The sequence below is a fragment of the Lycium barbarum genome, chromosome 12 (genome assembly GCF_019175385.1).
Source record: "Lycium barbarum isolate Lr01 chromosome 12, ASM1917538v2, whole genome shotgun sequence".
NCBI lineage: Eukaryota > Viridiplantae > Streptophyta > Magnoliopsida > Solanales > Solanaceae > Lycium > Lycium barbarum.
Genome location: NC_083348.1, coordinates 98,905,110 through 98,966,057, shown reverse-complemented (window position 1 = coordinate 98,966,057; position 60,948 = coordinate 98,905,110). Strand labels below are relative to the sequence as shown.

At 33.2% G+C, this 60,948-nt stretch overlaps 3 protein-coding genes and 2 long non-coding RNA genes across 7 annotated transcripts in view; 3 read left to right on the top strand and 2 right to left on the bottom strand.

Annotated features, from left to right (window-relative positions):
- Positions 1-7,984: 7,984 nt before the first annotated feature.
- Positions 7,985-8,362, bottom strand: LOC132624718 (precursor of CEP6). The gene has a single exon (XM_060339454.1). It carries the CDS (start codon positions 8,360-8,362, stop codon positions 7,985-7,987), a length of 378 nt encoding a protein of 125 aa, XP_060195437.1.
- A 12,152-nt stretch (positions 8,363-20,514) lies between these two features.
- On the bottom strand, positions 20,515-25,577 carry LOC132622618 (uncharacterized). 3 transcript variants are annotated; one of them, XM_060337253.1, is made up of 6 exons: positions 25,182-25,574; positions 24,035-24,270; positions 23,684-23,942; positions 22,727-22,906; positions 22,485-22,640; positions 20,515-21,110 (listed from the first exon to the last, which is right to left on the bottom strand). In XM_060337253.1, the coding sequence occupies exons 1-6, from the start codon at positions 25,209-25,211 to the stop codon at positions 20,943-20,945; spliced, it is 1,029 nt and encodes a 342-aa protein (XP_060193236.1). In that variant the 5' UTR covers positions 25,212-25,574; the 3' UTR covers positions 20,515-20,942. The 3 variants fall into 3 exon arrangements, with proteins under 3 accessions (XP_060193236.1, XP_060193237.1, XP_060193235.1); XM_060337254.1 differs by having other exon boundaries at positions 20,968-22,640; positions 24,035-24,154; positions 25,182-25,577; XM_060337252.1 differs by having other exon boundaries at positions 20,968-22,640; positions 25,182-25,576.
- A 13,556-nt stretch (positions 25,578-39,133) lies between these two features.
- On the top strand, positions 39,134-47,991 carry LOC132623984 (uncharacterized). The gene is made up of 12 exons (XM_060338799.1): positions 39,134-39,382; positions 39,540-39,655; positions 41,685-41,714; positions 41,810-41,946; positions 43,191-43,370; positions 43,456-43,519; positions 43,611-43,725; positions 44,579-44,737; positions 45,300-45,389; positions 45,763-45,818; positions 46,947-47,004; positions 47,460-47,991. Exons 1-12 carry the CDS (start codon positions 39,301-39,303, stop codon positions 47,630-47,632), a joined length of 1,260 nt encoding a protein of 419 aa, XP_060194782.1. The 5' UTR covers positions 39,134-39,300; the 3' UTR covers positions 47,633-47,991.
- Positions 47,992-52,855: 4,864 nt separating this feature from the next.
- On the top strand, positions 52,856-54,638 carry LOC132622443 (uncharacterized). The gene is made up of 2 exons (XR_009575904.1): positions 52,856-54,078; positions 54,302-54,638. It is a non-coding gene; the product is annotated as an uncharacterized LOC132622443 (long non-coding RNA).
- Positions 54,639-58,518: 3,880 nt separating this feature from the next.
- The window catches only part of LOC132623737 (uncharacterized), a 6,988-nt gene continuing 4,558 nt past the window's right edge, over positions 58,519-60,948 (top strand). Inside the window, exon 1 of the long non-coding RNA XR_009576367.1 lies at positions 58,519-60,948. This exon is cut by the window's right edge and continues 3,449 nt beyond it. This is a non-coding gene — a long non-coding RNA (uncharacterized LOC132623737).

Here is a 60,948-nt window from a genome sequence, read left to right as displayed (position 1 = left end):
TTAATTTAGGAGAGCCCAACTGGTAGCCATATATACACCTTCCCACTGACCTACACATTTTGTACTATACTGTATATTAGGGACTGGTGCTTGTCCTGCTAAGGTTCTTTTCCCCCTTAAACAACTGTTGCATGTAATATATAGAGATTAATTAGAGGAACCTAACTTTACAGCCAGAAGTATTTAGAGAGAGCCCAAAGGCCTAGGTGACCCTTTGCGGTTGCCTAGTTCCAACTTGTGTATGTAAGGCTAAAAGGCAAGATTCTCTATGAGCACAAGATTGGGAAGATTCTTGATTTCCTTTGCAGTTAATGGCAAAAAAAGAATTGTAAAGAATAAAAAGGTGGTCTCCGTGGCGTAAGGAGCTAACTAACCAGGTACTTAAAAATATAAAATGGCAGTGTCCCAGACAAAAAATAGTGGACCCTAATTAGCTAAGTACCAGTCCATTGCACTCTCATGCCCATTAGTTTTAACTTCTGATGATCTTAATGGGGTTGGTGATAGATTTCTTCTGATTTTGTGCTTTCTCATGGATTTCCAAATCTCATGCGGAGCTACCGCCTACCGTTAATTTGCATTAATCCTGGCATCCTCTTCGATGACGCATGCATGTTAGGTGCAGTTAGAGGTGTCAAATGACTGGATTGGGTTAAAATTGGGCATGTCAAAATGGGATGAATTAATTAATAAGCGGGAAATTAATCCGCCCAAAAGTTACTTGGGCTGAAGCAAATTGGGTTGAAATGGGGTAATTAACCAATTTGCCCAATTTTTACTAATTTTTAAATTCGTTGTTATTTTCTTATAATTTGTCTGAGCTAATAATTTTTTTTCAACATATCAAGTAAAGAAATATATTTTAAGTTTCAATCTGAGCTGCTTATCAACCCAGTTTTAAATGGGGTGAATTAAACGAATCAAAATGGACTGAGTTAATAAAATGAGTGGATCATTAACCCATCCAGATCTAAAGGGGTTGGGCGAGTCAAGAATTTGTATGCTGATTTTGCCATCCCTAGGTGCCTAGTATAAGTGAATATCAATCTTTCAAAGTTTTAACCCTTATATAAGTTCTGCATCATAATACCAAAAAGAAAAAAAATTAGTGATTCACAAATTCTGCAGCAAACTACAAAAATTTATTACTAATTCTATTTAACGACGAATTATCAAAAAATTATGCTAGTTATAGTGGCAATTAACGATGAATTTCATTACTAATTCTTGATTTTCTTGTAACTTTTAAATTTATTTCACTAACCTTGATCTATATTAATATACTAGCGTAATTAGTGGTTGTGGTTGTTATTGTTTTACTCAAATCCCTTACTACTTAATAGGATACAAACGTTCATATGGTGTTAAAAATTGGTGGTCTAGTTGCGTAAGTTGCGTATCATGCAAAGTGAACTCGCAATTTACGATTCGTTTTGACCATTTCTTGATTTGTGAAGGAGAAGTGAGAAAGATAAATTACAAGAAATGACATACTAGACGACGCACAGAAACCAGTTGTACATATGAAGCTCTACTACGAAAAAAAGTATATATGTCACGAATGACCTATTTACAGTAGGACTTAGATAGCATGTTTGGCCTAGCGGTTTTGAGGCCAAAAATGTTTTTTTTTTTTGAGAAAAAACACTTTTTGGATACTTGAAGCCGTGTTTGGCCAATTAGTAAAACTGCTTTTAATTTTCTATTGGGAGAAGTAGAAATTAATTTTCTTCAAGATAAAAATATACCTAAAATAAATACATATGTACCAAGTACATCTCTCATTAATCCATTAGGGATGAAATCATTGATATTCGTGATGTACGAAGGATGATACTTATTTTTGTGTTGAATTTTAATTTGTGGAATGATTTTTAATTTTATTTTGGTTGTAGTTTTTTAGTATATTTAAATCATTGTGATATTATATCAATATTTAATTATTTATGTATTATATCAATTAAAAAAATTTAATATGTACTTTTAAATTTTAATTAGTTAAAAGTAAAAACTTAATTAAAGTCTTTCATAATACATATTTGAAATAATTTTCCTCTGTAAAATAATCTTGATAGTAAACGTTTATTGATACTTGTCCTTTTCATAATTTGACACCCAAAAGCACTTTTTTAAGAAGATCAACCAACCATAATCTGCTTATTAAAAGCAGTCAAAAGTACTTTTCAAATGAATTAGCCAAACACAAACTATTTCTCATCAAAAGTAATTTTAAAAAAGCACTTCTCAAAATAAGCAATTTTTAAACGCTAGGCCAACCAGGTTCTTGTTCTCTCTAGTTCATTTTATATATGTTATTTCAGTAAAATGATTTGGACCAAAATATTTGTCCAAGTTAATTTTATTTTTTCAATTCTACTGTACCACTTCCGTACTTACAATCATTAAATATTCCTTATGATTAATACCATCAATTACTGCATTTACATGCCAGTGTACCACTATATGTCGTAAATTTTGATAGATTGATAGATGTTCGGCGAAAGAAGTTCAGTTTTAACTTAGAGTCTATAATATAATTCCCTAACCTGACGAATACTACAAATCCTTGAGGGTGATAATGCAGTGCATTGGCATATATAGCTGTGGAGTTGGAAGAAAATTGCATGCATAAGATCCGTTGCTTTCGTGCTGACTTAGCGTTTTCATTTCCGACCAAATCATATAATGTCGACACAATCAATCAGTAGTATCTCGGATCGGATGATAATTGATATACGATAATGCATTCTCTCTCTCCCTCTCCCTAATGCTGGTCAACAAATAATAAAATAAAAAAGGAAGTAAAAGAATGAAAAGAGAAACATACTTACTACAATTCGTTGGCATGCAAATATGCAATTGCGGTGCTATTCTAGTAGTAATAACACGTAGTCATCGAGAGTTTTGCGGGTATTTTAGCTTTTGTTGTTGTTAATAAGTTAAACTGCGCAAGCATAAACCTTGAGGACAATGAAAGTCTTTTCCACAATTAACTTTGAAGTAAAAGCATAAATTTACATCATTGAGTCCTATCAACTAATTAAGCCAAACGAATTGAAGTAGTACTACATAATAGGAAGTTAAAGAACATTACAAACGGATGATCTCGATCGTCGTCACCAAATTGATACTATTATTACATTAGCTAAAGCTAGTCGTGTTTAGTGTGACCAATGCCAGGGCTATGGCCTGAGGTGCTAGGCTGAAAAGCATCCACACTTCCTTCCATAAATCTAAATCCCTTTCTCCCTAATTGTTTAGGGCTACCATCCTTTTTTGCAACATTTATGCCTAATGTCACTTTTACTTCAAAGACATTAAGGTTCAAATTTTCCTTTGTAGCAAGATTTCTTCCGTGGCTGAAAAGAACTAGGTTTGATAAGAATAGCAACATGAAGAGTACTGAAGTTGAGGCATAAAAGTTGGCCATATGGGAAAAATATAGAGAGGAAAAAAGCCTAGGGAATTTCAAAGTGTGATGGTGCTTTGCTAAGGCTATATTAAGAGGAAGCAAAGCTAGTTTAGAACTTTGGAGGTTATTAGAGAAGATAGTCCGTTTGGCAAGGACTTCGGGGTGGTATTTAAGGAGTTAAGATTAAAGCTAAGATGGCATGTGATAGGTCACAACTCACAAAAATCAAGGAAGTTCCGTAGGAAGTGGTGCCCAAGCCTATCTCATTGCCTCCTCCGTCAATTTTTTATCGGAAAAACTAATGGGAAATAGCAGCAAAGACCTAATATATTTTTATGTTTAAAAATAATTTTAACATCATTTTATTCTCGGTGAGAAGTTTTTATAATCACAACTCAAATATTATGGCACGTTCAAATTAAAAATCTTATAATGAGGTAGAGGCTGAATTTGCATGTCACCCAACAACAAATTATTTTAATCTTGAAAAATATTCACAAAAGAAGTGTTGTTACAAATTCAAGATAAATAAATTAAGAACTTATGTAATATGATGAGTTAGTTTCTTAAGTGATCACTTATATTTCAGAAATTATATAATAAAGTTACTTACTTTTAATGACAATAAAAATCACATAACGACTATAAACAATATCCCAGAAGACTATAATATTTGTCAAAATTATATATATTTCAAATGATATTTTTTTATTTACTTAGTATCATAAAGTAAATAAGAAATAAAAAAATTTAAAAAGTATTTTCCTTCGTTCCAAATACACCCTAGTATTGAAGTGTTAACGCAAATGACCAAGAAAGAATCAAGAAGTGCGTGTTGGGTGTTGTCAATTTCCTCTCGTACCTCGTAAAAAATAAGAATAAGCTGGGTACACAGACTGTTGTCGTTTCCTGTCGTCATTGTTCCATTAGAAATCGAATATTTTACTCTAACTCAACGGTCTCAGTTCCAGCTCAAACCAACTGTAGCCATATTATATTTTAATTATTTATACATATACGAGTTCGAAATTGAAAACTCAGCTCTCTGCTCACATGGTAAGGATTCAACTGTTAGATAGCCGCCATTTCCACATTTAGACAAAGTAAAATGAGGTTAACAAACTATCAAATACTATAATTAATCACCGTTTCTCTTTATAACTTTTTATGCATTGGATTAATTTGTTGTCTAATTACAGCTCAGAGACCTCTCAATGTGTTTAAAGGAGAAAAGGATAAAAATAGTCCCTTAACTATGATAGTAGGTTCAAAATAATCTCTTAACTATGCACTTAACGGTTTTAGTCCTTTAAGTTTGTTACAAGTTAACAAAAATGGTCCCTTAACTATGAGAGTAGGTTCAAAATAGTCCCTTAACTATGCACTTAACGGTTTTGGTCCTTTAAATTTGCCATAAGTTGACAAAATGGTCCCTTAACTATGAGGGTTGGTTAAAAATAGTCTCTTAAGTATGCACTTAACGGTTTGATAATGTCAGAAAATGATGTCTCGAAACACAAAGAACGACGGACTCTATCGATTAAAACTGAGGGAATCCATCGACTAAATAAAATACACTAGACTTTAGAAATAAATTAGAAATAGCAGAAACTAAAAAAGTTGTCACTACCAAAAACAAGCGAAAAAAATGATGGACGGAAACCGATGGATAAAATCGAGGGACACTATTTTTTTTTATTTTTTACGAAAACCAACGGAAGTCCATCGGTTATTTTTGAGGAAAAATGCGCAGAAGTCCATCCTATAACCGACTAACGTCCGTCGGTTTTGTCCCGAGTTATTTGACCGATCTAGAGTTCTCACTAATTTTTCCCTTTTTTTCATAGTTCTCGTCAAATTTAACAAACAGAGTTCGATGAATATTTTGTCGAGACTAAAACTGTCAACTTATGGCAAACTTAAAGGACCAAAACCGTTAAGTGCATAGTTAAGGGACTATTTTGAACCTACTCTCATAGTTAAGGGACCGTTTTTGTTAACTTGTAACAAACTTAAAGGACTAAAACCGTTAAATGCATAGTTAAGGGACTATTTTGAACCTACTATCATAGTTAAGGGACCATTTTTATCCTTTTCTCTGTTTAAAGCATAGCATACTCTTGAAGGAATATAACGAATCTGTACAGCTCAGCTACCTGCGAAGATTCCGCAAGATTCCCTTTATTGCGGCTGATTTTTCAACTGCCTCAGTCAAACTTACCCTAAGCTATTCCTTAAATTAACATATGGGTGCTTGTCTTAAAACTTTTCGTTGGTGGCTTTACTCTTTTATTCTTAGGAGTCAATTTTCAGAAAAGTCGAAAAAGTAAGTGGGATGAGCTCAAACTGAAAACCAACTTTAATTTTGACCAAAGCAGTAAGCACCTTGTCTTTTTCTCTCTCAATTTGAAGGTAGTTTTTACTTTCTATTGTACTATAATCTTAAAGTTAACACAAAATGCAAAATGTAGTTAGGAATTTCCGAGTTCTAGTTAATAAAACAAAGATTTTTCAGTTGTTTAGTATTCCAATAAATTTAGTAATTTATCCATCGAACGAAAATTAGGGAGTATGGTGGATCGCATGTGCCTTTACGTTACAATTTGCAATTGAAAAGTTCTTAATTGGCTTTTCCCTGACTGATATAATTATTTTTATATCGGAGTTTATGGTTTGTTTATTGCCCCATTAGGAAACCTCGTTGCTCAGCTGTCACTGTCAGCTCCACTTGTTGTCTTCTTTTGTCTATATATGTATATAGTACCACTAATTAGATACTTACATTATCATATTTTAGTGGGTTCACATGGGAATCATAAACAGTTTATCGCCAGATTGGAAAGTTCTACCTTTTCAAATCACACGAGCTGGGACTATGTGGAGTAGTGCTTCGCAATTAGAACATCCAATTACCTAAAACACACAACTACAATCATTTCTATTTTCCAGGTGACGAGACCTCCATCTCTTTGTATTTTAGAACTTCCACTGGTTGGTTCCTGTTTGCTAATTAGACTAATTTCATTGTAATGTTAAGAGTATATATGTGCAAGCATAAGAAAATGCACTTGTATTTTCCAATGAGTTTAATACTATCACTGGTTTCAGGTTTCAACCTAATTCAGAGCTGAAATCAGAGCTAATTATCAGCATGAGCAGGCCTATATTAAAGTTGTCCAAGTGATAAATGACACATGACCGGCAGAAATCACACCTATTCGTTAACTTGAAAATATTTGAAATATCCTGTGATACTTTTGGAGTTGTATATTTTTTATAACTATGGTATTCGAATCAGCTATGTCCATTTCGATTATTTTATTGAGTATTGTATCTCACGCCAGTATAAATACTAATAACTCTATTCACTAAAGCTTAGAGAATTAGCAAGAAATCACTAGCTTTATTTTTCTCTGATGCGATTTGAACTCGATATGATCTCCATATTTGTGTTCTTCATTGACCATTAAGCCAAATCCTTGATTACTTGTGAAATTATACTTTTTTTCACGGGAATTGGAAATGTCACTAGATACTACACCCTCCGTCCTAATTTATGACTATGTGGCACACTTCACTACTAAAAAATCACTATTTTTTCACTGAAAAATGTTCAGCGGCTATTTCCACTGATGTTGGTGGGTAAAACCTAAATAGTTGAGTTTTCACACGAAAAACTTAGAAAGTTTCACAACGTTTCAATGGGAACATGTTTGTTGTCATGTGTTTTTCCAATGAATTGATTCAGTGGGAAAATCATGTTTTATGTATAAATTTTCCACTGAATGACGGTGGGAACAACTTCTGCTTCTAGTAATGTTTCTTTTTAAGTCTGTCCCAAAGTAAATGTCACTTTTAGTCTGTTCCAAAATAAATGTCACCTTTTTATAAATAGAAATAACTTAACTTTAAAATTCTCCTTTTACCCTTAATGAAATGATGTATAGTCATACAAATGTCTAATGTTTATTTAAGACTACCATATTTAAAAAAAAAATCTTTCTTTCTTATATTTTGTACTTAGTCAAACGGTGTCGCATAAATTGGGACAAATAAATTAATATTTTTCTTGATTTTTTTAATGTAAGATGATGAAGGATTTTCAATAAAAGTCACCATAATATGAGACTTTAAAGTCGGCGCATTATGGTCCTTTAATTTCTTTGAGGTAATATAACTTAGCAAGCACCTTCTAAACTTTGTGCTTTCCACTCTTCGTAGCTCCTACTGTTCATTTGCATGGGCAACAGGTCTTAAACATGCAGAGAGGTGTTTAGCCCCTGTTTTCTTTGCAAGTATTGTTATATATATGAACGAACGTAAGGGGGACGGATCATTAGGAACACAAATTAAATGATTGCCTAAGAGGCAATAACTTCAATTTATAATAACATTACTAAAATTTAGATTTCTGGATATACATGTACAATGTTCCGTTGCAAAATACAACTTTCAAGCTCTAATATTCAAGCTGCGGAGAACGGACGTACCATGCTTAGATATAGAGATTATAATACTAAAACTAATTACAAATAAGTAGGAGAAATAACTTTATCCCAAATATTGACATGTCTAGACATTTGGACCAATTTTTTCATTCTGAGAAGCATGACCAATACCCGGACTGTGTCCTCCTTTAAGATCGTCTACTGTTCCTTCAACCGTAGTGTGTTTTGGTTGATAATTTGTTTTTGGCACGGAAGATGAATGTCCAATACCTGGGCTATTTCCTGTTTTTGTTGGTATGTTGTTAACTTTTCCAGTTGCAACTGTTGAAGTGTCACCAATACTAAAGCGCTGCCTCTCATGAATTTCTTTTCCCCTCATGTTATCAGCCAACAGTGTTTTCTTCAATTCTTTCAGTTGTCTTCCCTCAGCAATTAGAACTTGATGGCAAGCAAATACAACGAGAAGGAAACTAAATACACAAATATGTTTGATACAGGCCATAACTAGAAGAGACAAGATAAAATTCTCTAGAGGTCTGTGAATGCTTATTTTTTTTCGCTTGTGAAAGAAGCAAACGAGAACGAGGCACTGCTAAAGAGAAAAAATGGGGCTCAATTGATATTCTATTGAGATGATATCTAGCTTGAGATTTGAGTGAGGAATATTTTCCATTATTGTGCTAGCTCGGTATTTATAGGAACGAGACCCTTCCGAGTCATTAATATTATATTGCACATAGTAATTCTTTTAGAATTTAAAATTGTCCTCTTTTAGTAACAATTTGGATGGTTTGTGGTCCTTGAATAAGTGTGGAATGCTTTTTAATTACTTGTTTTGTAAACGGGTCGTCACTGATCTTTAGTTAAGTCTTGCATTACTTTGTTATTCTGTCTTTCCCAGTTTTTTGTGGTCCTTTCAATGCCTCTCTTTCATTTTTTTCTGTCCTCTTCATCACTTGAGTTGCAGCGATACATATAAAGTTAAAAAAAAAAAAAAAAAAGGGATTTAGGTTTTATGTATCCTCAATAATTTTAAGAAGTTTTATTCAATTAATGCGTAATATAACAGGCTATAGTAGATTATTACTCTGTTTTCCAGGCGATCATATTAAAATTGCTATGAAGAGTTATTTGTTGTTGTAGAAGAAGCTGATGGAGCTTAGTTCATCGGGTTCAACTGAACTCAGTATTTTAACTTGGAGAATAAATATGTCTATTAAAATTCTAACAAACATTAAAATTTGAATCCATAATTTCATAAGTTCAATTGTAAGAACTTAAACATTGAACACAACAAATTTCAATTCTAAATCTACCTCATATTATAAATCACAGGTCAACATAACCTGATGGTATAAAATATATATATACAAACTTAAACTCAAGAATGTAATGCTATTGATATGCTTGAGTCATGCAGTCGTTTGGCTGGCAAGTGGCAATTATCGTAGTGTAAATTGTGTAGACTTGTATTAAGGCTGATAGTTGGCTGTACGGTAGCCTCTCTTTTTGTTCATGCAGCTTTTTTGTTTCAAAATAGCAAAGATAGCTAAAGATATTTAGATTTTCAGGCTTATAATAACAGAATTATGTTCAGACAGCCGTCCCACTCACCGAAATTTCAACTTGAAAGATTGGATTCTTTAGTACTTCCCACTTGTCTGTGCTTAAATTATTAACTGGGTGGCTTATATGCAAGTTCTGACTTTTTTCAGTACACAAATTCAAGTATAATAACATCTTAATTTGTTATGGTACACACTTACTAATATTTTTTGAGGGAGTTCATAATTAGTTAGCTAGCTGTTGAAAGGGTTATGATTCCTAACTATGATTGCCATTATATCATATCATTCGTATATTTTTCAACTGTATCAAAAGTCTGTGGAAGTTAAGGAAGGTCGCTTTCTTATAATCTCCTAAAAGTTGCTTTCTAATAAGAAGAAGAAAAAAAATGCCTTTTTTGGTCCTTTTCTCGCTGTGGTTTGAGGTCACTCTTAATTATTTTAGTGTGTATCAAATTCGGCTGGAGAAGAGAACTTATAAAATACAGTACAGTATTTAATATTTCCTATTGCTTGCCATACTTATTATTTATGCACAATGATAACCGCGCATTCGAGAAAGATATTCGACATATTGCTGTTAAATACAACTGCAGCACTTATCTTGGTTCATTGCTAACTGCTTCTCATTTGTTGGCTGCTACTATTCCTTTCTCTTTGCACTAGTGTGAAATTGGAGCTCTAATTAAGCTTTCCTGTGATCAAATAATATTTAGTTCAAAAGTAAAAGCTAGCCCCAAGATGCGCCGCACGGGTGCCTTAGAAATATACATGATTATTCTTTAAAGGAGCACCTACCACTAACGAAAAAGTTGAATATTGCTAATGGATGGTTTAGATAAGCTAATGACAGTTGACTGAAGCTAAGTGATCATTGCTCTGTATTTTTATTTGTTGTGGTCCTGTTCATTTTATATCTGCATTAATGCTTTGACTCTTCTTTTTTCTTGTCCATAGTGGAGTAATAAATTCAACTTGTCATGACCACTTTAATCTTTTTTAGTATTCTCAAATTGATGTGACGTTTCTAGTACCTTTACTTACTATTAGTAGTTTTTATTTTCTTTAAAGAGAATTGTTTTACCTTTCTGTGGTTGTGGCAGTTTAATTTGCTTTCCCTAATGAGGAGTTACATCGCGGATTTGAGTTGTTTGGTGAAGATGCTCATTCAACAGGTCATCCTTCTATTCTTTAGTTTCCTTGTCCTTTGTCATTTATATGGACTGGAGATGTGATAGAGCATGTTCGCTTAAGGTCTTTGGAAACCAATAACATATATACAACGTTTGGAAGAAAGTGATAGTAATACATTTGGCTGTGATTATTTTCTTCCTTGTTATCAAGTGGCTTCACAAATTAATCCATCCGTTCACCTGATTTTTTCACTCTGAAGGCATAGTCACTACCAACATTTTCATTTCTGCATTCGTGTAGGAAATGAAATAAAAAAAATACTATTTTGCAGGTGTTCTAGTTTTGATTTCCTTACTGGAGTAAGTCTGTGAAGTTGGGTGCACATAAAAAACTGAAGCGCAGGCAGAGTTGCTTTATTTACTCTTGCATACAACAACAACTACGTTGGGATTAAATATATATATATACATGAATCGTTACTGACAATGTTATTCCGTTTAGACTCATCTCAGTCCCGTATTATACAAACAAAAATAAAATTGCTCTTGCTTTTGCTTGATAATTCAATTTGGCAGCAAATTTGCCTGATTTTTCCTGCACTACAATGTCTGCCAGGGTGCCAGGAATCATCATGATTTTTCATGCTTAAGTTAGGGCCAGTTGTTCTATTTTTCTATACCCAACATTTCTCTTTTCACTAGCTACCGCCTTCTTTCTTTTTGTGTGTGAACAGTATTCTCTTCTTTCTCTTTTTGGTTAATTTATCATCTCTTTTCTTTTGGGAGTTGGGGGGCGGGAGGGTTGGGGTTGAAAATCTCTGTCTGGTGAATACTATAGTAAAATTTTGGTAGCTAAAGAAGTCACTTAGTTATTGGTGAGGGCCTGAGGGGTCCTAGCACTCTTCTTTGTCTCAAATAAGTCAAAACAAAACAAAATGATACCTTGGAAGTGGGATATGCTATTCCATTGACTCCAATATTTCCAGAGTTTCTATATGAAATGAAATTGGAATTAAAGGAGATTCTTTAAATAAGGACATCTTAAAGTTGGCTCCTCGAGTCCTGGAAGCCTCTCTTCAAGGCTGGCCCTCCAAATTGCATAAGAGTACTTCAAAGATAGACTATAATACTACTAGAAAACAGAGAGCACTTCGTTTCAGCTTTGCTAGGCTGTCATTCATGAGTGCTGTTAGTAGCTCAATGGTTATTATACTATAGGGCAAATAGAAGTTTTGGTCCTTGATTTATCGCCTTATTTCAATTTTGATCCTTGTATTATTTGATTAAGCACATTAGATCTTCAATTAATTTAAATGTGTGTTTTTGCTCCTCTAGGCTAACAGATGATAAATAGTTAACGAAATTAGCATTTAAAAATATAGTACTACTATTTTATAAAAAAAACTGACAGGAGTACTCGAATTGATTTTCTTCAACACTTCCATAACCACCATGGCTGATTTTCAGAAGCATAAAACCAGAAAAAAGACTATACTGGAGGGTGGGGAAAGCTATGCTAGTGACCTCGGGAGTGACATCGGATGTGTACTTCAAAGGAAATGGTTATTGCCATACTTCACTCAATTGTATCAGTGAGAAATAGTTCATGTATTGGCAAGGAATAGGACGGATACGGGATACGTGTGTCTTCATCTCTCTTATATATCCTCTTTCTTTGAAGCATGAAAAAAAAATGAAGAAAGAAAACAACTCCCTTTCCTATTCCATTAACTAAAGAAATTTTAATCTTGTTGTTAATATTTAACCTAATAAATTTTTTACAGTTAAATAAAATAAAATTGGAAGAACAAGAAAAATAGGCAAAGAATCATCACTTAAGAGGAATGATAAAGGGATTGGAGTTTGAAAATCCATCCAAGAGTGAACAAAAATAGTCACCCCCACCCTGATCCTAGTATATTCTTCTTTTTCTTTCTTTTTGCCTTTTTTAAAGTATATTTTTAAACACAAATTCTGTTAAATATTTACATCCTTCAAGCTTAAAGGAGAAAAATCACACATCTAGATTAATTGAAGGTTTAATATGCTTAGTGAAATAACACAAAGATCAAAACTGAAATAAGGCGATAAATCAGGGACCAAAATAACTATTTTCCCTATACTATAAATCATTACAAAAAGATGGTCTAAAGGATCTTTTTGCATGTCTTTTGAACCAAAAAGGTTATAGATTTTTTAATGTTATACTACTCCCTTCGTTCCAATTTACATAAGGGTTGACCTATTTGACGAGTCAAATAATTTTTTTTTTTACTACGAGTTTCTCCAACTCTTTTTATATATTGTGAATTATTAATTATGCAGACTTATAATACTTTTTATGTAGTTTTCAAATGTCACACCCCGAATCATGGCATGGGCGTAACACGGCACTCGGTGCCTGACTGCATGTGACCGAGCGAACCAACTGACTAGCCGGATCAATATGTGGTATAATTGTAAGCTGAATATAAACAAACAACATGCTGATCTACTGAAGAGTCTGCCTAAAATATCATAAATGCGGAAAGTACTGAAAAGTCTGCAAGTATAAATGAGTAGCCGACAGGGCTAACACAAAAAGCCTACTAACATCTGACTGACTGGACTATAGTCTACGAAGCCTCTAAAGAATACTGAAATGCTAACTGTTTACCGGGACAAGGCTCCTGGCATACCATACTAATTGAAATACTGTAAAGACTGAAAAAGAGGGATAATGCCCCGGAAGATTGGGGCTCACCAATAGCTGATATGAGATGTCCTAGCAAGCAGAATCATCAACTTGTAAATCGTTACCTACATTGCGATATGCAGGCCCCTGGCAAAAAGGGATGTCAGTACATTTGAATTACACTAGTATGTAAAACAACTGAAAGAAAGAACTGTAAACACTAAAACTGAAATTGAACTGATAACTGAATCGAACGAAGAAGCAAAGATATGGACACTCCCTGTTCTGAATGAGAAACCACCTGTTTATCTGAGTAAATAATCTGCGGCCTCAGGCCCAATATATATGTGCACAAACTACGGCCTCAGGCCCAAGTATATCTATATATAACTGCGGCCTTAGCCCCTATAAAATAGGTGTTCAACATTAAACAATTTATATAAAGAACTGAGAATCATGCTAAAAGATACAACACTGACATACTAGGCACTGATTCACTCAAAAATGTATTCATGAACTGATTATGAGACCTGAAGCTTTAACTATTTATAAACATGTTGAGTATTCTAGACTGAGACTTATGGGTATCAAAGACAAGTCTATATTGATTACGTACTGAGCTCACAACATTCGGAATGAAAGTCATGAACGAATTATGAAACTAGAGAATAGAAGTTCTGCAAATATTCAAGGAACTAAGCTTAACTATATTTCTGAGGCATTAGTAACGTTGTAAAAGAACGTGGCATGGGGAGAATCATTAACATTCCCAAACGTAGAGAGTTAGCCTCACATACCTTAACTCCGGCCTTTTAAGCATATCACAACGTTCGTCACCTTTTTCAATGATAATCTATAGCAATATCTAGCAATATCTACCAAAGGGATTCAATATTCACTACAAGAAAGTATAGAAATTGCAATAGCTCTTTTGACAACAAAAATAATATAGTTGGCAAAAGTCAATATTTGGCAACAACTTAATTTTATTGTTGGCATATATGATGAATCTTTTAAAAATGAACTTTTTTTTGTTGCCATATAATATTGACTATTGTTGCAAAAAGTATTTTTGGCAACTAAAAAAAAAAAAGTTGTTGCACGTCGTTGCAATAACAGTCGTTGGAAAAAGTTTATGCAACAACAAAAAAAATGTTGTTGTCAAAAGAACTTTTTGCAACAGTAACCCATCTATGGCAACAAAAAAAAATTGTTGTCAAATGTCTTCTTTCTTGTAGTGATTAGTAAGAATCCTCATGTGTTGGCCATCTAAGCATTTTATCAAACACTTGGTGGGCATAAAGCTCCACAACCTTTATTAATGGTGTTTCTACACCCAACAGCCCATCCTCTTGCTTCAAGATGATTCTACAATCCCATAATGCTACAATTATCATCATTCTTCATCACTATGACGGGCTCCGACCCGTATGCTGGGAACCACCTGACTTATCCGTTACTTTGAACATTATAAACTATAACTCAAAGAACACCTACACGCAGAAAAGGCCCAAAATAGGAATATCCGCTCATTCAACACATATGTACAAATGCGGACCGACAAGGTCGCCACAACACAACGTATATCATAAAACCGGCAAGGCTAACAGTAAAGTATCAAGAGCTCAAATTATTACAACCCTAAGTCAACAATCCAAACGATACAATAGTTCATATGATTCTTACTCTCTAACCCGTTAACTTATCTCTCAAGAACTTAGAGTTCATAATCAGCAATTTAAAACTATAATCAATTGAAGTAGGAAAGTCTTACCTTCTTGACGTTCAAGTCTCTTGAATTCGGATTCTAGGGTTCTTTTGTCCAAGATGAAAATTCCATCGATAATCTATGAAATACATGAGGATTCTAGCATTAATCTTTGTTAGATTGATGTAATAATCAATGGGATTTGAGGAAAGAACTCACCTTAGGAGGTTTGGGGAAGTTCTAGGGTCTTTTCTCCTCAAAAAGTCAGCCAAAAACCAAGTGGAATGAATGATTTTCGAAAATTTCAAGATATGTACTTTTATAGCCGAGCATGAGCTGCGAAACGCAGGTATGACCTGCTGGATGCAGACCGAACGCAGATTGTGACAGAAAAATAAGATTTTTGGTGCTCAACCTGCGAAAACAGCATGTCGCAGGTTAGTAAAACGGTCATAACTTTTTACTCACATGTCTGTTTGAGCTCCATAATATACCGTAGGAAAAAGGTATTTCAAAGGGATACAACTTTTATGTTTTGAGTTTTCTCAAATTCTCAACGGATTTTCATGAAATTGGGCTGGAAGGCAGACCTGCCGTAAACTTAGCCAATTCTATCGAACTTTAAGCACCTCCTATTCGTCTATTTCCACCCATACTCATCCCGATAGAATTTCACTTGTCTAAAATTTCACATTAATACTCATTTAGCACATCCACACCTAATCCAAATTTACAGAGTGTTACATCAAATATGTAAATTGAGTCAAAGAAATTACTGTTTTGACTCCCCAAGTAAGTCTGCCCTCATATAAATTGGGACAAAGGAAGTAATCTAATTGGGATCTAGTGTACCTATTTTAATCTGTTGTAATAGGTCAATCGTATTATTTGCCAGGTTACTATCCCAATATAGATAATTACGTGTAATTATCTTTGAGTAAACCTAGTAGTCTTTTACACCATCAGTCCATATTACCATTATAATTTTCTCCATCCTTTTGCCTATACTCAGGCTAAGTTAGATGCTTTTAGTTACGTTTAGCAGTTTTGTTGAACATTCAGAGAAGCACCAAATACCAAGGTATATTTCCTTGGAATTTTGTAGAGATGAACTGCAGATTTATTCAACTACGTATACTTGATTTTCTGCTTATGAGAAAGTTAATTACCAAGAGATTTCCCACATATATCCTCGGGTATTAATGTTTTAGTCTTCTTGCTTTAGAGATCATCTCTAAGTCCCCACAATCAAGTAGGTGATGTAGAATGAAACATTATGGAGACAATGAAGAGACATGGTGATCATTAATTTATTTGAACTGAAAGATCATCAATGAAATAAATTGAACAGATGGATACAAATAAGAGCGACCACGATTTAATTAAGGGATAAACATACAGTAAGAACTAAGAAGGATAAAAGAAAGACTAAGGAAAGGAAATTTTCGGAAGGGGAACTTGTCCTCTGTTCAGTTAAGCGTGCAGGGAACAGAAAGGTCTTTGTCTAAGATTCCAATGTAGTAATAAACTGTGAAAGAGTACGGTAAAAGTTACTTCTCGAGTGGCGGCATCTCGTAATAGACTGTTAATATTTATGTGCAACTCTTATGTGAATTGGAATACTGAAAAGATGTGTGTACTGAAATTAAACCTGCAATTGGTTCTTGTCCAAACTTCGGATTTTATGATAGAAGTCTGAGGGGAAGTACTTATTTCTTACAACAATATTAAATTTTATGGTCTAAAGACTGAAATACTATGTCCTCATAATGTTAACACTTTTTTAGACTTGCTTCATGTCCGTATAAGTATTAGACATTTTTCTTCTATGCACTTCATGCAATTGTACTGTTCTCTTTGCTTATTAATGTTACAAAACCACATGTTAATTTGAACTCTAGAAGATTATGGATTGCATACTGTGAGCGGATAATTAAATTGATTTGGACGAGCTTAAGAAGAATGGTGGGACAATTATATTTAACTCATACCTAACGGGATAAGGAATTTCATGTGGAGTTCATAGAATGTGGTGTGACCGTGTGACTAATTAATGATACTTTCATACACGGAATAAGAACATGTTCTTAATTAATGTAAAGCTAGTCTTCTCAAAACACAAAGCTTATTGTTTTTCCTTCAAGCTGCTAAGCAACTTGCGAGGTTTGGAACTGTGATATGAGCACAGCGGAGAAAATTAAAACGTATACTTTTACTTGTACCTCAGGGAGAAAATTATAAACATAGGCAGCAACATTTTTCTGATTACGAGATATAAATAGGCTGATGAATATAAATGTCAAGATTTCACTTCATGATATTAATATGAATTACGTTGATACATACACAAATTAAATCTACATCTAGCATAATAATTGCATGTAGGTAGGTCTTAGTTTCCTATAAAAGAGTGACCAATCCCAGGGCTATGGCCGGGTCCTGAAGCCTGAAACCGTCGACCTGACCAGGGGGTGGGGGCTGAGACACTGTCTGAACTGGACTTGGCGGTGTTGGTTCTAGTGGGGTTGCCACATTGTCAACTAGTGACTTCTCTGTTGCATGAAGTTGCATGTTTCCATTATACTGTTTCATCTTTTCAGTTTCTCTTTTGGTGTGAACATAGGCTCTAGAGGAATCATTTGCATTCTCGAACTTCAAGTGTCTTCCCTCAACAGATTGAATAATGTGCCAGAAGATCATTGCTAGGAAAATGTTAGCAAAGATCAATTTGATTAATTGAGCCATGAAGGGAATTAATTAGATGAGGAAGGTAGATATATAGAGAATGCAGTTGACCGATGCACTAGGTGTGCTTAAGCTCTCTTTCCCTGTAGCTATTTATAGAAGAAATTAAGCTAGTGACAAGAGGGTCCTCACTAGTTGGAGACACTCACATGCATCTCACAAAAGAATGAAGAGATGTGCAGCCTTTTTTTTTTTTTTTTTTTTGTTGCTTCACAATACGTGTGTAAATATGTTTCAATTAAAAAAAAAACATTTGGTAATCAAATCCCATTTTTACTAACTACTCCAGAGTCACTTAGTAGGCGTTCTAAGAGGGTCACTATTGACATTATTTCTTTTAACAAGGATCGAACGTAAGACCACCGATTAAGGGTGGAGGAATTTTAACCATCCCATCATACTTCCAGATGGCACAGAATATGTATATACGAAATGTGTGGTAAAAGCTGGAATAACAGTGTCCTCAGTTTGTGAGCCATGCAAGATTTTATATCCCTTTTTACTAAAATAACTTTTTCCCGGCAGATTCAATCTCACAAGTCACAACATTTGGAAAAAGTTGAAATCCTTAATTTTATCTATTTAAGGACACACTATGGTGGGAAATTAGACTTGTGAGAGCCCGCCGGTCATGTAATCAAAATGTTGTCCTTAATCTATATATTGATTGTCTATATGTGCTCCACTGGCCACCCTCTTTTTCAGTTCTTTATAATATTATCAGTGAAGCATGCTTACTTTCCAACTGGAGAATTAATGTGATAATATTCTTTGTACTTTACGGCCTACCTACTGTATGTTAACAAACTCTCCAGGATCTGCCACTGGCGGAAATTGATGAAGCTGGAAAATTTTACTTGAGCTTAAAGGACGATTGGTGGTAAATAGGTAATAAAATGTGCAAAGTTCAACCAGTCGAGATGAATATAAATACATTCGGAGATTAATTCCCCTTACTCCTTTATTGGGCCAAGAAAGATAAACTAGTTGGGCCAAGTACCAGCTTAGCTCAGAATCAAACTGAGATACCAATCCCAAAGAAATTGCACTGTTTGTTCTTCTTGTTTTTTGCGCGGATTGTCCTTCATTTGGGGTGGTCTTTAATTTTTGCCCTTCAAATTAGTGGTATTTAAGTTTTGTCCTTCGCCTAACACCCGAGGTTATAGGTTCGAACCCCAGCTCATTAAAAAAAAAAAAAAAATCGCAAGGCAGACAGAATTTTTGCAAATCTGTCATGCTTGGGCAGAATTTGCATGAGCACAGGCAGAATTTCTGACAATGCAAATTCTGCTTTAAGGCAAAATTTCTGCGGACAAAATTTAAAGACCACCATTTTGAGGGGTAAAAATTAAAGACCACCCCCAGCAAAGAACAATCCTGCAAATTGCCCTTTGTTCTTCATATGGCCTGCAGGCCTGGTCTTTAATTCTTGTCCTTCAAATGTGCTGGTCTTTAACTTTTGTCCCTCGCAATAGATATGCCTAGTGTGGGACGTAAGTTCTTTTAGAAACTAAAATCGTATGGGGGCATAGTATAACTTGTGAAATATTAAGATGCTAAAGTATAAATTTATACCCTCCAAAAATTTAATTGCTATGAGGAACAAAAATTAAAGACTAGCACAATATAGGGACAAATTTGCAAATGAACCGTCAAACCCGAAGAAATTGCACTGTTTTCCCTTCGAATGGGCTCCCCTCACTCTCGAACCTCGTTATCCATCATGCAGTTTGCACTAATCTCTTTCATCTCGTCAGAATCATTTTATAGTCGCACAGTTGATGGTCCTATAGTGATGAAATGGTTATTAACTAGAACCAGATCTCTCTCTAATTATGAACATGGCTTAACCTTTGGTTGGTCCATCAATATTCAATAATACTTTTTTTATAGTTCCATTATACAATGGGATTGGGGAACAGACAGGGCAAGGAAGTAACGAGATCGAACTCACACCTATTCTACAGGAGTATAAAGACTTTTTGATACAAATATACTTCAGTTTATACTTTTTATTTTACATAATATAAAAATTGTTTAATGCATATGGGCTCTTTTGCTCTTTTATGATTTCTCTATCAAATTTAAAACCAAGATAAACCTAAATATTATTGCAAGAAATTAATTAAAAAAATAAGAATTATAGATTCTAAATATTACTGTCAAAAATTAACAAAACATAAAAGGCATCTTTCTTCATTTTTGTTAAGAATAAAGCTAGAATTCTACGCGTAAGATATAGTTTTTGAATTTGCAGAAGCCGAAAAGCTTGATTTACAAACATACTAAACACAATTCTGCAAGAAAATGATTTTTCGTTTCCTTCAACTTTTGAAACTACAAACATAATTAACACAATTCTGAAATCTTTCTTAACATTCAAAACGAAGCTAGGTACTCTTGATTTCTTGAATGGTCCAAGGTGTTGGAAAATTTGGAAAGGGGAGGACTCTCAAATTGTTTTCGAGGAAAAGTGAGGAAATAATTCTTTCTCTACTTCACTCAACTTAATTAATCAAATCTTTATCTCTTTGAGACAAGTGGATTCTTCTAGCATGCACCTAATCTAGTACATGTATGCCAATTAATCATTTCTTCCCACTCTTTCCTAGTAATACATGTATCTTAGTAATAAGTTTCTAGTACATGAACTAAGAAAATTCATGTATCACACAAATCAAAAAAAAACTTTTCTTCTTCTTCGAACACAAGATTCTCAAGGGCTAAAATTGTATTCAACTAATAATTCAGCTCAGGGCCTCAGGCCAGACAATGGGACAACCTTTGCAATTCTTCTGTTCAGCTGTGCAAAAGAAACCAGGAAGCGCATGAAAGAAATGAAGACTTATCAAACACAAAAAGGTTACAAAAATTGTTGGACCTCGACCAAAATCACTAGAACTTAAGTGGAAAATAACCTCTCACTACTATGCATCTGTAATGCATCTATTTTATTAAATTACAGATAGAGGGGAAAACAAGGAGAGAAATACTACCTGCAGATCTATGACTACTTTGCCTTTGGCACTGCCCAACTGTAGTTACCTCACTATACACTTAAATGTGGAATAAAATAGAAAAAACCTACGGATACATGCGAGTGAAACTTGGCACTATGCTGAATTTCGACTGATTTTCAGAGGCAAATGCAGCAGGAAGCTTTTCCAAGTTGAGAATATACCAGTCAGCTTTAGCACGAAAAAACAGTTGATATCTACACCTCGTTCATCGATCAAGTGAAAGTGAGAAGTCTGAAATTAATAATCAGCTCGGAGGAACTTCTCATAAACTGTTCCACTCAAGGTCTTGTTCACATCAACCCAGTTCTTGATATACTCTTGTAATGGCCCGTTATGTATCTTAACTTGACGGCTACTTAGATCCATCTCTGGCAATCTTAGAAACTCAAGAACATCTACCAATTTCTGCATTAATAGCAGGAAATATCAGCAACATAGATGGAGAAAAGGATAAAAATGGTCCCTTAACTATGATAGTAGGTTCAAAATAGTCCCTTAACTATGCACTTAGCGGTTTTAGTTTGTTACAAGTTAACAAAAACGGTCCCTTAACTATGAGAGTAGGTTCAAAATAGTCCCTTAACTATGCACTTAACGGTTTTGGTCCTTTAAGTTTGCCATAAGTTGACAGTTTTAGTCTCGACAAAATATTCATCGAACTATGTTTGCTAGATTTGACGAGAACTATGAAAAAAAGGAAAAAATTAGTGAGAACTCTAGATCGGTCAAATAACTCGGGACAAAACCGACGGACGTTAGTCGGTTATAGGATGGACTTCTGCGCATTTTTCCTCAAAAATAACCGATGGACTTCCGTTGGTTTTCGTAAAAAACAATAAAAATTAAAAAAAAAAAAAAATAGTGTCCCTCGATTTTATCCATCGGTTTCCGTCCATTTTTTTCACTTGTTTTTGGTAGCGACAACTTTTTTAGTTTCTGCTATTTCTAATTTATTTCTAAAGTCTAGTGTATTTTATTTAGTCGATGGATTCCCTCAGTTTTAATCGATAGAGTCCGTCGGTCTTTGTGTTTCGAGACATCATTTTCTGACATTATCAAACCGTTAAGTGCATACTTAAGGGACTATTTTTAACCAACCCTCATAGTTAAGGGACCATTTTGTCAACTTATGGCAAATTTTAAGGACCAAAACCGTTAAGTGCATAGTTAAGGGACTATTTTGAACCTACTCTCATAGTTAAGGGACTTTTTTGTTAACTTGTAACAAACTTAAAGGACTAAAACCGTTAAGTGCATAGTTAAGGGACTATTTTGAACCTACTATCATAGTTAAGGGACCATTTTTGTCCTTTTCTCACATAAATGAAACAAAATTGCAAAAAGTTACTGCATTGGACAAGAGGAAACAGGAATTGGTCTCTCCAGCATAGCAAGCTATGGAAGTTGATCATACAAAAAACTACTCCCTCTGTCCCAATTTATGTGGCACCATTACATTTTTGGTCTGTCCTAAAAAGAATGTCACCTTTCTATATTTAGAAACAATTTAACTTTATGAGATGATTTACAACCACACATTTACATAAGGATTGTTTTGGACCACACATTTCAAAAGTCTTCCTTTCTTTCTTAAACTTCGTGCCAAGTCAAATGGTGCCACATAAATTGGGATGGAGGGAGTAATGAAAAATCATTAAAGAAGATTAACTGAGTTAACAGTTTGAATAGGTAATTAGTGAAACTCCATGGACATCCCGTGTTATAGAAATGCAGGACAAAAGTAATGACAAGTTTATGAATAGTTAAGAAGATTCTTACAGCTTGATTTCTAACAATATCTTCGTAATACAGAATCATATGCCGAGTGCTATTGAAGTATTCCAGTGCCTCCGTGGCTGCTACCTCCATTCTCTTCAAATCCGTGATCAACAATGTTGTATTGATTTCTGGTTTATACTTTGCAAGAGTACCAGCCTAGGTAATGCAGCAAAATGATTAGATTTTATAATTTTAAGTCCATGTGCCTGCAGTGATAAAGAGGGAAGGATGCAAGAAAATACCTCTTCATGTGAGTGCACATGAGACTTGTGTGTTCCATTCAAGAGTTTGGCATATCGATCATAGGAATTTGAGAGCACTGAAACCATCCGTCGCAGCAGATTCCTTCTAAAGAGAAATATGACTGAAACACCCTTTTTATTGAAGTACTCAGCAATTTCCTTACGGTGTTGTATTAACCCCTGCAATTGGGATTATTGATCAAGTCATATAACAACTAGAGGAATACATAAAAATTACTAGAACATTCTAGCAAACCAATGAGGCACTGTACAAATTAGAGCCTTCTCAAAGAATTCTTGTACTTTACATAGGCACAATGCTTTCCGTTAACAAGGAAAATTAAAAAACAGCCAACACCTCCATGAGTGTTCAGCTATCATCAATCCAAGCAATATATAGAACAATGCAGGAAAAGTTTTATGTGATAAAACCATCTTTAGTTGCAATGTCTTCAAAGGATAGATGTTCTTAGCCAATTTCATATCCTAAATAAATATTAACAAAAAGGTGGCATTTATCTAACACTATTCTTAACAGTTTGATGAAGCTTTCCCACTTTCATGAGGGAAGGCATACTCTCCTAATGTTTCATTTGTGTAAAGTAATCTGAAATTGTCAAAAGTGCTTCAAGAAGCATAAAAGATAAATGCACTTCTGCATCTAAAGCAGTAATTCTCCCCTTTTAAAAAAACTTAACCTTCCATGCCAGACATCAAGTTCAAGAGGAGCTTTCCCATTTCCAAAAGCGGAAACTAACCATCAGGCGCCAAAATGTCAGAGAATTACGCTGGCAATCTGGAGTTATACTTAACTATATTCAGACACTCTGAATCTTAAGGAATTCAAAACAAGCCTACCTTTGGCTACACCATATTCATTTCTACCAACATGTTTTTCCAAAATATAGAATTTAAAGCACAACAAGGGATGCTTTTAGGGTAACAAAAAGTTATTACCTGATTAAGCATCCACTTGAAGCCCACTGCAGCTGAGCAGTGATTTTTGGAAGCACTCGTAAAGACGTCCAAATTGTAAACCGTCTCCAATGTCCTCAGGATTGAAGAAGCATTTTGTCTCCTATCTTTGACAGAGAATATTTCACCATTGGAGCTTACATTCATATGACTATTCAAAAGTGTCTCAAACCATCCACTCCCAGACCTCTGCATTGACAGAATCGCAAAGAGCCGTACAGGATTGCAGTCACATTCGGCCCTAAAACAAATAACAATAGAGATGAAATGAATTAAGGCAAATTCGTGTAAGATAGAAGCTAAGAACTAAAGCAAAATTTCTCAACTACATACCGGCTAAAGGTTTTTGGCTTCGGATAATGCACATATGGAATTTGGGATTGATCCATGTCATAGTTATGGCAAGGCCTTTCTATGACTTCAACGTTCAAGTATTTACTTGTTTTCGCCATGCTAGTTTGTTTAAGACAAATTGAACAGATATAAATACCAAAGATCAGTGTAAACACTACAACAACCATCCTTAACAATGCTGGAGATTTCTTGGGAGGTTTTATCATGATACTTTCCTGTCATTCAAATAGAAGCTAAGTTATTAAAAATAAAAAAAAAAAATATATATATATATAGCTAAGTCAGTAGTCAATGTGAAAGTAGAAAAAAAAAATGACAAATGCGAAGCTAATAATCATTTTGACCTTATATCACAGACTAAGCAGGATACAAGTTTCCTTTAGGTAATAAGCTCAAGTAAAATGTTAATTCAGGAACAATAAAACCATAACCAAATTGTAAAGAAAGGTAATTTTTTAAATTTAAAAAAAAAAAAAAAAAGATAAAACTTTCTGTATTAGTACTACTGTTATCGGAAAAGCAGCAGGTATTCCACCAGCACAGATTAGGTTACAAGACAAGATAGATCAAACACATGTCAACCGAATACAAGATTAATCTACAATTTACAATCCGTGGCAACAGGCCAAAAAAGACTTACGCTAGTTGTCTCTGAAATTATTGGAAAAAGAAAAATTTAAATCTACTTGCAGTTTGAAAGCTCAGAATTTCTGCTGAAGTTGATTTTTTTTTATCTGAAATCAGAAGAACAAAACAAGAGAATGCACAAGTTTTTCCACTGTCTTCACATTTCTTATTGTGTATCTCTATATAATTGAAGAGCCAGATGAAGGACTGCACAAATAATAGTGAAATTTCTTTTCTTTTTTTTTCTTTTTTTGCTAGAGGAATATACTCCGAGATATCTTTAAGTTTGAACCCATCAAAACTGGCATTGTAGCACTGCCAAGAACCCAACAAGAAGAACGGGGAGTTGAGGTTCCAGCACAAAAAAGAATGTAAATAAACCCAAAGAACAAATTTTTAGCTGGATCTCTGCTTAACATACCCAAAAAGAGCTAAAATAAGAAAAGGAAAGCATAAAATTATAAGGAAGAACAAGAAAGGAAAGGCTAAGAAGACAAACCTTCGCAAAGAAACAAATATCCTCAGCCATTTTAGCTCCAACTCGCAAATTAGCAAACAAAAATCAAAAGGGTGGACAGAAACCTCAAAATCTTGAAGTATCTTTCATTCCCTTTTTCCACAATATACTCAGCAGCAGCCAGTGACCCCTTCAAATGCCTGTGTATTTTCAGCTCTGTATGCAATGAAAGCAGACAGTTTGAGCAGATCAGCAAAGGTCATTAAAGGGTCAACAGCTAGAAGCTCTAGCTTCAAGAAATATTTCTGTATTTTTTGCTTTGTTTGGTGGTCTCGTTCAATTCAGATTTTTAATAGTGGTGGGGTGCTGCTTCATTTGGTGCACTCCCACTAATGTGTTATGTTTGAGCACTTGATTACTTTGTCATCGTTCTTTTTAAAATCGTACTTTTTAATGCTGTAATCTAATATGGGGTACGTTTATTTTATGTTTTAAGTTTTGTTTCACCTTTTTTGTCCATTGTCCATTGTCCATGTCGGCATGTCCAACTCATAAAGGCAATAGGACCCTACTAAAAAACGCCAAAGTTTCTGGCATGCTCTCAGGTTCGGTTCATGCCAATCCTCTGACTTGACTTTTGTCTTGTTTCAACTTTACCATGTATTTCGCCATGTTTTGAGTTCGACATAACAGAATATTTATACAAGTAAATAAATTTCTATTAAAGTGTTATACTCCTATTATTAAATGGGTGAATAAAGTTGTATATTGATAGTTGAGAGGAAAAAAAAAGTTACAAATAAAGTGAATGAATACGCTTAGAGTCCGTTTAGTATAAGTAGTTCAATGCCTACTAATTTAGCAATTGTTTGGTTGCCTGCATAAATTAACATTACTTTATTTCATGTTTGGTTCTTTTTTAAATAAGAAAATACATATATTAATAATACATGGACTAAAATTACAAATTAATCCTCATATGTCTTAATATATAGTAATACACGGATTAAAATTACATAAGGAATCAGTAATCCTCATTATATATAGTAAGAATAGTCTTTTTTTATTTTGTTTAAATTGTAAAAAAAAAAAATTAAATTTTAGATTAATTTGTAATATATCAAACTAAGCATTCTATAAGAAATTATCTATGCTTTAATTACTAAACCCTTCATTACCAATTTCTGGACAACTAATTGATGTGTTACTAATTTCTACATAAATAATCTTAGTGTTATTAATATTACCTACTTAACTCCTCTCTAAAGTCTAAACCAACGACCCCTTCAAATTGTGAGGCATTCTAGAAAAAATTGCACATGCTTGATCCAAAGCGGACGTCACCTCAAAAATATTTTTGACCTCACTTATCTCAATTGTGGGTTAACCTATATTAATCAACAATCTATAAAGACTTATCTCAATTGTGAGTTAATCGATATTAATTAGCAATCTATAAAGACTTATCTCAATTGTGGGTTAATCTCCCCATCTCAATTCTTTTCTCGAATTTGCATCTTTTAAAAATTAAGACATTTCCTTGTCAGCCCACGAGCAAAAACAAACAAAGTGAAGCGGAAGGAAGGTGGAAATTTGTTTTCCTTATCTTTTGGAATTGTACTTTTCTATTCCTTTGCAACCATAAGTCATAATTTACAAACAGCGGTGATTGTTAGAGGAGTATCATAAATGATTAAACTAGTCTGTTGGGAGTTGGAACTGAAAGAAAAAACAGGAAAAATTCTTCACGCAATCTCCTCATTTTAAATGGAGTTAATTTAGATTTTACATTATATACAAGAATCAATGTTAGCAAAGATAAATTTGGGACTCGTAATTGGAACTTACTTCTGGGTAAACTACTCTATCTGGTTCCTTTTAGTAATGGTGTTTTTAGTTTACACCTCCCTTAATATTAATAAGAATAACTATTATATTCTTATTTAATTTGTATCATTAATACTCCCTCCGTTTTAAATTATTTGTCGTTTTAGGAGTTCGAGGCACAAGTAATTGTCTTTTTCCATTTTACCCTCGGTAGAATTTTGTCATTAATGGAGATGACACATAAATAGAGTAAACATTTGATGGAGAGGGCTTATGATTTAGACTGTTAAACATAAATAAGGGTAAAGTTAATCAAATACCCTTCCTAACTAATATTTCTTAAGAGGTGCGTAAAATTAAAATGCGACAAATAATTTGAGACGGAGTGAGTAAGCACTAGTAAAAGCTTATAAAAACAAAGTTGAGCTAATCTAAAAAGTCATAACATATGTGTATGTACTCTTCACATTTTCTATGCTAAGTAATCAATGATTATTACTTAAAAAAAAACAGTTAGTACTAGCTAAGAGTAAAATGAGAAAAAAAAAGTAATTATATCTTGATTTTCTAAAATAACAATTATGTTAGACCAGTTATTTTTAATTAGCCCGATAAGTAAAATGGACCGGGAAGAGTAATTTAAGTCCATTGGGACCAGTGGCGAAGCTATATAGCCGAAAGAGAATAGGTTAAAAACTCTTCATTGAAAAACTAAGTTACGAATATAGAAAATTTTATTACGTATATAAGATAAAAATTTATTTTTGTACACAGTATACTAAATTTAAAATATTCTAAACGAAATTTCTAACTTCGTCACTAGCCACTATTTGGCAACAAAAATCTAATGAAAACACAAACACCCCAAATGGCAGACGCTGGTCTCGTGATGCACGTTTTTCAAGTCTTTTTGTTATCCTGAGCTAATAGTACCTCTTGGGGGTTTGCAAAATTATAAGCTCCGTTTTTATATGGATCTGGTTGAGCTAACGTAGTTGCAACGCAATAAGTTTGATCATTGTTGAATATGCTCTTTCTTTCTTTGTTTCAGAATAAACCCTCATTTCTTTTTCTGTGAAGTGGTCCATGGTCCATCAAATCGATTATTTTTGTGCTCATTCATGATTTCCACTAATGATCACTAGTCATGATGACATGATATGTAAATTAAATATTTAATAGTAAGTATTTCATACAATATCGTTCATCAGATTTGACTTGATAATTTAAATGCTATTAGCGATACATTTCCACTTGTCCCAAATATTAATTGTTTTTAATTTGCTTTAAAATATTTAATGATAATGTGAATTGATGGAAGAATAATTTAAGAGAACTTAAGTCATGAATAGATTAATCAAAGAGTAAGGCACTGCAGTCGCAACTCAGATTATAGTAGCAATTAAACATAAACATAAATCTAAGGGTTGAAGACTTGAAGTTTTCCTAGTTGGATTCCGTAAGCCATTCGACTATGGACTTTATTAATATTTCTGTCATTATGAGGGAGTACTTAATTAATTGCTAGAGCGTTAAATCTAAATTCTGACATCGTGCGTGTTTTATGACAATTGAGTGGCCTCAAAGTTATCGTCGAACCCTCAACCAAGGGTTGACTCTTGTTTCCTAGTTTTGGTCCCAAAATGATTCATAAATTTTGCTTTTGATTCCTATTCAACATATATAATCTTCAACTAATTAAAGTGTGTGTTTATGATTCCTTCATGTAAAAAAAATATGTCACATTTGATTATTTATAAAATTATATTATCTATCGTCAAATTTAAATTAATTAACAATGCAAATTTAACATAATACATGAGTATCTAGCGGTTGAACAGTTAATACCTATGATAAATTTATGAATATTGACAAGCAAATGGATCAAAAATGCAAATTCAATTTATTAAGAGCTTAAAGTGCTTAATAAGATATTATGAGCCCGTTTGGATTGGCTTATAAGTTACTTATAAGTTGCTTATAAGCTGTTTTCAGTTTTTTTGAGTGTTTGACTGGCCAGCTTAAAGTCATTTTGTGCTTAAAATAAACTCAAAAAAATAATTGGGCCCATTTGACTTAGCTTATCTAAAGCAGCTTATAAGCTGTTTGCAGCTTATAGACATAAGTCCATCCAAACAGGCTCTATAACGACTAATCTCAAAATTTACCACTAACCGAGTTACCAATATTGCTTTTAACCCTTTTCGTTTTCGTAACAGTTACTCAAAATTGGCCTTTAATTTGTCCCTTTGCTGGACCAAGGGGTGTTCTTCTCTCTCCCTCAATAGAAGTGAATTAACCTAATAATTATAAGCACGGAAAAATAAAGTATTACCGCTGTAAAGTAATAAAATAATTTTTTTTTTAAAAAGTGCTCAATGAGATTTTTGAAAGATTCTACCTTGTCTCTCCCTTTTTCGTAATAATGACTAAACAAATTTTATAGTACAATACATATTCATAATTTGGACTACACCACCGTTCAATCTTGTAGTTGCATGATGTTCTTTTAAGCCCAATTATCTAAGCTTTTTGTAAGTATTCATTTTACTCTGTCAATTTCAGCTCCCAAGGTTATATTTTTTCTCTTTCTTGTCGTATTCTCTAATGTTATTAAAAGGCTTTACAACTCCACTTATTGTTGCCGGTGGTTACTGACGGATTCAGTATTTTGAGTTCGCGAGAGTTATTACAATCACATAGTATAAGTGTTCAACTATTTGAACCCGACAATGAAAAATGCTAATGTGAAAATTCATATTAATGCTTAGAATACCGTAAATCTATTGAAAAACACAATTGACAAGAAAAATCTTTTTGGTGAATTTTGCGGTTCTACAAGAATTGTCCGTCTTTAGAAGTGGTCAAACTTCGAAATCATTTTTAAGTAGATTTTTATTTTCTTTCTTTGCTATCGAGAATTAGATTAAGTAAAAAGGGAAGTAAAGAAATAAACAAAGTAAAACAAAAGCCAATGAAAAAATAATCTAAAAAGAAATAAAAGTAGTATTGGGACAAAAGTTGTACCAGAAAGAATAAAAAAAACGGACCTAATTCGGCTAAAGAAAAAACATACTTAGCTTAACAATAATATACGAAAGGATTAGTGTGACTAGCTAAAAAATTGCGAGAATTTAACTCTCACCTCGTTAAAAATCTATAAGGCATTCAATATCCTTCTTTACCAAATCATCCATTAGACATTTTATTTCATGGGTGCTTGCTCACTCTTTACATACATGTTTCAAAAATTTCTATCTACTGTATGCATACTCGTCTCCAAGCCAATGGATGCTCAAGCACCCAAATTTAATATGTAGATCCGCCGTTATTTTATAGGTAATTATCTTTTAAGTAATCTTATACTAGTGAAAAAGAAGTATGTAAAAATTACATTCATTAGTTAATTAACATACTACAGGTTTCGGCTTTCAAACCTAGCTCCTCGTGAGTGGACCGTTATTAATTAGTGCCATGCACGGCTCCATAGCCTCAACAAAAATGAGTTTAAAATTTCATTTGTACTGAGATGGCAGCCACTAACTTTGTAGTACTCCATCATTAATTAATCTATATATATATATATATATAATATAAAACTAGACATAGATAAGGTGATATGACACATCTTTATGATCAACATTCATATTTATCTTTTTTCTGTTTTTTTTTATATTTTTATTTTGTTTTTTCATCTTTTACAATCAATCAGTATATTTGAGGCCCCAATATATTTATTACATAAAATATATTAACCCTACCGTTTTTCCGTTAATCAACCCATTAGCAGCCGTTTTATTCCTTTTGCTTCCCCTAATAAATTCATGATAACGTTTTTTTCATAAAGCATAAGGCTTCTTCTATGTTATATATAAGTTGCAACGAAGAAGGCTGCCATGATCTTCCTCTTCCAGTTTGTTCTTCCAATTTAAAATTTACATGTGATAGAGTATGACTATTTTTTTAGTTCTTCCAGCAATTTGAGAGTCATATTATTTACTTTTTGTTGGAATTGTCCTGATTTTCTATATTATTATTTTGTTTGTAATATTGGTTCGATTTGTTTCGTGATGAATATCTGTCGAAATTTTGTGCTATGACGGGCTTAAATTATTATGTTATTTTTTCCTTTCACTACCAGCAAAAGCATGGATACTATGATTCAATTAAATATGCTTCAATTTCTTCTACCATTCATCAGAATTAATATTATGCATCATATTTTTCCTTCTTTGTTCGCCTTTTAATTATTGTAACAACACTAATATATTTGAATTTTGGGTTTATAACTTGAGGGACTTTGTATTACAGGTATGATTCGTTGATTATATGATGTTTTGTGTATTGAAAAATAATGAGTTATAGATGAATCACTTTCTTGATCTATTCATTTATTCTCCTTTTCTACTTCATGTTACCTTTGAGTCCAAACATGAAAATTCCGTGAATTTTTTTTCCTTTTCTTTCTTCTTCCTTTTTGTTTGGCTTAACACAATGTTTATCTTGAGAGTAAAATTTTAAATAAAGAAGTGAAGAAAAAAATCTAATTACTATAAGTATACTCACTACAATAAATATGATATTTAGCTACGAAATTATTAGCGACAACACAAAATTCGTCACTAATTGTTTACTTTTCGTGACAAAAGTTACATTTCGTATTTAAATACATGGATCACAGGCTTTTAGTGACGAAACACAAAATTTCGTAGCAAACGTTTTGTCCACTAAACTTTCCCACCAAAAACTGAATTGGCGCCATTTATTGAGTAACATTAGCCACGAATTTCAAGTTATTGGTGATGCATTATTTTGTCACTAATAGTTCACTCAATTAGTGACAAATCATTATTTGTCTTAAAATTAGTTACGTTTTGGACACGAAATAATTTCGTCACCAAAAATATGTTGTTACAATAGCGACAAATTGTATTTTGTAGTTAAAAAATTGTAAGCTTTAGCCATAAAATTTTGTATTTAATGGTGACCTTTAATTTTTGTCACTAATGGTAAATAATTAGTGACACTCATTTTATTGTCTCTAATTAATATGCGATTTAGTGACATCAAAATTTTGTCACAAAATATGCAATGTCTTAAATAGCGACGAGTTCAAATTTGTAGTTGAATAATTTAACTATTTGCTACGAAATAATATTCGTAGCTAAATATAATATGATCTTTGGCTACGATTATTTATGGTTATAGGTAACAACTGACAAATATTTTTCAACCGCTCTTCATAGGAAATGGCAAGATGGAATTATAGAATGGTGTGGTAACGCCCAACTACACCTTATGAAAATGCAAATGTCAATATATAACATAATGTGAGCCGGGTTCGTGAATCCACAAACAGAATCTATACAAGGATAAGGTCGACTTGCAAGCCTAGACATTGCAAAGATGTTGAATGTTATGTGGATCTTCATTAACTACCCACAACTCCTTAGCCTTAACCATTATCACTATCACTAATCACCACAAATGGTTGTCACCATCACTACTCACCATCACTACTCATCATTTATAACCGAAGTAATCACTAGGTTTTCCCTTCAAATGGAGTGGTCTTTAATTTTTTTCCCCTTCAAATGGGTTGGTCTTTAATTTTTGCCCTTCAAAATCAAACTTATGCCTAGCAGGGCATAAGTTCTTTAAGAGAGCTAACATAACTTGTGGATATTATGATGCATAACTTACACTCCTCTAGGCATAAGTCGATTTTGAAGTGCAAGAATAAAAGACCACCTATTTGAAGGGCAATATTTAAAGACCAACACAAAAGCAACATTTAAAGACCAACACAAAATAGGGACAAAGTGCAAATGACCCTTTATAACCATCATCATCAACCACCATTATAACAATCAACAATCACTACATGCATCACACCATCAATCTCATCACTATATATCATCAAACACATCTATTAGTCGTCACAACCACAACTAGCTATCACTATCATCTACCACGATTATAAGTTATCATCAGTAACTGCCACCATCAACCAACATTGTTAATTACTATTGTCATCCACCATTACTAGCTAACTACATACCCACCACCACCCCAATTGGCACCTACAGTCACTACCACTATTTTCCATCGCCACTACCAACCACCATATAATTTTTTAAAAGATATCTTATTAATATAACATTAGTTTTATTAGTGGAGTATTTTATATGAATTTTACATTTGTTAATTTTAAAATAAAGATAAGTTTCATATATTCTGATATTATGAAAATTAAACAATCTTAATAAAACATTTTAGTACAAATCTTTAGAGACTAGTTATTTTCAAATGTGATGAAAAATTCGAATCTGATCGATCAATAAAGATAAAAAATATATATATATCTAGTGAAATCTTTGATGATAGAAATTATGAGTGTAGCTCGGTCACATTGTTTGATTTTTTAAAAAGGTTTTGTGCCAAAAAGTTTGGTCATATTCTATCACTATATTTGATAAGAATAATTGCTTATTTATTTGTATATATATATTCGCGAGAAACAATCCTGTCATGAAATTTATCAATTAATTTTCTATTTCATTTATTTGAGATTTTTATCTACTAATATTACGATTATCATCATATAAGCCTGATGCGAATACACAAAATCCATCACATGAAATTTGTTCTCATTGCATCACAGTTTGTTCAAAAAATTTCCTGAGTTAAAAAGTGTTGAAATAATTGATAACACAAAATAAAGAGGTAGAAATATAATCTTAATACTAAATGGGAAATCATTAGTCATAAGAGAATTTTTACCGAAATTATTGGAGGGAAAGTGAAATAACAAAACTTGACTTTCAATTTTATTTACCTTCCCTCCAATATTTTAGTGTAAAATTTTCTCTCTCTCCCATTTTCTCCCTATAACCCACCAACTCCCACCCACTAAATACACTTGAATATAGTTCAATGACAAAAAAACGGAAATCATTACAGTAGCAGAAACATTTAATAAGATAGAACTATCATTCTTCAACATTCTTTTTCTTGAAAATGTTGCATCTCAAATTATTTTTTAATCTCGATTAATTAGGTGAATTGTTGATGGCTCTCTTTTTGTCTTCTTCCAGGTTCAAAGTTCAATCTTGTCGTCAAACTTTGCCATCGCCAGCATAGTTAAATCTAACGAGCCCTAGGTTTGGTTTTATCTTTCGTCTATTTTTATTAATTATATTTTCATTTTTTTTTTGTATTTATTTTGTGCATCTAGTCTTTTGCTCTAGATCATGTTCAATTCTATGTTAATTCTTATAGTACATATATCAGTCTATTATGATTGATGTTGTAAATTTTGATGGATTAATTTAACGGAGTGACTGTTGAAATAGTATCTATTTATATTTACCCAGAAGAAGGCCGCTATGCTTTATAATTCTAACGGAATCTTTCATTTTTATTAGTACTTGTTAAAGATTACAGGAATATGCATAATAGAGTAACCAATACTTATGAGTACGATGACTATTACAATCACTAATTATTACTTATCAGATTTAGTATTGAAATTTTAAGATATATTTTGTTTAAATCATGATATCAAAAGGTATACAGCAAATTAAGTGTTTTCTTCTGTTTACGTAGGTACATGAAAGTGAAGTTGATTCAGGAATAAAGTTATTAGATAAGTGAAGCTACGTCCGCGCATGAGAAAGCAACACATCTTTTGTCTGTTTTATTGTATCAATATTCATGTATTTCAATTAGACTTTTTATGTTAATAATAGTTCCTTTTTTGTAAATTACACTATATATGGTTTTGTATGATATTTTAGTATTACATTTATTTTTCAATTTTCATTGTTGTGATGTTTGATTTATAAGCTAACTTTAAAAACCGAAATTGACGTGTAATTACTAAGAAACTATATTTAACTATAGATTTTAGTTAGTATGATTATAAATTGTTAAGTATACACAATTTCTCAAACAATTTTATCAGTAAAATCTTTAATCTTTTGGTGATGATTATTTAGACATTTGAAGACAGTCACATTTTTGTCGCAAAAAAAGCTTCTTTATCTACAGTAAATCATATTGCTACATCATAATTTGCCACAAATTGGTTGCATTAGTGACAAGAAAATATTTTGTCCCAAAATGGCCTTATTAATATCATAATTATATTTTTAACAACAAATTAACATAATATTTGATGACAATCGAAATTGTCCCTAATTGATACAATGTCTAGTGACGAATTAGTCTTATCACTAATAGCAACATTTTTAACGTTGCAAAAATAATTTTCAACTACGATTTTGGTCTTTTAAGACAAAAAAACCTGTCACTAATATAAGGATTTAGAGATCAAATTTTCGTCTGTACATAAAGCATATACCTTTTAGTGACGTAATTGCATTCCTTTAACTACAAATTTTGCATAGCTTTAAGGACAATAGACATCGTCATTAATTAAAATTGTAATTAGTGACAAATTATATTTGTCTGTATTAAGACATTTTTAGCGACGACATGATGCTTTTAACTACAAAATTAATTCTTTTTTATGACAAATAAGTTCGTCACAGATACTATGCATTTGGGGACGAAAAAAGGTTTCGTAGTTGATAAAACTTTATTTAGCGACGAAACACTAAATTGTCTTTATATACTTTTAGCGACCCGCCTTTAGGGACGAATGATTGACGAAAAAATTTTCATCTTACAAAGTTTTTTGTGACGAAATATGATTCTTGAGTGACAAAATGATTTGTCACTGATAATCAAATTTGTTGTAGTGACTCCTTTTTAATTTGTCATGTAGATAATAGTGCTTAAATGAGGAGAAGATGATTTGATATACTATCTTCAAGAAAAGAAGTATTTTAATTGATTTAGAGGCCAGTCATGTGGGAAGATCAACATGACTATTATGAAGGGGGAAATTATGTAAAGAAAAAAGGAAAGAAGGGAAGGAAAAATACTAAAGAAGGAAAATAGTGTATTGATTCGAACATTGAAATTAGAATCCAAATTTTGTGTCATGCTTTCCTTCTTAGTGTTATTTTCATTTGAATTTTGCACAAATGTATGTTGTAAATCAAAATCTAACTACCTCATGAAGTTAAATACCAATTTAGGACATAAAACAACTAAATTACTTATTTACAAACTTAAGAAAAATGATTTTTCTCTTCTTTCATTTTAAAAGTGTCTTATTTTTATTTTTTTTGCATTTAATAATGAAAAAGTAAAAGAGATTTTTTTTATTGGTAAAATTATCATTGGTGCTTCTATGAAGAAGTATAATCTCACAAGGTGGATATAAATTTCTTTATTATGGCGTAGAGATCTAAATTCCAAAACACTACAATGTTTACGTCAATAATCTTGGAAATTGTAAAACTTAAAATCAATTTTATTACTGAAGGGTACCACTGAATAATGAATGCTAGAGTGTATGCGGGTACAGGACACCGGGTGGAAAACAAAAAAAAATCATTGAATGGAGTGCACTAGAATATGTAACAGAATAAAATTAGTAACAAATAAAATTATTGAGCAAACTATCTAGAGCAATCAGTAAAAGAATAACAAAAACTTTTAAGGATGAGTGACAACACAATTTTTTTTCCATGTATGATTAGGTTTGTTTCTCTACTATTGGAGTTTGTTAATGGTTTTATTTGTAAAGTACATATGTTTTGATTTTAATGTCATTGTTATTGCCTTCCCATTATAAATTATGTTGAAGCAAACTAAAAAAGAGTTATAGAATAAATATATGAAGTTTTTATATCATTTTTATCTTGAGTAATTTTATAAAAAGAAAATTGTTATTAAATTCACTAATTTCTTTTTATTTGCAGCCAAATTTACTAGTTAATTATGTTCCTAAAGAATAATCAAAATGCAGATAGCGCATATTCATAGACAGGAATTGTACTATCCTTAATTATCTTCATCTTATTACAAGTAGTACTTTGTAGTTTTTAAATAGGTCAAAACCATCAACAAACACATGTGGTCGTTCACTTCTTTCACTTGAGCACCTAAAGTGGCCCTTGTTTCATTTAGACACTTCAGGTGGGTCATTCGTATTTCACTTAGACACTTTTTGCGCCGTTATCGGAGCAAAACCAACACCAGTCGTATCCTACTTGGATTAAGTAGCCAATTAAATTGTGCCAGCTCATTTATATTGTGCCAACTCATTTTAATTGTAAATTCACTAATTTGTAAATTCGTGGAGTTTTGACCATTAAAAATTGGGACTTTCAACATTCCAGTAACCATTGTGATGGATATATATTGGTAAATTTGCCATAAAATCACTGTATTCAATTTTTTGTATCACATTGAAGATTGATTGTTGTTTTTTGATGTAGGATTTGCTGGGGTTTTTTTGGTTGTGAAAAGATTTCGTCGTTTAGGAACTGCTGGAAGTTTTATCATGCACTGCTAAGATTTTTATCGGGAACAAGAAACGTGTTGTAATTATTTAGGAGTGTTATTAGTGGATGCATGAAATTAGGACTAAATTTTTTACTTTTCCAATAAAAAATACAAGGTAAATCTGTTTGTTATTTTTATATTTGTAAATCCTTTTGGCTTCTATTTGCTAACCAAATTAGTGGCTACAAACATGTCAATAGTTTATGGGGAATGTATATAACTGTTAATTGGCCAATAGGTGAGAATTAATTAATTTGTATATTTAATTAGTTGGTTATATAACGCCAATATTTAAGAAGGAATTCTGTATTTTGGCTATTAGATGCCAATAGTTAAAATCTGGGTTGTTTTGTGCCAATAGTATGTCCTTATTGTATTTCCACGTCAATTTCCCATTTTTTTTTAAAATTAAAATTTACCCTATTGGGCCTTTTATTTATTAGATGTAGGACAATTGTTATGTCCGTTCATTTTTTAGTTGGGTATCTGGGGTTGGGCCATGTTTTTGAGCTCAACCCATGGAGAAAAGGCCATAAATAGTCCCTTATCTATGGGAGTAGGTCTAAAATGGTCCCTTAACTATACACTTACCGGATTTAGTCCTTTAACTATCTAAAAACTTATCAAATTTGGTCTCCGTCAATTTTTTTATACAAACAGCGTAGAAACTCATAAACCTTCGTGAGATTAATCATTAAACCATTCCTCAGACCTATATTTCTCTCTCCCTGCTTCTTTTTCCTCAAGTTCCTCTTGTTAAAAAAAAAAAAAAACATTCTAGCACTGGTGTCGCTCTCGAGTCTCTAAAATTCGAAAAGACAAACTCAGACACAAAATTTTTGTAACCATTCTTCTCAAACACTACTAAAAAACTAGTAAAAACCGACGGAAAAAAACTGATGGAAAAAACCGACGGAAAGACTGACAGATTCTGTCGGTTTTTTCAATAATTTTTTTAAATCTTTTTTTTTTAAGAAAACCGACGGACTGCGTCGATTATTTTTTGCACAAAAATGCTCGAAAAAATATAATTATTTGTTATATTATTTTCTAAAATAAACCGATGGAGTCCGTCGGTTTTTTATTTTTATTTTTTATTTTTTATAAAAAACCGACGAAGACGGAGTCTGTCGGTTTTTAGAGCGAAAAAACAGTATAAATTAAATCAATGTAAGTATATGAACAAAAAATATCAGTGGTCTAGTGGTAAAGGCCTTTAATGCCAAGGAACATACCCGGGTTTGACTCCAAGTTCCTAGATTTCATTCTTTAATTTTCAAAAAAAAAAACCGACGTGAGACCGTCAGTTTTTTTTTTTTTTTTTTAACAAAACTGACGGACTGGGTCGGTTTTAACTGACGCAGTCCGTCGGTACGAAACGCGAGAGAGAACTTGAGGAAAAAAGTTGAGGTTAAAGAATGAACTTGAGGAAAAAGAAGCAGGGAGAGAGAAATATAGGTCTGAGGAATGGTTTAACGATTAATCTCACGAAGATTTATGAGTTTGTACGCTGTTTGTATAAAAAAACAAATAGAGACCAAATTTGATAAATTTTTAAATAGTTAAAGGACTAAAACCGGTAAGTATATAATTAAGGGTAAGTATATAATTAAGGTATCATTTTAGATCTACTCTACCACAAATAAGGGACTATTTATGTCATTTTCTCTCAACCCATGTGTTTAACAATTTAATTTGATGAATACCCAATAGTGCATCTGACATACCGCTGGTGCCGCTCTCTCCTCTTCTTCCTTTCCTCCCTCTTTGGCGTTTGCCGCCACCCCTTCCTCCAACTTTCACTGTAAATACCTTTTTGGGTCTTTATTTATACCTTCTAAGTAGTGGAATTTGTGGGTTTTTCTTGTTCAATAAAAGTAGTAGTGAATAGGAACAAACAAAAAAGAAAAATATGCCTCGTACTACCATATTGGAGTCCCCTGGTTGCCCTTCTCTTAGAGCTTTAACTTTTGACATTCTTGGATTAATCAAAGGTAAATGTTTGAGCTTTTAATTAATATGTTTCAATAAAGTTTGAATCTTTTTTCCTATAAATTGTATTTTTGTTTGAATGGAAACTGACCCTTTTCAGCTCACAATCAGTAGTGCAAAGGGTATTTCTTTTCTTAAAAAAGATTTTGTTGGGAGCAGTTATTGAAGCAAAGGGTGAGCAAAATGAAGCTCCTAAGGTGGTGGAGAGATGGGGGGAGCCTAATGCTTCAAGGTGTGTTCTTGCCACGTCAATTATAGACCGCCAATTTGACCCTGTAAGTTGTCCCTCTCAACTTCATTGTATTATGTATGTGCTATATTATTCTACTTGTGGGCTAATATTCCATTTAGGGGTCGTTTGGTAGAGCGTATAAAAATAGTACTGAATAGGGTGTATTAGTAATGATGAGGTAAGTTATGCGGGGAAGAAAAATGACTCATATCAGCTCTATTTCTGGTTCTTTTCCAAACACATATTCTGTTAACAGTTTAACATATGTTAGTTTAAAGGAGAAAATGATGGAAAACTTTATACACTCCACACAAGATCGCAAGTAAATCATTAGACAATTACATAAATCTAGAAGATTTGTTAGGGCATTTAACTTGGTCCATAGTAAGAATCAATTGAAGGAAGGAGGGATCTTCTAAGTCTTGTTACTTTTTTTATGGCACTTCTCTTAATGAGTCAGAGAGGAAAATAATCGGTAACAGACTTAGGGACCACAACACTATAAATAAGGAAAGGCAACTCTTCGAGATGACTTTTCACAATAGGTACCTTTTCAGATATAGGCCCATCAATATATCTGAAAATTGTATTGGGTTTCTCATATATGAAGCCCATACACTATTAACTGATATTTCTATAAATTAACACTTTATTAGATCATAAAAATGGGCTTCTTTAATTGATAGCAATCTATTTACAATTATATTAAATATGTGAGTCCACTAAATAGAGAATTTCTAATAGAAAAATCACACACCTAGGTTAATTGAAGGTCTGATGTGCTTAGTCAAATAACACAAGGATCAAAATTGGAATATAGCAATAACTCGGGGACCAAAAGCGCTATTTACCCATTAGTTATACATAGGTTGAAAACACTACCAAACAAGGAATTAATAATACCAAAGTTAATATATGTATTACTTTCTCTAATACATCCTGATTTATGTGCTCTGATTTATGTTATTATCTGTTATTTTCCGTGCTTTGATTATTCTATGTTATCTGTGTCGTTTGTGTTACTTCATTTCCATATCGCTTTGAATCTCTTAGCCTTATCTGACCTCTTTTTATGTTTTTTTTAATGTTTTTTTATTGAGCCGAGGGTCTTTCGGAAACAGCCGTCCTACCTTGGTAGGAGTAAGGTCTGCGTACACTCTACCCTCCCTAGACCCCACGTTGTGGGATTTCACTGGGTTGTTGTTGTTGTTGTTGTTGTTGTTGTTGTTGTTTTCTCTAATACATCCTACCAAACGACCCCTTAGTGTTTCTTTTAACTCATTGTGGAATAATGTTTTCTGTCTTTGTGTTTCTACATGTATAATGTACGGGTTGGGTGGATAGTTTTATTTGATAGAGAGATGAGATTTGTATGTTAAGTTATTGCGTAGGAGCTGTTTCTAGAGCCACTAGGTGTTGTTTGGAGTTGTGAATTTTCAGTACACTATCAGTTCTCTCTAGTTTCAGAAAAGGGTGAAAAAGGTTTTGGTTATGGAATATCGCAATGTATAGAAACTCCTATGAAAATTGCAAAGAAAAATGTATGAAAGGAAAATGAACGAAAGCTAAAGCTTCTTCCACTATTAAATCAAGTTGGCTGAGGGCCTTTTTTCCTCTTGCACTTTGATAGTGCTTTGTACTTCGGAGGACTTTTGGTCTGATTTGCTTGTTAATGGAATGGATAGTTCTTGTCATTAACCCAAACGTCAAGATAAGAGAGAAAGCAAAAATGTCAGGAAGAAACAGAACAAAACAATTCTGTTTCCTCCATGTTAGGGATTGAGGCATTTCAAGTGACAGCTTGGCTCAATTTTAGGTTGTATGCTTTATGTAGACATGCTTATTGCTTAAAATTAAACCCAATCGAGGATTATAGTTGCTTAGTGCTGGCATCTTCCAGTAAATCATCTAGCTATATAGCATGCAGATATCATATTAGAACTGATCTCCATAAAATTTAGATATTCATTCTTCTAAAGATAATAATTTAGCCTTTGAGTGGCAACTGCTTCTACGGAACTACTTGGCCTGTGAGATATCTAACCATTGTGTTTTTTAATAATTGTTTGCAGCTTCTAGGTGTAGCAAGAAGAAATGGCTTGGTAAGCGCTTTTTATCTTTGATCAAAATCAGGATAAATGAAGTTTTGTTTTCTTGAGTGTTGAGCAGCACCCTTTACTACTTTTATACTGCACAGATTGAGGTGCTTAGTCCTGTCAATGGAAATGTTTGTGCATCAATTTCAAATCAAAATCAAAGTGATAAAATATCTGAAGATAATTCTATTATCGGCTTGCATCTATTCAGAAAAGAGAGGCAGGACTCATCATCAAGGTACTGTCTTCAACCTGCTTTTGGAAGTATCTTATCCTGGTTAGCTCATTGAGTCACCAACTTGTTAAAGTGAACGTTCTTAGACATGGATAAAAACACATTGCTCAATAGCCCATTTTCCTCGGTGCTCCAATTATTTTAAATATGCAACTCTCCAGTTCTTGATTGGTGCGGAAGGTAGACTGTCTTGTTCAAATGTGCTATTGACTCTTGAATTGGTAATGACATCCCTGGAGGTTGTTTGGCTTTGCACAAGGGATGTGGTGGTTCCTATGAGGACAAGTTTGTACTTTTCGTTAAGTTGTAAATAGGATTGTTACGCTGCAGTTATTAGTTGTAAACAATATGATTAATATTGGAGTTTGTGTGAGACTAGAAATAAGATAAGGAAAAAAGGAGGGAGTGTATAAGGTGTTGATCCAAAGGAATAATAAAAAGAAATAAGAGTTTGCATTGGTTGAGGTTTGAGAATACACGAGTTTCCGCACTCTCTTTTCTTTTTAGGTAGGCACCTCTTGGATATGAGGATGGATAGACTATAGGGGAGGATAGGGAAGTGGAAGAATAAGAGGGATAAAGGTAAATGTAAAAGGCTATTTTTTCTTGATCTCGACTGATGATCGTGCTGTTTCTGATATTAATATGTGTTAGCAAGACCCTTCGCTAGTACCTTATATAAAAAAAAAAATAGCAAGACCCTTCGCTAGTTAGCCAGGGGCAAAATATGAACCTAATATGGAGTCTGGTCTTCCGAGTGATCAGTGGCCCTAAATATGAACCAAACATTGGCGAAGAGTTAATACCCTAATATCCCATTTGCTATCCCTGACTAAGAAACCTCCTATGATAATATCTACACATAGTTAATAACTTGGAATTCTCAGGTAAGTGTTAGCACCTGTATACAGTTTCCCTTCTGCAGTGTGCCTAAAGTGGAATAATTGATGGCTACTAAATTCAATTAATATTTCCTGATATCCACAGCCAACGTATTCAATAGTGGTGAGCAAAACAACCTAGTTTTTGATAATGAGTTACTAAATGCGGGTTAGTAACTAGCACTCTTTTACTTGATTAAAAAAAAGTAACTAGCACTCCAAGCGAAGTGCTTTCAATGTGTTGGCAATGAGTTAACAAGGATGCGGCTTGGAAGATGCATTTAATGTAAATCTCACCCAGAGTAAAATAGGCTCGTTCCTAAATTCCTTCGTGTTATATTTGTATATTTTCTTATACATTTATAGGTCATGTACCCTGCTTACGTGCACAATAAAAGGACAAGCAAGCATGAAGTGTGTTAAAATGTCAAAATCACCTGAAGATTCTGGTGTTGAAGGTACAGAAACGGCATGGAATGTTAGTGGTTCAGGCAGCATTTTGTGCTCCAAGGTTGACGCAGATGAAAACTATGCATTGTTTGGTGGGTGAGTAACCGTGAATATTGGGTTCTGCAAGATAACCTTAATGGTGGAAAATAGAATGATTGTTATGACTTATTTGATATTTCAGGAAGGGCGTTGAGGTTAACGTATGGGATCTGAACCAGTGTGCTAAAATTTGGACTGCAAAATCTGTGAGATCCACCGTCATACTGTGTAGCATTCGTAGTTGAGAAAGAATTGATTGCTTATACCTAAATTTGTCATTTTAAATGTTTATTCCAGCCAGCGAATAATAGCCTTGGTATATTCACCCCAACTTGGTTTACATCTGCAACTTTCTTGTGCAAAGATGACCACCGCAAATTTGTTGTAGGCACGAACAGTCACCAGGTATTTTGTTTTCTTAGCTAATATTTCTCATTGCCTCTGTTAAGCATGTGCTTTTCCTTTGTATCAAGAGAGCAATTTTGATGCAATGGATTCATACTTCTCTTTCCAGGAAGGACTTCATGCAATTTTATTATTGCATCTTTTGACTAACACTAGGAATTCTCTCGCATTTGTGAGACCAAAAGGAATTTTTTAGGACCACTTCTTTCTTGGAATGGGTAGAGGGATAAGTGAATGGAAACGGAGAGGGGAGAGGTGGGTCCAAGAAATAAACCAACAAGGTTCCCAAATGGGTGAGCTGATTCTAGTGTTGGATGGTTTATAACTTTTCGGCTCTCATAAGTTAGTGATACTCCAAAATGCCATACTGTACATTTTAAGCCGGTATCAGTGCTGAAATAGATTGGACACACCTAGTAAATTCCTTTTGAATCATTTTCTGTCCTTTACTTTTTTTCATAAATTCTTACGGTGCTGTTGCTCAAATGGACTGGTCTATAATTTTCCCTTCAAATGGATTGGTCTTTAATTTCTGCCCTTCAAATGGGCTGGTCTTTAATTTTTGCCCTTCAAAATTGAAATTATGCCTAGCGGGGCATAAGTTCTTTAAGAGATTGTGGTGCTCCCCTTTTGTTATACTATCAACTACAGAGACCCTAAATCTTATTGTTGTAGGCTATGTGTCTACCAAACAGTATATGAAGGACCTGGTTGTGTACCAGTTCCCTTACGCAGTGCAGTGCAAGAATCAACGCAGTATTTTTACGTGGAAAACTCCTTGTTCAAGGGATTAAAAATAAATTTTCATGTATGTAAAATTTATTGCTAATATATACTGTACCAACTTGGCTATTTTGTAGGTGCGGTGCGTCTTTATGATATTTCTGCACAGAGAAGGCCTGTTGCTTCATTTGATTTTCGCGAGACCCCTATTAAAGTTGTAGCTGTGGATGTAGATGGACATACGATATACATAGGAAATGGGTCTGGCGATCTTGCTTCTTTTGATATACGCACTGGTAAACTATTGTCGCACCATAGTGATTGCTGTTTATGTTGTCATCAAAGTAACTCACATATTTATATCTCTGCCATGCAAGTTAATAGTACTTTATTGCCTTTAACTAAAAAGTAAGTAATACTATATTATTGAGAAAGAGTACATTAAAAAGGGAAACAGATCCTTAAAACTAGTATTCAGATTTTTCCAAATATTGAGGATATTGCTATAAAAAGTTGTGATTGTGCATGTTGTTTTCCACATTTTTCAGTATCCAAGTGTGTTCTGTCATTTGGTTCTGGCACAGAACGGATAGCGTTTATGATAGTAAGGAAAATGTTTTATGTGACAAACAGAAATCATCAATTTATTATTATTGTGTTTCCTCTATGCTAATAAGGTTTTATGTTTATCTTAGCCACTGTACTTTGCGTTTATTTTGGCTGACTTGATGCAAGCTCATCATGTGTAAGAATGTGTGATTTGGTTTATGAATTTGCTCTCATGTTGTGATTCACATGTCTAGGCTCATTTAATTCACATATTGTGGGTCTCACAGTTGAGTGTATCCTCCTTTTTAGGGAAACTTTTGGGATCCTTCTTGGGGAAATGTTCTGGAAGTATAAAATCCATAGTCAGGCATCCAGAGCTCCCAGTTATAGCCTCATGTGGTGAGTATATGAAATCGCTGTTAGCTTCTTTATAGTACAATGTACTTTGTCCACGGCAATTTGATCTGGATATATATATATATATATATATATATATATATATATATATATATATATATATATATATATTTCCTATATTAATGGAAGCTGCTGCCTGGGGACACGAATATTGTCCTATTTTTATGTTGGCTCCAGATTTTCTGTATACAAGATATGATCTCATAATAGAAAATCTTAAGCTTGTGAAACCTCATCTCTCACATTGTTTAAGAGCTGGAGCTCTGGAACACAGTCTCTTTACAGAAGTGCTATTGTCTTTCTTCAAGTTTTATTGCTCATAGTTACTTACTTGACCAAAAATACTCTTGACTAGGTTTGGACAGCTATTTACGCATTTGGGATGTCAAGTCAAGGCAACTTCTGTCTGCGGTATGTTTTTTATTTGTTTCATAGCTTTTTGAGAATTGAGTGGACAATTTAATATTACAGCTCCTGTGTCCTCAGAAAGTCGACTTTCAGTCTTTAAGCACTCACTTCCATTGGATTCACTTACCATTGTTCTACTTTGAAGTTGGTAAAATTAATGTTTGTTGAGTTAACAGTCTAATTCAACAAAGTCACGCTGAGTACTAAACTGTGTTGTAATGTCCCCAAGACCTACATGCTCTGTCTATTAAAGGGATAATTGGTGACATTTCTACAGGAGAGGTTTTTACTTGAGGTAGAAACCCTTCTTTCTGGGTTTTATCTTTTTCTTTTCTTGCCCCTTTGGTGAAGATAATAGTTTGTTAAAAATAAAGTATATGGGTTTCCTAGACATAGTCCTACCTAGTGGCGGAGCTAGGATTTTCACCAAGGGGATTCAACAAATATAAAGAAATAAACATATGAAGAGGCCAAGCGGATTCAACATCTACAATATATGTATATAAAATAATTTTATCCTTGCGCCCTCCTAGCTCCGCCCCTGGTCCGTGCTGATAATATTTTTGGGTTCGGATCTTATGCTTCAACACACTGCTATGTCTTCCCTCTTACATGTTACAAAGTAGTTAACTGGTTAGCTCAAAAGAGATTCAAGGTTAACATGTTCTGATTACCCATCATTGACACCGTGCAGCAATTCAGATCCAAGGGTGTACGGTGCCATGAATTTTCATAAGCATGCATATATGCAGAAATACTACAAAAGCGAGAATTTGGATGAGTATTCCTTGAAAATTTAAAAGCAACGTCGTTGGCTGTTAATAACGCAGAATGAAATGACTTATTGTCCATGGTTACAAAACCTTGGGATTGATCTGAGACAGTAACAAAAATCTCCACCCATATCAAAAGCACAGCCTGTCCGAAGCCCGGATAAAGAGTAGGGTTCCGGACCTTCCGGTAGATTGACGGCCAGTTTAAAAATAGTTAACTGTGTACAGAGGATTCATGTAGCCAACCTGAACTAATTTGGGATGAGGCGTAATTAATGAATGATGAATGTGTATCTGTTATTTATCTTAAATCAGTAGAAGAGAAGATTCTCAAGTACAAGCTGGTATGTGGTTGCAGGTTTTCTTGAAGCAGCATCTTAGCAGTGTTGTTTTTGATTCAAAATTTTCTGCCAGAGGTGAGCTTTTCTTTGTACAACTCCTAGCTTTTACATGGTAAATATTTTGCTTCTGACACATGGCGTTTAAATTCTTGTATACAATCCGTTACTTCAAATCCTTTTTGAATTTAGATGGGAACTTATCAGGAAAACTAAAGACAAAAAAATTCTCATTTTTTTATATATATTCCACCATATGGGTGCTTGGAATGAGCATACTTGGAGTTCTTTGGTCGATTTTGTGCACCACTCCTCTTTTTGCCTTTAAAAATTTTCGGTTGATTTTGTCAACAACTATTGAACTCTTGATTGTATTCATCTTTGTCAGTCTAATAGACTAACAATCAGCCAGACTATGCCCTACCTAATTTTGTTCTGTTCCACCTTCCCGCCTTCTCGTTGTTAGCCATTTCTTTTCTATAAGATCTAATTTGACTATCCTAACAAGTAGAGGTGTCATTATTCTTGTACAGAAATTCAGGTACCTCCTCAGCAACAAGATACAGATGAAACATTAGAGATGGAAGAAGAGGAAGTGAAGCCTGTTAAAAGGAAGAAGGCATCAAAAGAACACAGTGGAAGCAAGAAAGTGAAGACCAAGAAAAAGAGTAAAAGGTCAAAAGCAGACAATAGCGATGCTGCATAATAATTTTGATTCCTGGAATCCTTTTATTCTCGATCACATGTTAACTTCGCCAGTTCAACTAAAGGGCACCATACCATACACACCAGAACGCGGTGATAAGTAGTGTGAATTCAATGACTTGGCTGCATTTGTATGTGCAAGCAGACGAAGAACTTGAGTAATTGAATGCATTGTTTGCTAAATATCAGCTAGCCAGTTGGAAGCCAAGTTCCAGTTTTTTTTTTTTTTTTGAGGCAAGCCTGATCATCTTGTTTAGTCTCTGTAATGCTAGATTATGTGGATAAGCAAATTTTGTGGATTTCAATTTCCAGAGGCACTTTGGAAGAGTTTTTCATTATGCATACAACTGAGTTGGTTTATAGGTGGCTTTGGTATATGCTGGATTTAAGTTAAGCACAAATCTTATGAGGTAAAAACCATATTTTCAAAAGGGGAAAATTAGCATAACCACAGTGTCATCACTGGGTCTAGCTTCTTTCAGATGATTGTTTTAAAAAAGTTGAAATTTGCAAGGGCCTATCTTTCTTTATCTTTTTAATTACCTTTTTAACCAATTATTTCAGGAGTTATCAATTTTTCGTATTACGTCTACATTGGAAATGAGGTTCTTTTGGAGTCCGGAGGCTAAATGGCATTAAAATGTTCAAAATAAACCAAATGGGGTTTTGGTATATCGTTGATGGGGCAATGTAATACCCCCAAAAAAATTTCTACTTGTTAGAGTAATAACCAAAAGAAAAAAATATATTGTAAAACGTGGACTAGTTCACGTTTTACAAAATATGTTTTTTGTAAAACGTTGGCCAGATTTAGAGTCCGCAACTTAAGTGACCCAAAAAGTGAGTCCGGGTATCAAAATAACTCGTTAAAAAAAATAACCAAGCTACCCTTTGCGCACTAATTTAGTGCACAATATAACCAAACTGCAATATAGGTTATATTTTTTTATAGGTTATATTTTTTTCCAATAATTTTAAAGTTGGGAAATTTTACGTTTTTTTTCATACTTTAACAAAAGATTAGTCATGTTTCAAAATTCTGAAATATCAATATTTTATATAGAACTTAATATATTTTTTTGCGGACAATAAAGTCGGCCCATTACATCAAGTATACCTAAACGTTTGGATCGTCATTTTAAGGGTTGTAAATATCCCCCAAGTAAGTTTTGTTTGTTTGAATGTTGTTATCTTTAGGTTTAAGTGTTTTATTTTATAAGGTTTTGATTTAAGTGTTTTATTATTTAGTCAAGGCATTACTTTATTTCAAATGTACAAATAAAAATATTATATTAAAAAATAATTCATCCAATACGAGAGGTACAAAATAATTCATTACAATAAAAAAATAATACCAAAATATTTAAAATAATACGTCAAGTACGAGAGACTCTTCTACTACGAGACGTACTTGCACCACCACGGTCTCATAGGCTACACCTTATCATGTCCCTCCACCAAGGTTCGATCCCTAGTGGTTGAGGTAAAAAAGTAGTTAAATAGCTAGACCCAACAAGCCAAGTTGGCATTTAAGCAACATGTAGACACTTTTTATGTTTTATAGTGTCCACTAATGCTATTTATTTTGTTTTCTCATATTGAATTTCCAACATTGAAATTGACATTCAAAACTTCATCACCACGGGATTTCCATCTTGAAATCTACTTTTTATCATCTGATTTTTACTAAGGAAGAATGAAAATGATGCACCAATTTTTGGGAAAAATTCAAATTGAATGAGATAATGGGCGTTTTTTGGATCTCGGAAAAATATCCAAAATAAAAAAAATCTCATAAAGCGAACAACCGAGCACAAAGTTATAACCGTTTAAAATTTCATCAATTTAAAACTATTTTTTCTCCCTCTACTCCTTAAAATAAAATTGCCTTGACTAAAGTAAAACACTTATACCTAACGATAACAACTCACCAAACAAAACTTACTTCGGGGCACTTTACAACCCCTAGAATGACGTACCAAACGTTTAGGTCTACTTGATATATTGAGCCTACATTATTGTTCGTAGAAAAAGATATCAGGTTCTATATACAATATTAATATTCTGGAAATACCGTGGTAATGAAGTTTTGAATGTCAATTTCAATGTTGGAAATTCAATTTGAGAAAACAAGACAAATAGCATTAGTGAACACTATAAAACATAAAAAGTGTCTACATATTGCTTAAACCTAAAGATAACAACATTCAAACAAACAAAACTTACTTCGGGACACTTTACAACCCCTAAAACGACGATCCAAACATTTAGGTATACTTGATGTAATGAGCCGACATTATTGTCAGCAAAAAAAGATATCAAGTTCTATATAAAATATTCATATTTCAGAGTTTTGAAACATCATTAATCTTTAGTCAAAGTATGAAAAAAATGTGAAATTTCCAAACTTTAAAATTGTTGGGGAAAAAAAACCCTATATTGCGCACTAATTTAGTGCGCAAATGGTAGTTTGGTTACATTTTTTTAATGGGTTATTTTGGTACCCGGACCACTTTTTGAATCATTTAAGTTGCGGACTCTAAATCTGGCCAACGTTTTACAAAATATGATTTTTGTAAAACGTGGACCACGTTTTACAATTTTTTTTTTATATTACTCTGACAAGTTGATTTTTTTTTTTTGGGGGTATAACGTTGCCCCATCCACGATATATCCCTTTTTGGTATATCGTGGAAAGGACAATCCCATTTGATTTATTTTGGGCATTTTAATGCCATTTAGGCTCCGGACTCTGTTATTTTGTGTTGGTATTTTTCCTTATGAAGAATATTCTAAGAGATTGATTTCAAATTGAAAAAAATTGATTCAGCTTAAAGGAAACAATAAAGATAGAGAAACAAAAATAAAAGATGAAACGAAGTTGGATACGATTCTTAAGATTGTATTTTCGCCAAATTCTAACGTGAAGGAAAAAAATAGCCATTACCGCTTTTTCCTTGTCACTTTCAGTCAATGCAACCAAAATTTCCTAACGAGAGCAACACAATCGATTAGTGGAGATAAAATTACGTGAATTATTTTTATTTTTAACAATCTCCTTTTCTTCTCTCTATTTTCAGAAAAAAACGAGAACAAAAATCAACTGAAGAATTTTCTAAAAGAAGATCTTTAATTGAAAAGTTGGTTACCGCCTAGAAGACATACATAATAATAACAAGGATAACTTACATAAACAGCTACCTTTTAATAGCTTCTAACAATTTATAGCTATTTTTTCTATATTTACAAATCGTAGCTAATTTTTGTTGTATTCGGTTGTATTTCGCGTTTTTGAAATACAGGGAAATACACGGAAATACAAAATTAGGCAGATTACTCCATTCCAAACTTTTAGAAATACTTCCAAATACAGAAAAATATACACTGGAATGCAATGAAATATGGTTGATTGTTTAAGAAATATAAAATTGTAGTATGTGTATATACAATGGAATATAATGAAATATATCAGAAACTGTTTCATAAGTTAGAAATACAACGAAATATACTGAAATTTACTGAAACAGCACACTGAAATATACTAAAACGTTTTATCAAACACTTGGTGAGTATGAAGCTCCACAACTCTCATCGGAGGTGGAGTATGCGTTGGATTCATGCTGGAGGGCGGTAGAATAGCGTCGTTATCAATGAGAGAGGAGATTCAACAATTATTAACGAAAAACATAGAGCAATTTGATCAAAAGAGCAGTTTAATGGTGGACGGGCGTTGGAATTTGAGAGCATGTTGATGCACTGCACTTTCTTCGCCTTCACTACTATCCTTACAGTAGAAATCTCATGGCCGGTGAACCACCGCTGCCGCCGCGGAGAAGAAGTGGCAGTGTCGGAAAAGTAAGGAACAAACCAAACAAAATCAGTTTTGTAACCAGCAGGAAATAAACACCCAAAACAATATCTAAAATCGAGTTGTTTCCACCCAATAAAAATCACTGCCGTCACCTCCTTTTTCGACGGCGAACAAAGCAAGTAGATCTGGAAATCTTTTGAAATAAGATGAAGATGGGAAGAGTAAAAATGAGAAAAAAGTCATCGTCGCCATCGTCACCTCCAATCGTAGCCGCCTGTAATGTTGGAGTCCATGGCTTTTTCTTAGATCTGGATTTGGTGTATTTTCCGATGATCTGCATTTGGGGTAAAAATTGAAAATATCTCATCAACACTTTTATATTTCTCTGGGACCACGACTAATTAGCTTTTGTTCAACGCTGATCGAAATCTTCTGTGTTTGGAGAGGGAACGGAGAGAGAGAAAGAGAAGGGTGAGGGAGAAATAGATTTGAGAGGTGAGAGAAAATCAATTTAAAAGAGAAACTTGTGAAATACAGGACACTAGTTGTGATGTGTAAATTAAGAAAATATTTTAGTTATGAATAATAAATAAAATAAAAGGTAGTTACTATTCATAAATAGGTCTTAGAAGTAGCTATGACTAAGTAAAAAATCCTAAATGCTTTCAAGGGAGTGATCCAATATTAGAATAGTTGGAAGTAAAATATGTGTGAAAATAGGTGGTATTGTACGCATTGGTGGAGTCGTGGAAGTGGGTGCAAACTCACGCTAACGTGTTTAAAAAAGAGAATAACAAAAAGGAGAAGTATGGCATGAGATCGGACAGAATTTTGACCGAAATCTTACATATAATAATATAGGGCAAATAAAATATTAATATTAATATTAAATAAAAAAAATAATTGGGAAAATATTAATGACCGTTCAATTTTGAACCAAATTGTAAACCAACCAACCATCCAACCAACCAATAGTTGTATATGGAAAAATAAATAAAATTAGAAAAAAAGAAGCGATTCTCTTGAAAAGTCCACCACATCACATGCTATAAAGACGCTTTCTTCTTCCTCCTTGTTATATTTTGAAGCCACCATAATTTTCTAAGGAAACCTATATTGCCTTTCTCCTCTACATTCAGAAAAGAAAAAAACCAGTTCAAAGAAAAATGGCATCATTTAATGAGGCACCACCAGGAAACGAAAAAGCAGGAGAGAAGATCTTCAAGACTAAATGTGCTCAATGCATATTTAGTCTTAAGCGCCAGCCCCACCATGCCTTCCACCTGGTTGTTCCATGTCGTTGCAGAATGTATTATATTACTTATATGATAGTGTATTTTGTGGTATTGTATTGTACTGTACTATATTCTTTTGATGAATACAAAGATCTTATTGCTTCTCGTCGTTACACAATGCCACACATATAACAATTCGATCACACCCAATCTGTCGTTACATCAAATTGGACTTTTCATCATTATTTCATCGTTACATAATGCTTACAATGTAATAAAATTTAGTAAAAATCAAAACAAACACTGTATTTAAACTAACAACACAATACAATAGGTAACAACCATCCAAAGAAGCTATTAGTATTTTGACAACACTGAGTTTAAGATCTCGCTTTAAAGGAAAAGTTTTTGTCACAGCTAAATTAGTGATTGCTCTATGAACTTAGATTAAGATTTTGTTTGTCCAAAAAGAAACAGATAGAATAAATTCAAATAGCACTCCAGGTATTGTTTAACGTGTTGTCTCTATGTAATGTTTTCTTGGATTTCTGATTATAGCTTAGTTAGATGTTTAACAATCATTTAATTATGATTTACTTGATTCAGGAATTTATGAGTTGAACACTTTATGGTACTTGTGATGATTATTTTGCTCCAATTGTGACTCATTTAATTGTGTGGAAAAATAACTGGCTAGAAATTGTTGCTTGTTCAGTTTATCTGCTAAATAGTTTCATATTTTTGAAGTGAATAATGCCATATCTTTTGCTCTTAACTCAAAACTAGGTTGCTCTTAATGGCTAACTTACCGATGGTTTGTTGAAGGGAAAACTAGATTGCTCAGTGTTCTTTGTTGTCACTATGGAATTAGTTTAGAAATGATTGCAAATTCCAAACCAAGATTTTTTTAAGCTTATTTTAATGATACTCATTTTGCAGAATACCAGTATAATGATGTTCATTGTATTACTTTTGTGTTCATCATTCTTTTTTGATGGTTGACAAATGATTCGTAGGAGGGGGTGGTATTATAGTTATTCCATCCCACTTCTTCTATACGTAAGATAGTCCTTTCCCCTTCTTTGATTTTGTTGCCAATGTTTTCTCAAATCTCGTAATCTCTTGGTACTTCCTTAAAAGGGTCCATGTTGACAATTATCTTTTCATATCTTTTCTAGGTGATGGGTGTCTGGCAGATGTGTAATTCTTTTCTTTAGAATTGTTTTACGAGTTGTGCTGTAACTTACAACGGTGTCTATTTTAACAGGACCTAATTTGAATGGACTTTTTGGAAGGCAGTTCGGAACTACTGCTGGTTACTCCTACTCTGCTGCCAATAAGAACATGGCCGTGAATTGGGGAGAAAACACTTTGTATGATTATCTGCTCAACCCCAAGAAGGTGCGATTGGCATTTTCATTATGTTAGATATTTTGTGTTTATCATCGAGATATAAGGTTATTTGATGGCTCGACCATGCTGCATAATTTTTTTGAATCCTCCCTTGTGGGAATTGCATGGAAGTATACATATTGTAGTTCCCTTTGCTTTTCTACTATCTTATATTTCCTTTCAAGAAAATCTGCATGTTCTTTATATGCAATGCTGTTGATTGTTTCTACAGTACATACCTGGAACAAAGATGGTTTTCCCCGGATTGAAGAAGCCACATGAGCGCGCTGACCTCATTGCCTACCTGAAATCTGCTACTGCATGAGGAACCATTGACACACATTTTCCATTTTGTAGTCTGATAGGTGGCATGTTTTGCTATGCGGAAGAAGATAAACCATTGATTTAACAAATAAATAAATAATAAGTAGACCTCTTATGGTCTGACTCATTTGTTTCCCAGAAAACTGGGTCATAGTAAATTTTTTTGTTACCTGTTGGAGAAGAGGTAAAAAACTCTTGGCAGACAAGGCCAACTTTAATATCATAATTCTCTCAAGATTATGTTTTGGTGGTGTGCTGCTTTTCTTGGTCCTTTCTCTTCTTTTATTCTACGCAAATTTAAAAGTAAAATTTGATCCATTAGAGAGAAATATGTTTCTCCATAACCAGTAAGCAGGTATATACATTGATTGTCTGTCGTTACAAGTAAAAAAAAAACGCAAAAAAAAGTGGACTCTGGATGAAAGAACGTTGTTCTAGTTCATTGAGTTCCTTGGGCATAACCACAATCTGTTTTTCGGACATAATATATTCTCCATTAGGATAATGTACCTGAATACTTGGATAGTTGTAACACTTACTAGGTGGGATATTTGGATACCGGGTGAAGTTAGGCTAAGGCAAGGATCAACGTATAAAATTAAGGTCAGAGAGAACTCTTTTAGCTTAATAATGAAGGTTAGGGTCGATCAGAAATCTTACCTCTTACATGAGCGTCTTATTTGAAGTTGAGAATTTCTCTTTTGAAGTGACTTTGTGAGTCTCGTCTTTAGCCTAAGCGAGCCTTTTTTATTTTTCTGAATAGATAAGTGTATTATAGATATTGAATCAAGGAGGAGTTGTCAAATGTATTTACAAACTAGAAAAGTGCATCCCTTTCTATACTTAAAGGAATTCTATCAGTTCTATTAATGTACCAGTGACATTTGGGCCTCTGATAAGCTAGACTCAAGTTACATTAGAATTTATATTTGCAACTCGTTTTTTTTTTTATTGTTTTTTTCTTTCTACTCTTGCTTTTTTATGTTGTTTTTGTATCATATCAGTTGTAAAGGTAGTTAGATAATTTTTCAATATTTCTAGGATATTTGATTATATAAAAGTTTTTGTAAGTTAAAAAAACAACATTTTTTTTAGAGTATATAGACTTCCTTTTTATTTGAAACAAATTAACGCATGCAAGTTAGATTTTAACTTGATATTTTTTATTAAACTTATATTGGCTAACCCCTCTTTTGGAAGAAAAAATAATTATGATATTCAAGTAATATAAGAAATATTTAATGCTACAGATTGTTGTATGATGACATCAATGAAGTTCACTTATAAATAAAGATAGCATTTAAAATTAAATAATTAAAAGTCTTGATACAACGAAATACTTTAAATGTTTCTTCAATTACACCATACAAAAAGGAACAAGGAAAGTTAATGAAATTATTTGTTTTTCTTACTTTAATCTTTCCTTTTCTTTAAAAATATTGTAGTTTGTTTTTCTTAATGAACTATTGTAATTTCTTAAACGTGTATGTAGTTTTAGTATTTCATGTTTATCTAACCATTTGTCCTTAATTATGTAAAACGTTGATTATCTCATCTTTTGTAAAGCATTTCAATGTCCAAAAAATGTGAAAAATGATTACTCTCGTTTTCAATTATTTATTATATTATTATTATTATTATTACTAGTATACATATTCGCGCGATGCGCGGATAATATAAATAATAATAACTAAAAAATATTATGCGTGACCAAAAAAAAAAAAAGAAAAAAAAAGACAATGCCGTATGGAAACTTCAAGTTCATCCCAAAAAGTACAAGAAATTTAAGCACAATCTTTAGTACTCTATGCAAGTGAATGGCTTGATTTTATCACACATAAGAAAAGCAAATACTCTTTAGAACATCACGAACAAATTTTGTCTTTTGCAACTCCATACTTCCTCTTCAATCGGAATCTAAGAAGTTGTGATTGGATTCCACTTTTCACACCAACTTTCATGAACTTTTTGGCTTTCTCTGCCATGGCTCTTTAGCCTAAAATTTCAGTCCAATCAATGAATTAATGTAATCATCAAACACCTAGAAACATTTGTCCAACAAATGAATTCATGTAATCATCAAAGGCCAAACTACGTCAGGTTTCTTTTAATAGCAAGTGTTACTTGTTTTGGGATAAAATGTAGTTAGAAGTGAATATAATACTTAAAAGTGTTTCCAACAATTGATGACTGCAGACCGGAACGAATAATAACAAAGAAATTATACAAACAACCCAAAAAACTGTCAAGAAAATGCAAATTAGTACAAACAGTATGTGTCATTCAAACATTTACTTGTTGAAAAAACATTCATATCACGATCAACATCCTTTTATTACATGGGACTATTCCTGAAAAAACACTCTTTAAAGTCAGAAAACTGATCTGAAATGAACATAAGCGAGAGTAAACAAAAACAAGGTACTGTGTCAAATCTAATACTGATCTATAGTTAGATAACTGCAAAAGTTATCTATATTTAGAAATCAAGTAAATGTAAGTACGGAACCATCATCTATTTTATGAAATTAAGAAATTAAATTTTTGGATGTTTGATATTTTCTGACATGTTTGTCTACGGTGAAATCGACGCAACACAGTCAATCAAAAGATTCCAACCAAATTAAATCTTCTGAATCCATAGACATATGCGTCCCAAAATCATAAACCCAAAGAAGTTTGCTGCATAGTCATGATTAAACAGAAAGAGGGCAACAACTGAGAAGAAAAAAGAGGAAGAATACTCAGATCTCAATTTCCAGAAGAATAGTCAGATCCCAGTTTCCTCTGCAATTCAGGTTAACCAAAAACTAAATCCTTTTTCATTATTTCTTCAAAATCTGTAACTTTCTAATATAATTAAATTTGAATGACTCCGCGAAATTGCCAGCTTGTGATGCCCTTGATAGATAGTGAATGCTGGATTGAGACCAAAAGAAAAGAAAAAAATGAGAAACCAATCTAATACCTTGATCATTTCTAGCAGTGAAAAATACCTTCCCTGTCAAGCATTCAGCTAGTCGCATACGGACGGCTTTGATTTCCCCTTGGGACTACCTTTTTTGTATTAACCACCTTCACAATAAGATGAAATTAGAAACATATCCATGAACTAATCATAAAAGAATTTGTATAGTACAAAAATTTCAAAATAAACCGAACAATTGGACTCCTTAGTTTGTGTTGTACTCCTTAGTTTGTGTTGGATATGGATAAGAGAACGTGGTTAGAAAATATAGTTTGAAATTTTTTATGTATTACAGAGGGTTTTCAGAAGATAACTGTCTCATTCCTATATTTTCGCCCCATAATGCACGAACAACAACTTAATTAAGACTTAATTTTTTAACTGCTGCATTTTTTTTTATATATTTTGATTTTTATGATGGTGACTCTTGTCATCCTATCCTTCTTTTGCCTCTTCTATTCTATATAGATATCGAAGATAGATTATTATTTGGAGAGCTAACAATATTTCTTCAATTACTTTTTTCAAACAATTTTAGCTATACATGAAAAATATTTTTTAATTAATAATTAAGCATGTACTAAGGTAGAAAGGGAATGTCACAATAACATTTTTACTTGTGTATAATAAATTTTATAGAAAAAAAAGATAATTTGAAACAAGTTTAATAATCATTTCCACATAAAAGAAAGACTATAAACTTTTGGATCAATTTGAAATTTGGTTGAATTAATAGATCTTTTGTGGTGTCTACTATCAGCTTTCCACATCATTCCTCCTCCTAACATTTAATTAGCCCATATACTTATTCAAATTTACCAAAATGGGTGAGAGCTTACAAGGTATTAGGGCAAAATGGACAAAACATTTCATGTGAGGACTACAAAATTTTGAAATACTTTCTTATAATAGTAGTAATTAGTATCATTAACATAGTTCTGTTTATACAAAAAATAAACAGTTCATTTTGATATTCCCAATACGCACTCCTTTGTTCTTAAAGCATCTAGCATTACTCTCCCTCTAGATTGTCCACCATTTACAACAAACAACGACAACAACATACCCAGTGTAATATATGTGGGATCTGAGAAAGGTAAGATGTACGCAGACTTTATCTCTATCTTTGCGGGGTAGAAAGTTATTTATGAGGAACCCTCGACTCAAAGTAGCAAAGAAGAAAACAACAACAAAATAGCAAGTGTACAAAACAAGTGCAACAACAGATATCAATACACATTAGCGAAAAAAAGAAACTATGTGATACCTAAAAGTACGACAATACTAAAAGTACCACAACACTCAACTAACTACTAACATTCTACCTTAATCCTTGACCTCCTTTCCTCCCTATCTAAGGTCATGTCCTTAGTCAACTGGAGCTGTGTCATGTCCTGTCTAATCACCTCCCCCAAGTTCTTTTTCAGCCTACCTCTATTTCTCCTAGCTCCTACTATAGCCAACTGTGATGGTTCGCATTTTTCACGGGCGGGGTTAGCGTTCGGAAAAAGCTACTTCGAAATCGTTGGTGCTCTTTCGAACTTTGTTTTAAAAGAGTCGCCACCTAATTTTTAGGAAATTAGGAAACCCAGTTTTGAAGGGTTTATTCATACGCTGTGAAAAATCCTTCTTAATCAAAAGTTCTAGGTAAGGATTCTGGTGATCCCCTAGGGAAGGTGTTAGGCACCCTAGTATTAAGGATCTGTACTATACGGTTGACCTTCGAATTCGAATGTGTGATTATTTGCATGAACTGTTTACTTAGTGTTTATTTCCCGCAAAAGCCTGTCATGTTGCATATATCATTTTTGAAAAGAATTGAATATATTCCCTTTACATATAGGGTATTTAGGTTCCGATTTATAATATCCGTGTATAATTAGTTCCTTTTATATATAAGGATAACAATTTTTATATAGAAAAGGAAAAAAAGTTTATTTATTTTTTATAGTCTGGATGAATAGGTTTTATTCATGCTTTGCTCACACGTGGACTGGGTTAATCCGTTTAATACATTTCTAAAACATCCTTACCTAAAAAATATTATAATCATGGGCGTAAAAATTGGACCCTTTTTTGATTTTACAAGAAAGGGATTCTTGATATTTTTGGCACGTTTTATCCTTAAGAAAATGAATTGAATTTATGGTCCAATAACTTATGCATATATTCCCCTTTTAAAAATGTGCACGCTATATATATACTTATTTTTTATTTTAAATAAAGTCTCAGATTTATTTCAAGAGCAAAATTTTGACTTTGAAGTCCATTTGGTTTTTAGGCCCCAAAACACCTTACTTCATTTATTTAAAACGTAAGCCTTAGCCTAGAATTTTTCTAACCAAAGATTTAAAATAATCAGATGGGCTTTAACCAAAAGAATGGTTTATGTTATTGGTTTCTTTTTTAAAGACAAATATGCACGGGTTGTAGTCCAAAAATACCTTGTTGTAGCTATTAAATATGGGCCTCAGCCATGTTTTCTTACCTACAAATTTATACTAAAAAGAGTCAAGTGGATTCTTTAGTCCAAATAATAACTTTTGTCATTTTGTTTTTCAAAAGATCAAATTTAATGGGCTCTGGCCCCATATTTTTTTTTTGAAATGTCTGATTTTCTATAAGAAAGGACTCAGGTGGGCTCTGGCCCAAAATATCACATTTTTTATCAACTCAAAATCCAGAAAACGTAATTTAATAATTGAAAAGGATTTCTTGTCTAATTTTTACTCATCCTCTTAATTTGAACACTATGATATACTATCTTATCTTTCCGATAACCTCTTTAGTTTATTATTTATTAGGACAAACGCAGTTGCTTTCCATTTTTAATTTTCAAAATCATCCAGATTTTTCAAAAGATTTTTTTTTGGAGCTAGAGTCAATCTAAACGGCATATGCACCGTTTTGCCTAAGATGCTTAATTCGCAACATAAATGATTCCAATAATGTTTGTGGTTTTTTTTTACAAATATGAATACAATACATGAAACACTTTAAGCAAATAAAGAAGGCATAAATATAAGGAAGGTAAAATGGGGTGGATCAAATCCCAACCATTTTTACCCATGGTTGGGCCTTCGTGTCATTTTTACCCATGATTGGGCCTTCAATATATTAGCTTCCCTTTCTCCTTTTTTTAGACTCAACGAACTTGAAAGAATTTCCCTATTGGGCCTTTGACCCAATAGGGTGGCTGGACCTTGGCCCGAGTGGCCATGCAAGGGGAGGGAAACAAAGACCCCGGTTAGTTTATATTTTACTGTTCTTATCATACATATAACTATACACACATACATACAAAATCTCCTATTCTTTTACAATTCCTACTCTATACACAAGTATACACATGTATAGGCAATATATCATATTTATTCACCAGCCCAAATAATGTGAATATGTATTTCCATGTCTCTAAACTCAAACCCCAAACCTAGGTGATGGGAAGGCCAAGTCATCAGCCCCTTTATTCCTGATGCTGCACAAGTTCAAGAGGTTTCATGAACCTCCGGAATGGCTGGTCACCAGGGGAAGGCTTAAACTAAGCCCCTCTCCCACCTAAACTGCCTCTCTCAACCAACAATAAC

Excerpts from the sequence above, each read along its gene's own strand:
- LOC132624718 (XM_060339454.1), bottom strand. The coding sequence starts at position 8,362 with ATGGCCTGTATCAAACATATTTGTGTATTTAGTTTCCTTCTCGTTGTA.
- LOC132622618 (XM_060337252.1), bottom strand. The coding sequence starts at position 25,211 with ATGGCTGAGGATATTTGTTTCTTTGCGAAG. Across the intron at positions 23,943-24,034 it reads AAGCCAAAAACCTTTAGCCG|GGCCGAATGTGACTGCAATC; the intron begins GTATGTAGTTGA and ends TATTTGTTTTAG. Across the intron at positions 22,641-22,726 it reads ATGTGCACTCACATGAAGAG|GCTGGTACTCTTGCAAAGTA; the intron begins GTATTTTCTTGC and ends TGCATTACCTAG.
- LOC132623984 (XM_060338799.1), top strand. The coding sequence starts at position 39,301 with ATGCCTCGTACTACCATATTGGAGTCCCCTGGTTGCCCTTCTCTTAGA. Across the intron at positions 39,656-41,684 it reads TAGACCGCCAATTTGACCCT|CTTCTAGGTGTAGCAAGAAG; the intron begins GTAAGTTGTCCC and ends AATTGTTTGCAG. Across the intron at positions 45,390-45,762 it reads CCCAGTTATAGCCTCATGTG|GTTTGGACAGCTATTTACGC; the intron begins GTGAGTATATGA and ends ACTCTTGACTAG.